This window comes from Carcharhinus amblyrhynchos, unplaced genomic scaffold (assembly GCF_965287045.1).
Source record: "Carcharhinus amblyrhynchos unplaced genomic scaffold, sCarAmb.v2.hapA scaffold_53, whole genome shotgun sequence".
NCBI lineage: Eukaryota > Metazoa > Chordata > Chondrichthyes > Carcharhiniformes > Carcharhinidae > Carcharhinus > Carcharhinus amblyrhynchos.
In genome coordinates, this window is record NW_027649794.1 from 337,066 (window position 1) to 400,155 (window position 63,090).

Below are 63,090 nucleotides of genomic sequence, written 5' to 3' on the forward strand. Positions count from 1 at the left end.
CAGTGCAGTTTTGCTGTGGGGGAACACCTCAAGAGTGTCAAGGGAGAGATATTGTAGACTGTCTGGTGGTGGGTGGAGGGATAATGTCTGCGGAGGGGAGGGGTAGTGTCTGTGGAGGGAGAAGAGTAGTGTCTGGGGGGGGGCGGGTAGTATATGGGGGAGGAGGAGGGTTCGTGTAGGGGGGGGATGGTGTCTCGGGGGAAGGGTAGTGTCTGGGAGTGGGGATAGTGTCCGCAGTGGGGCGGGGGAGGCAGAAGATAGTGTCTTGGATGGGGGATGGCTGGTGTCAGGGGCAGGGGCATCGGGGTGGTGTGTCTGGGAGGGGGATGAGGGGGTAGTGTAGGGGAGATGTCTTGGAGGGGGAGAATGTAGGGGTGGTGTGGGGATGGTGTCTGGGGGTGAGGGGGTGTGGTGGGGGATGGAGGGGTGGTGGGAGGGGAAATACATGGTGGGGGAGGGGTACTGACCGGGAAGGGGTGGAGATAATGTCTGGGGGCGGAATAGGATCGGGGGGGGGATGGCTAGTGTCCGCGGGGAGGGGTAGTGTCCGGAGGGAGGGTTAGTGGCGGAGGGGGAGAGGGAGAGGGAGAGGTAGGGGGTGGGGTGGGGTGGTGGGGCAGAGATAGTATCTGGGGGGGAGGGGTAGTACGGGGGGGTGGCAGTGGGGGGATGGATAGTCTCTGGTGGGAGGGATAGTGCCTTGGGTGAGGGGTAGTGCCTCGGGGGAGGTATAGTGTCTGGGGGGAGGGGTAGTGTCTGGGGGCAGGAAGGGAGAGGGAGGGGTGGTGTCGGGAAGGGGAGGGTTAGTATCTGGTGGGGTGGGGGGGGTGGGTTGGATAGTGTCCGGTGAGAGGGATAGGGTCCAGCGGGAATAGTGCAGTGTTGTTCTTAGAGAGAGGCAAGCTAAGAGGAAATCTGACTGATATATTCCAAGTCATGAGCAGCTGGTTAGCGTGGATAGGGAGGAACTGGTCCTACTTGTAAAAGCATCAGGAACGAGATGGCAAAAATTCAAAGAATTTGCAAAAGAAGCAATCTGAGAAATGAGAGATTACTTTTTCAGACAGTGAATGATTGGGATCTGGAAAGTTCTGCCTGGTAGTGTGGAGGAAGCTGGTTCAATCGAGTGGGCATTAGATTATTTGAATAAAGAAATGCACAGGGGTTACAGGGAAAAAGCAGGGGAATGACACTAAGTCCTTTGGAGAACCAGTGCACACAAGATGGACCTCATGGCCTCCTCCTGCACTGTAGTTAGTCTGTGATTTGGTGCCTGAGGGACACTTCTATTAACCTATTTCATCTATAACTGATTTCAGCATTTTCTATAACTCATTATGAAATATTTGGCGTGTGTTAAATGTCTTTAATCTTATTCATGGCATCATGGTTAATAAACAAGCTTGATTTAGTCTTGCGATCCACTGAGATGAAGGAGGGTCGCTCACGGGGCCCGCTCCCCAGCCCATCACTGCCCCGCAGCATTAGCTGGGGGTCCCTGATTTACAAATGCATTGATGGGACGACTCAGCCACAATCTTCCCCTAACCACCAGGTCACCTCCTTCATCCCTTCTCCGACTCCTGAGAGATGGCCACCAGGAATATTAAAAATCCATCCTTGGCCTCTGAAGAATTATGTCTTTCTCAATGCAAACCCCTCAATGCAAGCCTCTCTGGGCTGCTGAATGTTTGGTAAGTCACAACGCTGCGGGGAGTTTTGTAAACTTACCAAGTTATTGGGAGCTGTGACAGCCCCCCAGCTGGAGGAAGTTATGTAAATCGCAGCAGCATTTGCAACACACCTACACTTCCCAATAAATAAAACTGCAGCTTTGTGTTGGGACAGTGTTCGTCTGCTGAATTGTTAGTGAATGTAACACACCACAAGACAATGAGAGTATGTGTCTTCCTGTTGCTGCTCTTTGCTGGGGGCTCCTGGGGTGAGTTTGCCACTTTAAACACAGAGTTGTGTTTTTGTTGCAGGACTGCAATGTGGAATTATAAACTCAGTGCTTAGGGTGAGACCTCCCCTGGAACACCTGCTTATTTTTACTGTACCTGTTGGAATTAGTGTCTGCAAAGCTTTCATCACCAAGGTTCTTTATCACTCAGGATCATTCATTTAGTGCCTTTGGTTTGCTCTCTCTCTCTCTCATGCTGTCCCGTGAGTGGTTTCTCATTCTCTCTCAGTCCTTAATTCACTGTCACTCTCTCCTACTCACTCTGTGTATCACATTCACTCACTCTTATACTCTGTCCCCAAGTCACTCTATGTGTCTCATGTGCTCTCACTCACTTGCTTTCACTCTGTGTCACACACACTCACTCACTTAGTCTCTCTCACTCACTCAATTTTTCATTCCCTCTCTCATTCATTTTCTCACCCGCTGTCTCTCTCTCTCTCACACTCACACCCACTCTCACTCAATCTCTCTCAATTTCTCTCACTTTCTCTTTCTCTCTCTCTCTTTCACCCCTTTCTTTCCCACTCGTTCTGTCACTGATTCTCTTTCACACTCTCTCTACCTCTCACTCACTGTCTCATCTCCTCTCATTCACTCACTGTCTTGTACGCAAATTCTAACATCCCTCTCTCATAATTTCTCTCACTCTCACTTGTGCCGTCGTTTCTGTGTCTGTATCGGATTACACAGGGTATACAGCCTAGAAACAGGCCATTCGGCCCATCTGGTCCCTGCCGGTGCCTATGCTCCACTTGAGTCTCCTCCTATCACATCTGAGTCTATCCTGTAATTTGCTATTTCCATCTCCCTTGCCTGTAGGTCCATTTTCCCCAAAAGTACATCGCCTCTATTTACTTCCCAACGTCACCCCAGAAAACCCTGGCTCTAAATCTTCAAAAAGATCCCTTAAGAACATAAGAACATAAGAAATAGGAGCAGGAGTAGGCCATCTAGCCCTTCGAGCCTGCCCCGCCATTCAATAAGATCATGGCTGATCTGTCGTGGCTCAGTTCCACATTCCTGCCCTCTCCCCATAACCCTTAATCCCCTTTCTTATCAAAAACCCATCAACCCGCGTCTTAAAAATATTTAGCGAGGCAGCCTCCACCACTTCAACGGGCAGAGAATCCCTTGGACAATATTCGCCCCAATTGTCCCCATCAGTGCTTTATATCTGGAAACCTCGATCAATTCACAACTCCCTCCCAGCTCCCTATGCTCCTCACCCCAATATCCAGGCAATTGGAAGGAAATATTCCTGGGATGAGAGATTGATCTTATGAAGGAAGGTGGAGCAGGTTGGGCCGATACCCCATTGCAGTGTAGAAAAATGAGGGCCTCATCTTAATGGAACAGACAAGACCCTGGAGAGGCTTTGACAGGGTCGGCACCAGGATGATGACTCCACTAGTGGGATCGACGAAAACCAGGGGACACAGTTTCAGAATATGAGGCTACCATTTCAGCTGGGGATGCAGAGACATTCTTTTCCCTCAGAGGGTGAGCAGCCTGTGGAATTCCCTCCTCCGGATAGAGCCTGGAGGAGAGGAATTGGAATCATTGAATCTATCCAGGGCAGAGTTAGATGGATTTTTTATAGACAAGGGTTACGGGGTGGTGGGGGGAGGGGGTAATTGGCAAAGTTCAGTTGAAATCACAACCACATCAGCCATGATCTTATTGAATGACTGAACAGGCTCGACAAGCTGAATGGCCTACACTGGCCCATAAATTCTACAGAATACACTAATGTTTGAGTAATTCCCCCTCCACCCAAGATGATGTGACATCCATTATCCGTAAAACACCCTTCTGTATAGTGATGAAGGATGGGCTTTACCAGGTAACCTCTCTCTCTATCTTTCTCTCTCTCTCTCTCTCTCTGTCTCTGTCTCTGCCTCTCTCTCCTCAGCTCTCATCTGCAAGCAGGTCGTGGGGCGCATGAAGCAAATTGACGCCAGCAATGGTCAGGTGTTTGCGGTGGATTTCCAGGATAATGTGTTCATCAGGTTGAATGGACGTTGGACCAGAGTGTCGGGGAAACTCAGCCATGTCACCGTGGGTGCAGCTGGAATCTGGGGGGTCGGTAGGGACCAGAAGCTGTACAAAATGGTTGAAGGATCCTGGGCTATATTGGCAGGTAAGCTAATTCAACTCCTGTAAAACCACTGAGCTCGTTAATATTTGACTTTCATATCCCCTAGTCCCTCCACATTATCCTTGATTGCCATTCAAAAGATTGAGCTGCATTATTGAAAACCTGTTCAAATGTTCCCAATGCTTGTAGCTTCTCTTTGTCGGAGCTTGCTGTGCACAAATTGGGCGACTGCCTTTCCTACATTTCAATAATGGCTACACTTCAACAGCATTTAATTGACTGTATAATGTTTTGGGGTGTGTAAGGTGCTATGTTAATGTTCTTGTCTTCCTTCCTTAAACAATAGCACATCATGGCATCACAGGACTTTGCCAAGTGTAATCATTGTTATCTTCATAATAATGTGAGCTGCACACCAGGGCCAAAATTCACAACTATCCTCCATTCGCTGCTGGAGACATCACCCCAGCGCAATCAGGAAGCTGTAGTTTCAGCTCTATTTGCTGTAATTCAGATAATTTCTATTTAAATGGATCGTGCTGGCATTTTGCCACCTAATGTGCTGTTTAAATAGATTCTCAATTCTATTGGAATGTCTTTATTCGTTCATGGGAGTTGCTAGCTGGGCTAGCATTTATAGCCCATCCCTGAGGGCATTTGAGAGTCAACTACATTGCTGTGGCTCTGGAGTCACATATAGGTAAGGACGGCAGATTTCCTTCCCTAAAGGACATTAGTGAACCAGATGAGTTTTTTTTTACAAAAATTGACAATGGTTTCAGGGTCTTCATTAGATGTTTCCTTCTAGATTTTTATTGAATTCAAATTTCATTATCTGCTATGGTGGGATTTGAACCCTGCATCCCCAGAACATTACCCTGGGTTTCTGAATTACTAGTCCAGCGACAATATCACTACCTCCCCATGTTGTTATAATGCACTATTTAACTAGACTGCAGACTTTTTGTTGTCATGCACTGTTCAAATAGACAGGTTGCTGCAAACGCACTATTTAAGTAGACTTTGTGGTCTTGTTTGCTGCGGTGTGCTGTTTAAATAGATTCTGTAGACTGCCGTGCTCTGCTGTATAAATAGACTCTGTAGGCAGTTTGCTGTGCTCTGCTGTTTAAATAGACTCTAAACTGTTTACTGTACTCTGCTGTTTAAGTAGACTTTGTAGACTGTTTGCTGTGTCTGATGTTTAAATAGACTCTGTAGACTGTTTGCTGCACCCTGCTGTTTAAATAGATTCTATAGACATTTTCCTGAATTGCATTACTTAAATTGCCTCTTTAATCATCAAATAGATTCTGCTCTCTATAAAAATGGACTGTTTTCTGTGAATTTCACCCCCACTCTCAACTCACTGATGTGGCATTGCAATGTCAATAGAATATAATCTTCTTGTCCAAATGTTCCACCCCGCCGACAGGATTGCTGAAGCAGATTGATGCTGGCGGCGATCAGATTGTAGTCGGAGTTGACAGAGGCAACAATGTCTTTTGTTCTAACAAGCAAGCCGCAGTCACAGCAGCCAGCTATTTCACCCCAGCCTACAGCATAATTCCTGGCAAGATGAAGTACTACTCGTGTGGACCTCGAACTTGCTGGGGGGTCAATGCAGTGGGCAACATCTACTGTCGCTTGCATGTCTACCCAGTGCACTGCATTGGAACGCATTGGGTGAGGGTGCCTGGTCGATTCCAGATGGTGGAGGTTGGAACAGATGGGACTGTCTTTGCAATAGATCACATCGGGCAGGTCTTTCGCAGGTACGGCACTCGGATCACACTGATGCCAGTCACACCATTCCAAAATAAACATGTAAAAAGAACTTCATTCCCCAATTCATAGAATTATGGAAATGACAAAACTTTTGCAGGTTGGCTAAAGGCCACTCAGCCCATTGCATTGCCCCCTAGCTGCCCAAATGAAACCCACTTTCCAGCTTGGTTTGTACCCTTGTAGATTACAGCACTTCAAGTTCATTGCCAAGTGCTCCTTAAATGTGAGGAAAGTTTCTAGCTCCACCTGACCTTTCAAGGACTGAGGTCCAGATCCTCCCAGCATGCAGGTGAATCAGCAACTAACTCTGAGCTGAAATCTAAGTTGCTCTGGTCAGAGAGTCCTTAAACACAGGGAATAGGGCCTTCCATCCATTCTAACTGGAATTCTCGAAACTTAGACTCTTAATCAAATCTCCCCTCAGCCTAACCACTGAAGGAGCGCTGCACTGTCAGAGGGTCAGTACTGAGGGAGTGCCACGCAGACAGAGAGTCAATAGTAAGGGAGTGCCACACTATCAGAGGATCAGTACTGACGCAGTGCCGCACTGTCAGAGTGTGAGTATTGAGGCAGTCCTGCACTGTCAGAGAGTCAGTACTGAGGGACCTCTGCACTGTCACAGGGTCAGTTTTGAGGGATCTCTGCACTGTCAGGGGGTCAGTACTGAGGGACCTCTGCACTGTGAGAGGGTCAGTTTTGAGGGATCTCTGCACTGTCGGGGGTCAGTACTGAGGGACCTCTGCACTGTCAGAGGGTCAGTACCGAGGGAGTGCTGCACTGTAAGAGGGTCAGTACTGAGGGAGTGCTGCACTGTCAGAGGGTCAGTACTGAGGGAGTGCTGCACTGTCAGAGGATCAGGACTGATGGGGGTTGACTAAGAAACTAGTGGATTTTTTCTGTTTCTAAATGACTTGTGCTGTCTTTATTCTACAGAGTTGGGATCAGTCCTTGCAGACCCCAAGGGATAAAATGGGCTCGCATTCATTTTGTGGGTAGAAGGTTCCGGCACGTGACCTATGATCTGGGAATTCTGTGGCTGGTTGAGACCAACGGTAATCTGATTCGCTGTCACTAACTCGGTGAGAGAGGCAGCAACACGGAGGATCATACTCTGCAGAAAATTACAGCTTTGTAAAGAGAGTTCTCTCTGTCTGTAAATGCCTCTGTATCTGCTGGGTTTTGAATTAAAATTTCCTTCTGATACTATCCCACTGAGACTCATTGTAGCAATGGTCAAAATTATATGGGGACAGCGTAGAGGGAGCTTTACTCTGTATCTAACCCCATGCTGTCCCTGTCCTGGGAGTGTTTGATGGGGGACAGTGTAGAGGGAGCTTTACTCTGTATCTAACCCCATGCTGTACGTGTCCTGGGAGTGTTTGATGGGGACAGTGTAGAGGGAGCTTTACTCTATATCTAACCCCGTGCTGTACCTGTCCTGGGAGTGTTTGATGGGGGACAGTGTAGAGGGAGCTTTACTCTGTATCTAACCCCATGCTGTACGTGTCCTGGGAGTGTTTGATGGGGGACAGTGTAGAGGGAGCTTTACTCTGTATCTAACACTGTGCTGTACCTGTCCTGGGAGTGTTTGATGGGGACAGTGTAGAGGGAGCTTTACTCTGTATCTAACCCTGTGCTGCACCTGTCCTGGGAGTGTTTGATGGGGACAGTGTAGAGGGAGCTTTACTCTGTATCTAACCCTGTGCTGCACCTGTCCTGGGAGTGTTTGATGGGAGACAGTGTAGAGGGAGCTTTACTCTGTATCTAACCCCGTGTTGTACCTGTCCTGGGAGTGTTTGATGGGGGACAGTGTCGAGGGAGCTTTACTCTGTATCTAACCCCGTGCTGTACCTGTCCTGGGAGTGTTTGATGGGGCACAGTGTAGAGGGAGCTTTACTCTGTGTCTAATCCTGTGCTGCACCTGTCCTGCGTCAGATTTACCTTGATGCTGTGTCGGAGTTACATTGACGCTGGGCCCAATTTCACCAAAAATTCATACCCATTTTTGGGTGCGAAATCGTGGTAAATTCGGGTGTTGGGCTTTTAATGTGATCTACACCTGAATCTGAACAGATCACGGCTTTACTGACACCCGATTCGGGTGTGGATCCGGTCCATGCCTGAATCGGCAGCCCGACGATTTGAATGCGTTATCGTGCATTTAAATTGATTTAATGAACAGCACACCCAATTCTCTCACCAAATCCCACTTTCCTGTCTTCTGGTCCATTCCGGGTCCACGCTGTAAGCGACCTGCTAAATAAAAATCTGAAGCTGATTTTTACTTTGCAGGGGAACATCCGAAGCAGGCTCAGAGACTGTGATGGGTCTCTGACCCAGATCATCCCCTGGGGGGACTGGGGCGGTGTCCGGGGGGGTGGGGATGGTGGAGGGAGTGGGGGGGGGGGAGGGGGGGGGGATGGGAGGGGAGTGGGGGGGGAGTTGGGGAGGCTGGAGGGGAGTGGGGGGGTAGGGGGTGGGTGGCGGGCGGGTCAGATCATTCTCTGGATGGAGGGAGAAGAGGGGAATGAAGTCACATCGCTGTCTGGTGGTGGTGGTGGAGGGGGAGGCAGTGAGCACGATCGTTGTCTGGGGGGATGGGGAAAGGAGGCGGGTAAGATGTATTGTGGTGGGGGAATGATCGAAATCTGGTGGGGGGGGACAGATGGGTCTCTGGTGATGGGCGGGGGGGGGGGTCTGCTGCCACTCTGCGGGTGATCGGTGGCAGGGAGAGGGGGGCAGGGTTGGCGGTCGGTCTGGGTAGTGGGGGAAGTGGACTTTCCAGTGAGACAGAGCAACAGGGGACCAACCACAGAAGAGGAATATGTATGGGAGCTTGCACTTGGACTGAAAAGACCAAACAGTGCAGATTTGAAAAGCTGCTGGAAGATTCGCCAAGCTTGCACTTGGGGGCAGACCTCCAGAGAAAAGCCTCACCATGAAACACGGTTCTGGGCTAGAAAAGAAAAGAATGGAAGTAGATCCTTGAGTGCTAAAAATCAGCCGCCCCGCTACCCAGACCGATCGCCACCCCTGCCCCCCCCAACCGATCGCTCGCAGAGTAGCAGTGGACCCCCTTGCCCACCCCCCCACCAGAGATCCATCTGCTCCCCTCCAACAGAGATCCATCTGCTCCCCCCCAAAAAGAGATCCATCTGCTCCCCCCAACAGAGATCCATCTGCTCCCCCCAACAGAGATCCATCTGCTTCCTTCCAACAGAGATCCATCTGCTCCCCTCCAACAGAGATCCATCTGCTCCCCTCCAACAGAGATCCATCTGATCCCCCCCAAAAAGAGATCCACCTGATCCCCCCAACAGAGATCCATCTGCTCCCCCCCAACAGAGATCCATCTGCTCCCCCTCCACAGAGATCCATCTGACCCCCTCAACAGAGATCCATCTGCTCCCCCTCAACAGAGATCCATCTGCTCCCTCCAACAGAGATCCATCTGACCCCCCTCCAACAGAGATCCATCTGACCCCGCTCCAACAGAGATCCATCTGACCCCCCCAACAGAGATCCATCTGCTCCCCTCCAACAGAGATCCATCTGACCCCGCTCCAACAGAGATCCATCTGACCCCCCCAACAGAGATCCATCTGCTCCCCTCCAACAGAGATCCATCTGACCCCTCCAACAGAGATCCATCTGCCCCCCACCCCCTCCCCGAGATATACCCTTGCTCCTGCTTGTCGCTCTCGAGCCATTTTCTCCACTTTCTGTGGCTCAGGAGCAATCTGATATGGGTGCACTTTTCCCAATTCTTTTCTAACTACGCATGTGCAGTTCACAGCTCCGATCATTCCAGCCACACTGAGCCCCGCCCACAGCACGAATTGGACAGGAGCTGGCAAAAAGCATATGGGCGCGCTGCAAAGAGGATTCCAGACTTGGATCTGTATTACCCCGGATCCGGCCCTTAGACTCCAAATGGTAAAATCAGACCCACTGTGTCAGTGTTACTTTGACGCTGTGTCGATGTTACATTGACGCTGTGTCGGTGTTACAGTGACGCTGTGTCGATGTTACGTTACTGTGGTGCTATGCCTTCTTTAGATTGAGACGTACTGGAAAGAGTAAGTTTCTGTCTTACGTGTTGCTGTTGAGTGAGAACATCACCTCTCCTTCTCAGAACATTTCACTGTTTGCTTGTGATCTCCACGCATATTGTTTGATTTTGGTCCACATTCATAACACACCAGGTCGCCCTGTATTTTCTCTGATCAATTGGAAGAATGATGCATATCAATTTCTTCCCGCTGCTTCCAGCCCAATCACTGTAACTGTGCAGGGGATGAAGACCTGGCTTGACCTGTCATATCACATTAACTGTGCATCTTAGCAATCTCCACCCCTAAGTCCTTGAAATTCAGTTGAATGGACTGACTATAATGGACTCCTTGCCATGGTACCCGAGAAACCTATTCAGCTCAATTGGCTTGAGAGTTGATCCCTTTTGAAACCTAGCATAGTTTTGGTGGTGTGTACAGTTTATATATTCTGATATTCAAGAATGCAAGATCCTAAGAGCTTGCAGGAAACTTGGCCATTCAGTCCCTCGAGCTTCCCTGGCCATTTGATAAGTTGGTGGCTGGCATGACTTCAGCCTTAACTCCTGTATGTCCTCAAGAACACTTGACTCCCTTGTCAATGAAATATCTACGCAACCTAGCCTTGGGTACATTGAATATAATGACCCAGCCTCCTCCCAACTTTGGGAAAGAGCATTCCACAAACTAAAGACCCTTTCAGAAGAAAAAAATCCTGTTGTCTCAGTTTTGTACGGGACATTTTTAATCCTAATTTTTAATTGGGTTTACCGTCATAGTCCCTGGCAAATCCTATCAGTGATACTCATATCTATGACTCAGAGAGGACTGAGAAAGTCCTCTTGTGAAAGGATCACAGCTATGAAGTGTTACACATTTCATCCCGTTTCCTGAGAATTTGTTTTAGCTGTTTCACTTGTAGTTTTGCAAAGGGAGAAGAAACGGTCACTTTCCTTCACAGAATGTAGCCATATGTGGTTCTCTAAACTTAGAATTAAGTTCTGTAATTCGTCTTTGTAAGTGTATGGTTCTCCTGCCTTTTCTTATTTCAGTTTATGTATGAGTTAAATGTTATATTTTTAAGCTGCATCATAGAATCCCTTCAGTGCAGAAGGAGGCCATTCGACCCATCGAGTCTGCACTGACCACAGTCCCACCCAGGCTTTATCCCCGTAACCCCATGTACTTACCCTGCTAATCCTCCTGACACTAAGGGGCAATTTATCATGGCCAATCAACCTAACCCGCACATCTTGGGACTGTCAGAGGAAACTGGAGCATCTGGAGGAAACCCATGCAGACACGGGGAGACTGTGTAAACTCCACAAAGGCCAAAATTGAACCTGGGTCCCTGACAGCGGTGATAAACACTGTGCCACCGTGCCACCCATCTTGCTATCTCAACTTTTACACACCAATCAATAGAGTCATAGCCCTTACAGAACAGAAGGAGACTCTGTGGACCACTGTGTCTGCACTGGCCATCAAGCCCCTATCTATTCTAATCCCATTTTCTATGGACCATGGTTTTGTATTTTATGGTGTTTCAAGTGCCTGTCTAAATGCTTTTTCAATGTTATGCGTGTTCCTGCCTCTGTGACCCTTTCAGGCAGTGAATTCCCCACCTCCCTCTGGATGAGAAGGCTTTTCCTCTAAATCTACTTCTCCCGACCTTAACTCTTTGCCCCCTGGTTGCTGACACCTGGAGTACGGGGTAAAATCTCTCCCTATCTACTCTGTCTATGCCCCTCATAATTTTGTACCCCTCGATCAGGTCCCCCCCTTCTCTGCTCTGAGAAAAACAACCCCATCCTAACCAGCCTCTCTCTGTAGCTGAAAGGCTCCAGCCCAGATAGCATCCTGGTGAATCTAGATACCGCCAGACCTGCTGAGATTTTCCACCATTTTCTCTTTTGGTTTCAGATTCCAGCATCCGCAGTAATTTGCTTTACTCCTGGTGAATTTCCTCTGTGCCCTCTCTAGTTCAGTGTGAGCTAACACACTTAAATTCCTGACTAGAAGAAATTTTAAAAAAACTTCAGAGGCAGTGGTAATCAGAATTGTCATTTTAAAAAGTGACTTAAAAAAGTGGAGTCAGAAGTCAGATCAAAAAAGAACATTTAAATAAAACACCACTGATTTGACAAGTAAAAACCCAGCAACACCCTGGATTCAATAGTTCTGGATTCAATAATTCTGCAACACAAAAATATTTGGGCGGAGTGGCAAAGACCAGGTTGGTCCAGGGAGTTGCTGTTGATAATATTTTAAGCTCAGAGTTCATGAGCGCTATAGCTGAGGGAGCCCAACAAAACACTGAGCATGGGAGACTCCATTGCAAAGAAGCATATGACAACACCATCCTGCATTTGTAAACAGCCTTTAAAGCTATACCTACGGGATACAACAGGATATAGATTGGTTGGAGATTTGGGCGGAGAGACGGCAGCTGGAGTTTAATTTGGACAAATGTGAGGTATTACATTTTGGAAGGTCAAATACATATGAGAAATATACAGTAAAAGGCGGGACTCTTAAGAGTATTGATGGGTAGAGGGATCTGAGTGTACAGATATGCAGGTCACTGAAACTGACAACACAGTGAACATAAGAACTAGGAGCAGGAGTAACCACCGTGCCCCTCAAGCCTGCTCCGCCATTCAATAAGATCATAGCTGATCTTTTCATGGACTCAGCTCCACTTACACGCCTGCTCACCATAACCCTTAATTCCTCTGCTATTCAAAAATTTATCTATCCTTGCCTTAAAAACATTCAATGAAATAGCCTCAACTGCTTCACTGGACAGGGAATTCCACTGATTCACAACCCTTTGAGTAAATAAGTTCCTCCTCAACTCAGTCCTAAATCTGCTTCCCCTTATTTTGAGGCTATGCTCCCTAGTTCTAGTTTCACCTGCCAGTGGAAACAACTTCCCTGCTTCTATCTTATCTATTCCCTTCATAATCTTATATGTTTCTATAAGATCTCCCCTCATTCTTCTGAATTCCAATGAGTATAGCCCCAATCTACTCAGTCTCTCCTCATAAGCCAACCCTCTCAACTCCGGTATCAACCGAGTGAATCACCTCCAGTGCCAGAATATCCCTTCTCAAGTAAGGAGACCAAAACTGTACACGGTACTCCAGGTGCGGCCTTACCTTATACAGCTGCAACATAATCTTGCCGTTTTTAAACTCCATCTCTCTAGCAATAAAGGACAAAATTCCATTTGCCTTCTTAATTACCAACTCCTTGTGATTCTTGCACAAGGACACCCAGGTCCCTCTGCACAGCAGAATGCTGCAATTTTTTATCATTTAAATAATAGTCCATTTTTCTGTTATTCCTATCAAAATGGATGACCTCACATTTACCAAAATTGTACTCCATCTGCCAAACCCTCGCCCACTCACTTAGACTATCTATATCCCTTTGCAGACTTTCAGTATCCTCTGCACACTTTGCTCTGCCACTCATCTTAGTGTCATCTGTAAACTTTGACACACTACACTTCATCCCCAATTCCAAATCATCTATGTAAATCGTAAACAATTGCGGTTCCAACACTGATCCCTGAGGCACACCACTTGTCACTGATTGCCAAGCAGAAAAATACCCATTTACACCCACTCTTTGCTTTCTGTTAGGTAACCAATCCTCTATCCATGCTAAATACATTCCCCATAACACCATGCACTTTTATCTTATGTAGCAGTCTTTGAAGCGGTTCCTTGTCAAATGCCTTCTGGAAATTCAGATACACCGCATCCACAGGTTCCCCATTGTCCATTGCACACGTAATGATCTCAAAGAATTCCACCAAACTAGTTAAACATGACCTGCCCTTCATGAACCCATACTGCGTCTTACCAGTGGGACAATTTATATCCAGATGTCTCGTTTTCTTTTCCCTTGATGATAGATTCAAGCATTTTCCCTACTAGAGAAGTTAAGTTAATCAACCTATAGTTATTCGACTTTTGTCTAACTCCTTTTTAAACAGTGGGATCACATTTGCTGTTTTCCAGGAACCACCCCAGAGTCCAGCGAATTTGGGTAAATTACCACCAGTGCGTTTGCTATTACCTCCGCTATCTCTTTTAGTACGCTGGGATGCATTCCATCAGGGTAGTCATGAAGAAGGTAGTCAAGAAGGCATACAGCATGCTTACCTTCACTGGCCGGGGCATTGAGTTAAAAATTGGTAAGTCATGTTGCAGCTTTATAGGACCTTAGGCCACACTTGGAATATAGGCCGATATTTTACAACCTCACTCAGGCAAGGCTCGTAAACTCCCTCCCAAGGCTAACAGAGAATTCTATTCTGCAAGCCACATCCATCCTGATTCCGGGGTGGGCATGGTGGTAAAATTCCGTGTTCAGTTCTGGTCGCCACACTACCAGAAGGATGTGAAGGCTTTGGAGAGGGTACAGGATGTTGCCTGGTATGGAGGGCATTAGCTATGACAAGAGGTTGGAGAAACTTGGTTTGTTCTTATTGGAACGACGGAGGTTGAGGGGCGACCTGATAGAAGACTACAAGATTATGAGAGGCATGGATAGAGTGGATGGTCAGAAGCTTTTTCCAATGTTGGAAGAGTCAGTTACTAGGGGGCACAGGTTTAAGGTGCGAGGGGCAAGGTTTAATGGAAATGTACGAGGCAAATATTTTTAAACAGGGAGTGGTGGGTGCCTAGAACTTGCTGCCAGGGGATACGATAGTGGCTTTTAAGGAGTGTCTTGACAAATACATGAATAGGATGGGAATAGAGGGATCTGGTGCCCGGAAGAGGGTGCTGGGATGAGGAGGAATTTTTTTCAGCCGGGGGGCATGAAGCGATGGAACTCACTGCCACAGAAGGCTGTGGGGCCAAGTCATTGAGTGTATTTAAGACAGAGATAGATAGGTTTTTGATTGGTAAAGGGATGAAGGGTTCCAGGAACAGCCAGGAGAATGAGGTTGAGAAACTAATGAACCATGATTGAATGGTGGAGTGGACTCAGCAGACCAAATGGCCTAATTCTGCTCCTATATCTTATAGCCATATGGGCAAAGGCAGTCTTGGATGAGACAGTGAAGTGTGTAAAAGCAAGCATGGAGACAGCTTCTACCTCCTGCATACACATATATACCTAATTATCAGTAGATAGTAAACGATTACGGTTAAAACCCTGCATAACTTTGTCATACCTCCTGAACTACACACCATATCCACACACAGCTCCCTCACCCACACACACCCATTCACACATAACATCTTGTAACATACACCTCCTGTAAACTTGATGGATTGCACACTTAGTACAGAAGTCTGAGTGGTCGTTCTCTGGGTTGTAAATGACTGTGTGATAACATCTCCTTAACAAATCCACACTGACTGTCCATGAATAATCCGGGTCTTTCTAAATGATGACTTATGTTGTTTCAGTATTTGCTCAGTCTGTTCCTTCCTGCTGGATAAACACATGAGGGAGTAAGGAATAGAAGGGTACGGTGATGGTGTGCAGTGTGTGTGCAGAATAAACAATGGCATGGAGAGAAAAGGGGGTGTGGGAAGAGAAAGAATAAATAGTTAGAGAGCAGATGGACAGAAGTAGAAACAAAGGAAATAGAGAGAGACCAATAGGCCTTTGTTTCAAACTCAGTCTCAAAGCTGTTTAATATTTGTTTGGCAATGAGAGTGAATTTAAAATTACAATCTACACAGCAAGGCCCTTGGGAGAGTTGAACTCATAACTCCTAATTTATAAAGCCAATGCTTTAATTCCTGAGCTACAGCACCTTCAGATAAAGACTATCTTTAGTCAGTGCTATGTATTTGAAGACTGGAGTGAAGGTCTGTTAAACTTTCAGATTGTAACTGAATCTGCACAAACCTGCCTCTATTTTCAATATTGACTTGTCAATAAAGTCAATATAGTAATAGCGCCTTTCACATATTGAAACCTCCCAGGGTAACACACCTACTTATCTCTATCTCCATCAGTTTCTTCTTCTTTCTCTCTATTTCAGTTTTACTATTCCTCTGTGTGCCACTATCACTCCCTCGGACCCTCTGCCCCTCTTCTTCTCTCTGCCATTCATTTTCTCTCCCTCCTTCTCTCTTTAACTTTCCTTCCCTCTCTGTATCGCTGCCAAATCAGCTGTGATGAACTGAACACTATCTGGTAAGAACATAAGAACATAAGAAATAGGAGCAGGAGTAGGCCATCTAGCTCTTCAAGCCTGCCCCGCCATTCAATAAGATCATGACTGATCTGAAGTGGATCAGTTCCACTTTCCCGCTTTCTCCCCATAACCCTTAATTCCCCTGTCAATCAGAAACCTATCTACCCGTGACTTAAATATATTCAGCGAGGTAGCCTCCACCACTTCAACGGGCAGCGAATTCCAGAGATTCACCACCCTTTGAGTCAACTCTGATCTAAACTGCCCTCCCCCGGTGGTCAAAACTCTCTCACCATTGGACCATAGAATCATAGAATAGATTTATTGAATCCCTACAGTACAGAAGAGGGCCATTTAGCCCACTGAGTCTATACTGACAATAATCCCACCCAGGTCCTATCCCTGTAACCCCACATATTTACCCTGCGAGTCCCCCTGACAGTAAGGAGCAATTTTGACTGGCCAATCCATCTAACATGCACGTCTTTGGAGTGTGGGAGGAAACTGGAGCACCCGGAGGAAACCCACTCAGACTTTGATGTGATTTGATTTATTATTGTCACACGTATTGGGATACAATGAAAAGTATTATTTCTTGCACATTATACAGACAAAACATACCATTCATAGAGTACATAGCGGAGAAGGAAAGGAGAGGATGCAGAATATAGTTATGCCAAGGGTGTAGAGAAAGATCTATTAATATATGGTAAGTCCATTCAGAAGTCTGATGGCAACAGAGAAGAAGCAATTCTTGAGTCGGTTGGAATGTGATCTCAGACTTTTGTATCTTTTTCCCAATGGAAGAAGGTGGAAGGGAGAATGTCCGGGGTGTGTGGGGTCCTTGACTATGCTGGCTGCGTTTCTGAAGCAGTGGGAAATGTCAGTGAAGTCAATGGATGGGAGGCTGGTTTGTGTGGTGGACTGGGCTTCGTTCACAGCCCTTTGTAGTTCCTTGCGGTCTTGGGCAGAGCAGGAGCCCATACCAAGCTGCGATACATCCAGAAAGAATGCTTTCTATGGTGCATCTGTAAAAATCTCACGGGGAAAATGGAGGTCCCATTCTCCAAAGACACTCAGAATCTCTCATCTCAGAATCTCTCCTTCAAACTCGGCAGCATTGACTCTGATGATTGAGAGGAACTCCCAAACAATTGTTTGGAATGGCGACAACGTGTCCATTAAACTTCATCACGCTCCGAATTCCAGTGTCTTAACCATGCGGCAGACAGGTGGAAAGGAGCAAAGAAAAGAAAGCAAATCCTACACTCTGGATCCCATTACCTCCTGGGCCATCCTGTTCCCCTGTGTTTAAGGATCCAGGTTGGGAAGTGGCCTAATCCACCAGGTGAAGACCGCTGGCAGACACTGGTTTAGGAATGACTCTGTCTGATACTCAAATCAAAAGCAATCAGAAGAATAGAAAGTTCCTTTACCTTGTTTGGGTTAAACTAGCATGGCTCCTTTAGTGTGTGGTCATTTAATTAATTCACAGGGCATGGATGTCACTGGCAAGGCCGGCATTTACTGACAAGGAGAATGTTTTGGTGAGTCAACTGAGTGGTTAATTCAGCCATTTGAGAGGACCGTTCGTATTACTCACAACAAGTGGCTGCGATGGAAGATTCAATCCAGACTGGTCTTTATGCTTCAAGCCAGTTTATTGTGAGACTTTTCCTCAGTGCCTACAAGAAGCTCTTCCCCCCAAAGTGTTCCAACTCCCTCTATTTGCAGGACAATCAATGTCACATGTTTAACTAGCTGTTCCCTTCAAAGGTGTTTGCTTTACTCTACGATTAATAGTACATTGACTGCTCCAAATCCACCGCATAGCTGAAGGTTTGGAGTTACTTGTAGGCCAGACTGCCTAAAGATGGCCGACTTCCTGCCCTGAAGGACATGAGTGAAGTAGATGGATTTTAAACAACATTCCACTATTATTGGTTCACAACATTTTAATCCAGATTTAATATATTAAATTTGAATTCCCCAAGCAGCTTGTTAGGATTTGTATCCATGTTCCTGGACAATGAGTCCAAATCTCCAGAGGGTAAATTAGTAACATAACCACAGCGAGAGGGTTGTGTCCAATTTCTGTGTAATTCCTGTTGAATTTGCTTCCATCGTCAGAAAATTCTCCTCATCTCCTCTGTGTGGAGTTTGCACATTCTCCTGTGTCCTCCGGGTGCTTCAGTTTCCTCCCACCATCCAAAGGTGTGCGGGTTGGGTAGATTGGTCATGCTAAATTGCCCTTTAGTGTCAGGGGGACTAACTTGGGTAAATGCGTGGCATTATGGGGATAGGACCTGGCGGGATTGTGGTTGGTACAGACTCGATGGGACGAATGGCCTCCCTCTGCACTGTAGGATTCTATTCTATCTCTCACTCTGAACCCAGTTATTGCTAAGAGCAGGAAAGATGGGATCAGACCTTACTCACTTTCTGCTAGCCCAGCCACAAGGGGCTGAATGGCCTCCTGCTGCTTTGTAAATCGTTACACTCAACCTTTGCCCTCTTGTCACCATGGATGATGGTGGGCGGGAGGAGTGGAGGCAGAGGGAGAATGGCGAGAAAAGGGAGCAGCTGGATAGAAAGAGAGAATGGAGAGAGAGGAAGTGGCTATGTAAAAACAGCACGCTGCGAATGCTGGAATCTGAAACTAAAACGGAAAATGCTGGAGAAACCCAGCAGGTCTAATGGCATCCGTGGAGAGAGAATTGAGCCAACGTTTTGAGTCTGGATAACCCTGCAAACGGAGTTCTGTCGGAGAGCCCTGATTCGAAATATTGGCTCTATTCTCACCTCAGAGCTGTTCTCAGACCTGCTGAGTTTCTCCAGCAGTTGTGACAGAATCCGCCTATTGTTGATGGAAGTGTGCATGTTTGCGAATGGATGGCGAATTTAAAAAATAGTTTGCAAGGCCCCAGTGAGATTTGAACTCACGACCCCTGGTTTACAAGACCAGTGCTCTAACCCCTGAGCTATGGAGCCTCCTATGGTATATTTGTGGATACTCTCTAATTAGTGCTTTGTGTGTTTAAAGAATGGGGTGGAGACCAACTAAACAGATGTGACTCATTCTCTACAAACCTGCCTCTGTTTCTTCAACATTCACTCATGAATGACAACAATATTGAAATAGTGCCCGTCACATAATGAAACCTCCGAGGGTAACTCACTCATAGAATCCCTACAGTGCAGAAGGAGGCCATTCGGCCCACTGAGTCTGCAGCAGCCACAATTCCATCCAGGCCCATTTCCTGAAACCCCACATCTTTACTCTGCTAATCCCCCTGACACTAAGGGGCAATTTAGCATGGCCAATACGCTAGACCCACACGTCTTTGGAATGTGGGAGGAAACTGGAACACCTAGAGGAAAATCACACAGACTTGGGGAGAAGTCCACATGGACAATCCCCCCAGGCTGGAATTGAACCTGGGTCCCTGGCTCTGTGAGGCAGCAGCACCAACCACTGAGCCATATGCCACCATGTGCCCCCTCCCCATTAAAATAGGCAAGGTTTTATATTATTGTTGACAATTGTTCATCCTGCTATATTACTATGTGAATGACCTGTGTCAGCTGCTGGGTGGGTTGATTTATAAAAATATGCTAAGGTCCTACTGAGATTTGAACTCAGATTGCTGGATTCAAAGTCCAGAGTGCTAACCATTACACCATAGGACCATTGTTAACTTGCTTTGCTCTAACTCATCAGTCTCTCCTTCTTTCTCTCTGCTTCTCATTTGGTTACTGCCTTTATCTCTGTCACTTCTTGGATAACTCTTGTATTTTTGTGCAATGGTGTTGACCTCTTTCACTTTCATTCCTCTTTTCCCTCTTTCGCTTTCTCCCAGAATTTCTCTGTAGATTTCTGTCTCCGTCGTGTCTCTATGTGGTGTTCTTGTTTGCAGGTAAAACTCTTGAAAATGGATGGAACCGATGAAATCTGCCCTCCCACTCTTTTCTCAGCTGTCAGACAGCGAATGTTCCAGGGGAGCACAGAGAGAACACTTCAAAGACACTTTGAGATACTGCTTGAACCTCAAGAACATTGTTTTAAGGGCTGGGAGAAGCTTATATGATAGTTCAGGGGTTAGAGCACTGGCCCTGTACGTAAGGCCGTGTGAGTTCAAATCTCCCTGGGTCGTGGTAGCTTTTGACAGTGTGATGGCACAGTGGTTAGCACTGTTTCCTCACAGCACCCAGAAACCTGGGTTTAATTCCAGCCTCAGTTCAACGTCTGTGTGGAGTTTGCACGTTCTCCTTGTGTCTGGGTGGGTTTCCTCCCACAGTCCAAAGATGTGCGGGCTAGGTTGATTGACCATGCCAAATTGACACTAGTGTCAGCGGGATTAACAGGCTAAATGTGTGAGGTTGTGGGAATAGCGCCTGGTTGGGGCAGTAGTCGGTGCAGACTCGATGGGCTGAATGGCCTCCTTCTGCATTGTAGGAAATCTATGATCAAATAATGTAGTTGCCACACAGGGAGTGCAGCGTATGTTCATCAGACTGATTCCTGAGATGGCAGTAATGTTGTACGAGGAGAGATAGGGTTGACTGAGCCAGGAATTCAGAGTAATTGAGACATAAAATTCTGACAGGGCTGGACAAATTCGACCTGGGGATGTTGTTTCCTCTGGCTGATAGGGGCGTTTAGAACCAGTGGTCACAGTCTCAGGATACGGGGTCAAACATTTTGGACTGAGATCACTCAGCGGGTTGTGAACCCGTGGAACCTTCAGCCACAGAAAGCTGAATATACTTCAAAGGGAGTATTTTAATCTATTTATTTAGCCCAGTTTAAATTCCCTCAGTGCCTTGGTGGTATGTGAGGAAGAACCTTTCTTACACGGTGACTGGTAAAGATTTGGAACTCACTGCCCACGAGGGAGTTGGAAAACAGAAAGAATGAATTATTTCAAAGAGGAACTGGGAGAGAACTTGTGTAAAATAAACTCGCGGGGATATGGGAGGGCGGGATTTAGACTGACTGGATGGGCTAAATGGCCTCCTCCTGTGTCACAAATGATGGTATAACAACCTGCACTCCACAAATCCATGGCCATTTAGATGAACATTTGGAACACCAAAGCGTACAAGGCTAAGGACCAAGTTCTGGAAAATGGGATGGGAATAAATAGGTGTTTGATGGCCAGCACAAGCACATTACACTGAAGGGCCTCTTTCTGAGCAGTGAAACTTGCTGACTGCTCATGAGTAATCTATTTCTTTTGAAATGACACTGTTCCTATAAATACTCACTCTTGTTCCTGCCTCAACAACAATAGCAATCCTCGAGTCTCCCAGTACCATCCCTGCAGCCAGAGAGGATTGGAATGAGCCACAATCAATATAGAATATTGACGATTAGATCCAAAAGAGAATTCAGGAAAAGCTTCTTTACCCAGAGAGTGGGGAGAATGTGGGACTCTGTCCCTCAGGGAGTGGGGAAAAATGTGGGACTCAGTCTCACAGGAAATTGGGAGAATGTGGGGCTCATTCCCAAAGGGAGTGGGGAGAATATGGGACTCTCTCCCATGGGAAGTGGGAAGAATGTGGGGCTTGCTTCCACGGAGACTGGGGAAAATATGGGACTTGCTCCCATGGGGAGTGGGGAGAATGTGGGACTCGCTCCCACGGGGAGCGGGGAGAATGTGGGACTCGCTCCCACGGGGAGCGGGGAGAATGTGGGACTCGCTCCCACGGGGAGCGGGGAGAATGTGGGACTCGCTCCCACGGGGAGCGGGGAGAATGTGGGACTCGCTCCCACGGGGAGCGGGGAGAATGTGGGACTCGCTCCCACGGGGAGCGGGGAGAATGTGGGACTCGATCCCACGGGGAGTGGGGAGAATGTGGGACTTGCTCCCACGGGGAGTGGGGAGAATGTGGGACTTGCTCCCACAGGGAGTGGGGAGAATGTGGGACTCACTCCTGTGGGGAGTGGGGAGAATGTGGGACTCGCTCCCATGGGGAGTGGGGAGAATGTGGGACTCGCTCCCACGGGGAGTGGGGAGAATGTGGGACTCGCTCCCACGGGGAGTGGGGAGAATGTGGGACTCACTCCTGTGGGGAGTGGGGAGAATGTGGGACTCGCTCCCATGGGGAGTGGGGAGAATGTGGGACTCGCTCCCACGGGGAGTGGGGAGAATGTGGGACTCACTCCTGTGGGGAGTGGGGAGAATGTGGGACTCGCTCCCACGGGGAGCGGGGAGAATGTGGGACTCGCTCCCACGGGGAGTGGGGAGAATGTGGAACTCACCCCCACAGGGAGTGGGGAGAATGTGGGACTCACTCCTGTGGGGAGTGGGGAGAATGTGGGACTCGCTCCCACAGGGAGTGGGGAGAATGTGGAACTCACCCCCACAGGGAGTGGGGAGAATGTGGGACTCACTCCCACAGGGAGTGGGGAGAATGTGGGACTCACTCCTGTGGGGAGTGGGGAGAATGTGGGACTCGCTCCCACGGGGAGCGGGGAGAATGTGGGACTCACTCCTGTGGGGAGTGGTTGGAGTGAATAGATGTATTTAAGTGGGAAACTGGATAAGAAGGATATGGTGATTGGGATGAGATGAAGCAGGCGGTGGAAGGTGGCTCATGTGGAGCAGAAACACCAACATGGAGCAGAGAGGCCGAATAACCTCTTTCTGTGTAATCCTATTGGATTGAATTTCAACATTCTCCTCATCTCCCATTCCCCCTCTCTCCTCCAATTTTACCAAGAGCAGGAAGGGGGGATGAGACCAAGTAACTCATTTTCAACTGGCACAGTCACAAATGGCTGAATAACCTCTGCTATTCCATAAAGCTGCCCACATTTCTTCATTCCTCTTGTTACTGAGAGAGAGGAGGGGTGGAGAGAGAGAAGGAAGCAGGGAGAGAGAGAGGGAGTCAGCGAGAGAGAAGGAAGCAGAGAAAGAAGGGGCAGTGAGAGAAGTTAGAAGAGAGAGAGAATGTGGAGAGAAAACAGAAATGAGAAAGAGGGTTGTGGGAAGAGAGTGGATGAATGGGAAAGAAAGCAAGAGGAGAAATGTAAAATCTGTTTCATGATCAGTCTCAGCGCTGTTTCATATTTAAATGTTAACATCCACAAATTAACAGTGAATTTTAAAAACAGCACTAAATGCAAGAAGGCTCCAGTGAGATTTGAACTCACGACCCCTGGTTTACAAGACCAGTGCTCTAACCCCTGAGCTATGGAGCCTCACAATAACTCTCAAAATAGGTAGCTCTATGTGTTTGAGGAATTGGGTGGGGACTTACATTTTTAGATTGTGACTCATCCTGCACACATCTGTCTCTGTCTCTTCATTATTCACTAGCCAACATCAACAATATAGAAATAGCGCCCCTCTCAGAATGAAACTTCCCAGGGTAACACATCTACTCTGAATTTATTTCCATCAGTTTCTCCTTTTTCTCCATTACTGTTTTTCTATTCCTCTCTGTGTCACTGTTGCTCTCTCGGGCCCTTCCGCTCCTTTTGATTTGATTTGATGTGATTTGATTTATTATTGTCACATGTATTAGTATGCAGTGCAAATATTGTTTCTTGTGTGCCATAGAGACAAAGCAAATCGTTCATACAGAGGGAAAGGAGAGGGTGCAGAATATAGTGTTACAGTCATAGCTTGGGTGTAGAGAAAGATCAACTTAACGCAAGGTATGTCCATCCAAAAGTCTGATGGCAGCAGGGAAGAAGCTGTTCTTGAGTCGGTTGGTACGTGTCCTCTGATTTTTGTATCTTTTTCCCGATGGAAGAAGGAGAAAGAGAGAATGTCTGGAGTGTGTGAGTTCCTTGATTATGCTGGCTGCTTTTCCGAGACAGCGGGAAGTGTAGACGGAGTCAATGGATTCTCTTTCTTCACTCTGCCATTCACCTTTTCTCTTTCCTTCTCTCTTCAACTTTCCTTCCCTCTCTGCATCCCTGCCAGATGTGTGTTACTGAAGGCAAAACAGCTGCCAACTCAGCTGCAATGGACTGAACACTGTGGGGGCGATTCTTCCCAAAAAAAGTTCTAAGTGCTGAATTTGCAGAGAAATGGTGTAAATCATGATTATTTTTTCAGTGGGAGTTCAGACTCAAATCTCCCACACTCTGTGCAATGCAGAGGTCACAATCGTGAATATCATTAAAAGCTCGGGGGGGCTTTGGGGCATATTCATGCCAAAGTCTGACAGTTCCAGAACTCTGCACATGCGCAGAGGCCCCAAACTGTCAGCCTGATGTTTGCTGGCCAGCTTGATCCTCACCGTTCCAATTTATGGGGGGAGAGAAAAGAAAAACACCTACCCAGGCCTCCCTGTGACTTCTTCCGGTTTAAAATTAAAAAAAAACTAAAGAAGTTAGATAAAAAAAATGACTGTAGCTTACCCTCAAGCTCTCCTCTCACCAATCACTCCCTCTCTGCTGTGCTCCCAAGGAACAATGAGCAAGGAACAAGGAACCATATTGTGGGTGCAGCCTCAATGGGCCGAAGGGCCTTTTCTGAACTGTATGACTCTGTGACTAGGGGGACACCTGTTCTCAGAACGTTTGATTCAGAGGGAGCTTTACTCTGTATCTAACCCCGTGCTGTACCTGTCCTGGGAGTGTTTGCTGGGGACAGTGTAGAGGGAGCTTTACTCTGTATCTAACCCCGTGCTGTACCTGTCCTGGGAGTGTTTGCTGGGGACAGTGTAGAGGGAGCTTTACTCTGTATCTAACCCTGTGCTGTATCTGTCCTGGGAGTGTTTGATGGGGACAGTGTAGAGGGAGCTTTACTCTGTATCTAACCCTGTGCTGTACCTGTCCTGGGAGTGTTTGATGGGGACAGTGTAGAGGGAGCTTTACTCTGTATCTAACCCCGTGCTGTACCTGTCCTGGGAGTGTTTGATGGGGACAGTGTAGAGGGAGCTTTACTCTGTATCTAACCCCGTGCTGTACCTGTCCTGGGAGTGTTTGATGGGGACAGTGTAGAGGGTGCTTTACTCTGTACCTAACCCCGTGCTGTACCTGTCCTGGGAGTGTTTGATGGGGACAGTGTAGAGGGAGCTTTACTCTGTACCTAACCCCGTGCTGTACCTGTCCTGGGAGTGTTTGATGGGGACAGTGTAGAGGGAGCTTTACTCTGTACCTAACCCCGTGCTGTACCTGTCCTGGGAGTGTTTGATGGGGACAGTGTGGAGGGAGCTTTACTCTGTACCTAACCCCGTGCTGTACCTGTCCTGGGAGTGTTTGATGGGGACAGTGTCGAGGGAGCTTTACTCTGTATCTAACCCCGTGCTGTACCTGTCCTGGGAGTGTTTGATGGGGACAGTGTAGAGGGAGCTTTACTCTGTACCTAACCCCGTGCTGTACCTGTCCTGGGAGTGTTTGATGGGGACAGTGTGGAGGGAGCTTTACTCTGTACCTAACCCCGTGCTGTACCTGTCCTGGGAGTGTTTGATGGGGACAGTGTCGAGGGAGCTTTACTCTGTATCTAACCCCGTGCTGTACCTGTCCTGGGAGTGTTTGATGGGGACAGTGTAGAGGGAGCTTTACTCTGTATCTAATCCCGTGCTGTACCTGTCCTGGGAGTGTTTGATGGGCATGATGTGGGTATGCCGGCGTTGGACTGGTGTAAACACAATAAAAAGTCTGACAACACCAGGTTTTAGTCCAACCGATTTATTTGATAGTAGACTCGCAAGCTTTCGGGGTTAGCCCCTTCGTCAGGTGAATGGAACAGTGTGGAGGGAGCTTTACTCTGTATCTAACCCCGTGCTGTCCCTATCCTGGGAGTGTTTGATGGGGACAGTGTAGAGGGAGCTTTACTCTGTATCTAACCCCGTGCTGTACCTGTCCTGGGAGTGTTTGATGGGCACAGTGTAGAGGGAGCTTTACTCTGTATCTAACTCCATGCTGTACCTGTCCTGGGAGTGTTTGATGGGCACAGTGTAGAGGGAGCTTTACTCTGTATCTACCTAATGCTCCATCTTTGTTGCCTTGCTTCCATCATCCACCATACCTTCCCTTTATTGCTCCTTCACTCCTATCATCCCTCAATCATGATTCCTGTTCCCTCCTCCCCATGTCCTTCCCCCGTTACCCATCTCCTTCATTACCTCCCTCCCTCGATATCCAATATGAAAAAAAAACTTGATGTGAGCGAGAAACTGACGTACTGAAGCTCCTCAGCCAAATGGTTTTGGGGAAATTAATGGGATTGAATATGGATAAATCTCCAGGTCCTGGTAATCTTTATCCCAGAGTATTTAAGGAAGTGGTCCTGGAAATCATAGATCCATTGGTGATTATTTTCCAAAATTCTTTGGACTCTGGACTAGTTCTTAGCAATTGGCGGATAGCCAATGTAAGCCCGCTATTCAAAAACAGAGAGAAAACAGGGAAGTATAGACCAGTGAGCCTAATGTCGGTATTGGGAATTTGCTGGAGTTTTTTCTCAAGGATTTTATATCTCAGCATTTGGAAAGTAGTGGTATAATCAGACAAAGTCAGCATGGATTTGCCAAAGGGAAATCATGCTTGATGACTCTATTGGAATTTTTTAAGGATGTAACTAGTAGAGTTGACCGAGGAGAACCAGCGGATGTGGTTTATTTAGACTTTCAGAAGTCTTTCAACAAGGTCTTACACAGCAGGCTATTATGTAAAATAAAAGCACTTGGGGTTGAAAGCTGGTTAGCAGGGAGGAAGCAAAGAGTTGGCATAAATGGGTCTTTTTCAGATTGGCAGTCGGTGATCAGTGGGGTTCTGTGGGGTTCTGTGCAAGGATACATTATATATTAATGATTTGGAAGAGGGAACTGATTATATTATGTCCCAAGTTGCAGATGATACAAAGTTGGGGAGGAAGGGTGAGCTGTGAGGAGGATGCAGAGATGGTTCAATGTAATTTTAACAGGCTGAGTTAGTGGGCATATGTATGGCAGAAGCAGTATAATGTGGATAAATGTGAGGTTATTCCACTTTAGTAGTAATAATAGGAAGACGGATTATTACTTGAATGGGTATAAATTGAGAGAGGTGGGTTACTCAACTAGACCTTGGAGTCCTTGTGCATCAGTCACTGAAAGTTACCACACAAGTACAGTAGGTACCTATGAAGGTATGTTGGCCTTCATAGCGAGAGGATTTGAGTATAGGGATAAGGATATTTTACTGCAGTTGTATAGGGCATTTGGGAGGCCATACCTGCAATATTGTGTGCAGTTTTGGTCTCCTTGTCTGAGGAAGAATGTCCTTGTTATAGAAGGAGTGCAGCAAAGGGTTACCAGGCTGTTTCCTGGGATGGCAGGTCTGTCATAATGAGGAGAGATTAAGTCAGTTAGGATTATATTCACTGGAGTTTAGAAGAGTGAGAGGAGATCGCATAGAAACTTATCAAATTCTAATAGGGTTAGACAGGGTGGATTCAGAAAGAATGTTCCCCATGGTGGGGGAGTCCAGAACCAGGGGTTGTAGTTTAAGGATAAGGGGTAAATCTTTTAGAACTGAGCTGAGGAGCAACTTCTTCACCCAGAGGGTGGTGAATGTGTGGCATTCACTACCACAGAAAGTAGCTGAGGCTAAAACATTGTGTGATATCAAGAAGAAACTAGATATAGCTCTTGGGGCTAAAGAGATCAAGGGATATGGAGCAGAAGGGGGGAAATCAGGATATTGAATTTGATGAATGGTGGAGCAGGCTCGAAGGGCCGAATGGCCTCATCCTCTTCTAGTTTCCATGTTAAAGCAACCTCTGACTAATTGAACAATGAGTTTGAATGGGTATTTCAATGCGCTCTTCAGTTTCTCCCTGAATTTTGTCTGGGTCACCGCATAAATACACATGTTGGTGCAGCTACTGAGAACCTGAAGCGTTCTTGATGCATGATCTGTGATATAGCAAGGATCAGTGTATGAGTTATAAAACCGAATAGCTGCAACACGAGCATAGATATTATACATGACATACGTCACCCAGAGCAGTATAAAACTTCCAGAAATACTAAAGAGCAAAGTGATGGATTTCCTTCGGTTTGCCATCTCGGGATCTTTGTGATTCTCCCCGTTACTTTGGCCCCAGAGCCCTCTGCGGACTTGACTGGTCACTAAAATACGCTTGACTGCCAGGATGTTGAGCAGCAATATCAGACAGAACGGGACACAACATGCGGTGAAGGAAATCATAGGCTATCCATATGGGGGAGTTAAGGAAGCTTTGTTTAGCGCGGCAACCCCAGGAAACATCATCACTTATAATTAATGGTTCATGTAGAAAGTACCAGGGGATGGACTCCAAACAGCCCAGTCCACTCACCGTCACCAGAACCACCGTCGCTGTTTGCTGGGTGCAATACGTTGACTTCAGACTTTCGCAACAGATGGCCACATATCAGTCAAAGGTAAAAGCCATGGTTAATCAGACTGAAACGCTAGTGGTTGCGAAAAGGAGGAAGTCGCTGGGGCGGAAAACGGCGGTCAAGCTCAGGAATGCAAATCGGTCATAGAATGGAACGGTCCATCTCAAAATAGAATCTGTGATCGAGACCAGGAGATCAACGACTGCCATTCCAACCAGGTAGTGAGTGATACATTTGGAGAGGCCACACTTCCCCTGGGCTAGGATAACAATGGCCCCAAAATTAACTGGAAAAGAGAAAAATTACTGAATAAACTCAGAGCAAAGTCGTGGTTTTGAAGGATCTTGGAGTTAAATTTCTGTCTTTATTGCTGCATTGAATAGTGCAGCTGAGCCTGACAGTGCTTGGCAGTATCAGTGTTGTAAGGCACAGAAGGCAGCTAGTTTTTCCTGCTGTGTTCATGGCAGCTTTCTGCTAGAGTAACTAACCTGATTCCATTCCCCAAAATTTTCTCCATTGCCTTTCAGATTGTCTGTCTTAGAGTGCTTACCTCATTCTTTTTTTTTGAATGTGGGTGGCACGGTAACACAGCGGTTAGCATTGCTGCATCACGGCACCAGAGAACCGTGTTCAATTCCCGGCTTGGGTTACTAACTGTGTGGAGTTTGCACGTTCTCCCCGTGTCTGCGTGGGTTTCCTCCGGGTGCTCCAGTTTCCTCCCACAGTCCAAAGATGTGCAGTTCAGGTTGATTGACCATGCTAAATTGCCCCTTAGTGTCAGGGGGACTAGCTATGCATGGCAGAAGCAGTATAATGTGGATAAATGTGAGCTTATCCGCTTTGGTAGTAATAATAGGAAGATAGATTATTACTTGAATGGGTGTAAATTGAGAGAGATGGATTCTGAACTAGACCCTGGAGTCCTTGTGCATCAATCAATGCATGGGCTTATGGGGATTGGCCCTGGGTAGGGTTGTGGTTGGTGCAGCCAAGATGGGCCGAATGGCCTCCTTCTGCACTGTAGGATTCTATCACCCAAAGAGTGGTGAGCCTGTGGAATTCATTACCACAGGAAGTAGTTGATACCAAAACATTGAATGTATTCAAAAGGTGGCTGGATATAGCATTTGGGGCAAATGTGATCAAAGGTTATGGGGAGAAAGCAGGATTACGCTATTGAGTTGGATGGATCAGCCATGATCGTAATGAATGGCGGAGCAGGCTCGAAGGGCCAAATGGCCTCCCTGTCTTCAATGTATGTATGAACTGAATCTGCCTCCACTCTTACGCAGTGAATTCCAGATCCTAACCACTCTCTGTATGAAAATAGCTTTCCTCAAGATGCCATTCCTCATTTTGCCAATCGCCTTTAATCGGATATCTCTGGTTCCTGCACCATGTGCGGGTGAGATCAGTCACTGGTGCTACTCTCAGATTCAGTTTAAGGAATTAACGTCTCATTAGATCGCTGAAGTCTCCCACCGTCCTGTTATCTATAGCAAATGGGGTGGAAATTTCCCATCCCGCCTGGTGTGGGAATCATAATGGGTGGGACACGGACCATGCTAATCTTGGGTAGGATTTTCCGGCATTGGGGCAAGCGGGGCTGGAAAATCCCAGTGAAGTAAACAGAACTGGGTAAAGTGGGGAAAGGCTGAATATAGAATGAAAATGGTTCAATGGATTGAAGGACAACAAAGTGCTCTGTAACTATTTAAAGTTCAAATCAAAAGCCTCATGAAAGACCTCAGACTAATTGAACTTGACCTCCTGGAATTATAGAGGATTGGAGGGATTGTTTAATTAACACTAAATCAATCTAAGTCAGAATATGGGCCAAACACGGGCAATTGGGATAATTAGAGGTAAAAACTGGGCAGCATGGACAAGTTGGGCTGAAGGGCCTGTTTCCATGCTGTAAACTTCAATGACTATAATAGTCGAGATCATCAATTGAATAGGGAAGTGTAACCTGACACACTGTCAATACCCTTCATTTTACAATGTAGCCCAGTGATCGTGAATTCATTAAAACAGAAGGAAATATAGAAGAGGTAACAGTAAAGTTAGTTGAGTAGCCAGACCTGTGAAAGAGTATCGGACACGTAACGAGGTAACATTTCACATTGAAATCCCAGTGAAACTAAACTCTTATTGAGGACGAAGGATATTACATCTTCCCCTCGCGACTCTGAGAACTTGTTATCAATCGTTTAAAGTAAGATTTAAGTTTATTTATTAGTCATAAGTAGGCTTATGTTAACACCGCAATGAAGTTACTGTGAAAATCCCCCAGTTGCCACACTCCGGCACTTGTTCAGGTACACTGAGGGAGAATTTAGCGTGGCCAATGCACCTAATCAGCACGTCTTTCTGACTGTGGGAGGAAACTGGAGCACCCACACAGACACAGGGAGAACGTGCAAATCCACACAGTCAGTGTCCCCAGCCAGGAATCGAACCGGCTCTCTGGCGCTGTGAGGCAGCAATGCTAACCATTGTGCCAACATGCCACCCAGAGCTGATGAAAATTAAAGAGTCATTTAGACTCAAAACATTGGCACTAATCTCTCCCCACAGATGCTATCAGACCTGCTTAAATTATTTTACGGGTGACTCCAGAATTGCTTCATATCGGGGCGAGATAAGTGGAGGATTGACTTCAGGAAGCACTTCATCTCACAAAGGGCAGGGGAAGCCTGGAGTTTGCTGCATCGTGCCGCCCCATTGAAAACACAACCATAAAAATATTCCAGGACTTGTTTGCCCTACAACATGAAACTGTTCATCACTGTTGGAAACTCTCAGCAGATTGGACAGCATCCATGGAGAGGGAAACGGAGAATCACATCCTGACCTTGTCTCAGAACTCCTCCTGGCAATCTCACTTATTGTCTTAGCCCAGATTTCAATGGAACGCCAACGCATGCGGTGTGGAGAAGAATCCAGCAATGTTACCAGAGTTGGACAAGAAAAGATCATTTTGGATCTAATGAAGCTCCCGAGAGACAGAAAGTGATTCTGCTGTTGGACGTCTGGCACGGGACAGACAGCTGTGTAATCCGCAGAGTGAGTTATACTGCCGATTAAAGTAGCACAATTAACACCAACTGACCCCATTGGAGCTGAGATGGCAGCTTACCAGGAATTCCGATGGCTCCAAGGACAGGGTAGCAAATTCATTTGATCTGAAAGATGACTGGAGGTCCCATTTCTGTGTGAAGCTGTTGACAATGTTGGAGCAGCAACGGTGAACTGAACCACTTCAATAGCTCCTGATTTATACAGGGAGGCTGAGTCTCCACTGACACTGTTAAATCCCTGATCATTGCAATTAGTTACACAAGTTTAAACAAACACATTACATCAACAGACATCTTGACCCTGATGTAAATAACTTGAATGGTGTTTCATATCAGGAACAGACTTAAACAGACATTGACCTGCAATAAAACGGAAAGTTATATTCACACAGTACTGAACCAATAGATATTTTTAAAGTACATATTTGTTCAAGGGATGTGGGAGTCTCTGGAGAGGGCAGCATTTGTTGCCCATCCCTAAGTGCCCTTGGGAAGTACGGTTCAGCTGCTAACCTCAGCTGCTTCAGCCCATGTGGTGTAAGTAAAGCCTCAATGCTGTTAGGAAGGCAGGCTGATCTGATATCTGTCCTGGGAGTGTTTGAAGGGGACAGTGCAGAGGGAGCTTTACTCTGTATCTAACCCCGTGCTGTACCTGTCCTGGGAGTGTTTGATGGAGACAGTGCAGAGGGAGCTTTACTCTGTATCTAACCCCGTGCTGTACCTGTCCTGGGAGTGTTTGATGGGAACAGTGTAGAGGGAGCTTTACTCTGTATCTAACCCCGTGCTGTACCTGTCCTGGGAGTGTTTGGTGGGGGAGGTGTAGAGGGAGCTTTACTCTGTATCTAACCCCGTGCTGTACTTGTCCTGGGAGTGTTTGGTAGGGGCAGTGTAGAGGGGGCTTTACTCTGTACCTAACCCTGTGCTGTACCTGTCCTGGGAGTGTTTGGTAGGGGCAGTGTAGAGGGAGCTTTACTCTGTATCTAACCCTGTGCTGACCCTGTCCTGGGGGTGTTTGATGGGACAGTGTCGAGGGAGCTTTACTCTGTATCTAACCCCGTGCTGTACCTGTCCTGGGAGTGTTTGATGGGGACAGTGTCGAGGGAGCTTTACTCTGCATCTAACCCTGTGCTGACCCATGCACAGTAAAAAGTCTCAACACCAGGTTTAAGTCCAACCGATTTATTTGATAATACTCACAAGCTTTCGAGGGGACTGCCTCTTCGTCAGGTGAATGGAGAGTTCTGGCCTCAGACAGAGCATATAAAGCACAGACAGTTTAGAGATTACTGATTAAAATGCGAATCCTTACACCTAACCTGCTGTTCAAGACCTGAAGTGGCTGACAATGTGAGTGGAAGGAGCACTGATCACAGGTTACAGAGATGTGTATTGTCTCCAGACAGTACAGTAAGTGAGGTTTTGCAAACCCAGGCAAGTCACGGGGGTTACGGATAGTGCAACATGAACCCAAGATCCCTGTTGAGACCGTCCTCATGTGTGCGGAACTTGGCTATCAGTCTCTGTTCAGCGACTCTGCGCTGTCATGTGTCGTGAAGGCCGCCTTGGAGAATGCTTACCCGAAGGTCAGAGGTTGAATGCCCGTGACCACTGAAGTGTTCGCCAACAGGAAGGGAACAGTCTTGCCTGGTGATTGTCGAGCGATGTTCATTCATCCGTTGTCGTAGCGTCTGCATGGTCTCCCCAATGTACCATGCTTCGGGACATCCTTTCTTGCAATGTATCAGGTAGACAATGTTGGCCGAGTTGCAAGAGTATTTACCATGTACCTGGTGGATGGTATTCTCACGTGTGATGATGGTATCCATGTCGATGATCCGGCATGTCTTGCAACAGACCATTGTTCGCAGCAAACTACCCAGTCTTCAGGAGAACAGTGACCACAATTCCACACAACCCTGCCACAGCAACCTCTGCAAGACATGCCAGATCATCGACATGGATACCATCATCACACGTGAGAATACCATCCACCAGGTACATGGTAAATACTCTTGCAACTCGGCCAACATTGTCTACCTGATACGTTGCAAGAAAGGATGTCCCGAAGCATGGTACATTGGGGAGACCATGCAGACGCTACGACAACGGATGAATGAACATCGCTCGACAATCACCAGGCAAGACTGTTCCCTTCCTGTTGGCGAACACTTCAGTGGTCACGGGCATTCAACCTCTGACCTTCGGGTAAGCATTCTCCAAGGCAGCCTTCACGACACACGACAGCGCAGAGTCGCTGAACAGAGACTGATAGCCAAGTTCTGCACACATGAGGACGGTCTCAACAGGGATCTTGGGTTCATGTTGCACTATCTGTAACCCCTGTGACTTGCCTGGGTTTGCAAAACCTCACTTACTGTACTGTCTGGAGACAATACACATCTCTGTAACCTGTGATCAGTGCTCCTTCTACTCACATTGTCAGCCACTTCAGGTCTTGAACAGCAGGTTAGGTGTAAGGATTCGCATTTTAATCAGTAATCTCTAAACTGTCTGTGCTTTATATGCTCTGTCTGAGGCCAGAACTCTCCATTCACCTGACGAAGAGGCAGTCCCCTCGAAAGCTTGTATTATCAAATAAATCGGTTGGACTTAAACCTGGTGTTGTCAGACTTTTTACTGTGTTTACGCCAGTCCAACGCCGGCATTCCCACATCCTGACCCATGCACACATTGAACATTCATGCCACACAAGGAGCAGACAGTGACCATCTGTTGAATAGTCGAGCAAGTTTGAGCAGGGCATAGTAGTGGAATTGTGATGTGGAGATGCTGGCATTGGACTGGGATGGGCACAGTAAGAAGTCTCACAACAACAGCTTAAAGTCCAACAGATTTATCTGATATCATGAACTTTCAGAACACTGCTCCTTCGTCAGGTGAGTGGAAAGGTGGGTTCACAAGCATGGCATGTATATAGATGCAGACTCAATTGGAATATAATGGTTGGAATGTGAGTCTTTACAAATTATCAAGTCTCTACAGGTACGGATAATGCAAGTGGAGGAGGGGATGATCACAGGTTGAAGAGATGTGAACTGTCTCAAGCCAGGACAGTGAGTAGAATTTTACAAACCAAAGCCAAATGGTGGGGATTATTGTAGTGTGACGTGAACCCAAGATCCCCATTGAGGCCATCCTCATGCATGCAAAACTTGGCTATTTTGGTTCTGCAGGGTTCCCTGCAGAGTGAGCTGGGTGATTCCCTGGGGAGTGAGCTGGGGAAAGGGATACCCTGAGGAGAGGGCTGGGGGGATTTCCTGGGGAGTGGGCTGGAAAAGGGGATTCTCTGGGGAGTGGGCTGTGGGAGGGGATTCCCTGGGAACTGGGCTGGGGGAGGGGATTCCATTGGGTAGTGGGCTGGAGGATTCCCTGGCATGCGGGCTGAGGGATTCCTGGGGAGTGGGCTGGAGGGGGGTACTCTGGGGAGTGGGCTGGGGTAGGGGATTCCCTGGGAGTGAACTGGGGGTGGGGGATTCCCTGGGAAGTGGGTTGGGGGAATTCCCTGGATAGTGGACTGGGAGGATTCCCTGGTGAGTGGGCTGGGGGGGTTCCCTGAGGAGTGGGCTGGGGGGAGGTTCCCTTGGGAGTGGGCTGGGGGGGGTTCCCTGGAGAGTGAACTGGAGGAGGGGATTCCCTGGGGAGTGGGCTGGAGGATTCCCTGGCGTGCGGGCTGAGGGGTTCCTGGGGAGTGGGCTGGGGGAGGGGATTCCCTGGGGCGTGAGCTTGGGGGGATTCCCTGGGGAGTGGGCTTGGGGGGGATTCCCTGGGGAGTGGGATGAGGGGGATTCCCTGGGAGTGAGCTGGGGGTAGGGGATTCCCTGGGAAGTGGGTCGGGGGAATTCCCTGGATAGTGGGCTGGGAGGATTCCCTGGGGAGTGGGCTGGGGGGGTTCCCTGAGGAGTGGGCGGGGGGGGGTTCCCTTGAGAGTGGGCTGGGGGGGGTGTTCCCTGGGGAGTGAACTAGGGGAGGGGATTCCCTGGGGAGTGAACTAGGGGAGGGGATTCCCTGGGGAATGGGCTGGGGGAGGGGATTCCCTGGGGGGGGTGGGCTGGGGGAGGGGACTCCCTGGGGGGAGGTGAGGACCTCGTCACTGGACTACATCTTCCAGAGGGCAATGAGTTGGCCGGCTGGTTTGACGCCTGCGCAGATTGAGAGTTCAGCACGCGCTTCAGGGTGCCGGCCGCCGGCACGGAAAGAGGCGGGGCCTATTCTGGCGCAGGCGTGGTGGCCGTGGACGGTGCCAGGACTGGTGCAGTCCGCGGCTGCGCGGATGTAGTTCCAGCTCCTTCCGGGTGGTTGCGGCATGGCGGCGGTGTTGAGGCTGAAAGCAGGACTGAGCTGCGGGAGGCTCCTGATGACCGGCTGCAGAGCGTCCGGTACCGGGACCGGGGCAGCACAGCAGGATCCGGGGGTGCGGATTAACCTCCATAGCAACTGGGGGGTGGGGCGGGGGTTAATCTCCACAGTAACTTGGAGGTCAGGGGGGTTAAATCTCCATAGCAACTGGGGGGTGGGGGGGTTAAATCTCCATAGCAACTGGGGGGGGTGGGGGGGTTAAATCTCCATAGCAACTGGGGGGGTGGGGGGGGTTAAATCTCCATAGCAACTGGGGGGGTGGGGGGGGTTAAATCTCCATAGCAACTGGGAGGTTAGGGGTTGAGGGTCCCACCCTGGGGCAAGGCAGCTTGGGGTAGCTGTCAATTTGATTTACATAAGAACATAAGAAATAGGAGCAGGAGTAGGCCATCTAGCCCTTCGAGCCTGCCCCGCCATTCAATAAGATCATGGCTGATCTGTTGTGGCTCAGTTCCACTTTCCCGCTCTCTCCCCATAGCCCTTAATCTCCTTGCCTATCAAAAACCCATCAACCCGCGTCTTAAAAATATTTAGCGAGGCAGCCTCCACCACTTCAACGGGCAGAGAATTCCAGAGATTCACCACCCTTTGAGTGAAGAAGTTCCTCCTCAACTCCGTTCTAAACCGCCCCCCCTTTATCTTGAGGCTGTGCCCCCGGTCCTACTGTCCTTTCTGAGCGGGAAGAGTCTCCACCTCTATCCTATCCATCCCATTCATCATCTTATATGTCTCAATGAGATCTCCCCTCATTCTTCTAAACTGTAACGAGTGCAAGCCTAGTTTATTCAGCCTCTCCTCATGATTTATTATTTGCTACATGCATTGGTGTACAGTGAAAAGTACTGTTTCTGGCATGCTATATGGGCAAAGCATACCATTCATAGAGAAGGAAAGGAGAGAGTGCAGAATGTAGGTTATTTTTAATTCATTTACAGGATGTGGGTGTCGCTGGAAGGGCCAGTATTTATTACCTGTCCCTAACTGCTCTCCATTTCAGAGTCAACCACATTGCTGTGGCTCTGGAGTCACATGTAGGCCAGACCAGGTAAGGATGGCAGATTGTCTTCCCTAAAGGACATTAGTAACTCAGATGGGTTTTTATGACAATCAACAATGGTCTTACAGTATCCTTAGACTTTTAATTCCAGATTTTTATTAAATTCAAATTTCACCGTCTGCCGTGGATTTGAACGCGAGTCCCCAAAGTATTATCATGAGTCTCTGGATTACTCGTCTGGTGATAATACCATTATGTCAGTGCCTTTCCTCAATCGTACAGTCATAAAGTTTTAGAAGCATAGAATGAGAGTAAAAGATAGAATTGGAAGGTATGCTGGGCACAGCTTGAAAGAAGTTCTGGTGCCATCTTCAGCAATAATCTGTCTGATATTGGTCGGTCTGATTTTAGTGGGATGCCATTTTCTAACTTGGACCTATCTCTCTCTTTATCCCTAGGACTCCCTGGCCAGACCTCCTGCTCGGAGCCGGAAATACCAGCCCCCTATTCAGCTGGAAGAGAGGGTTCGGGCAGCACTGGAACGGGTGACAGGTTCACCTGCTGCCCCAGGCTGGCAGGAGACCCAGCTGGGCGAGGGTGAGAGGTTTCGCCTCCTCTGTGAGCTGGCCCATGAGCTCAGCCACCCGGTGCCCAACTCCCGGCTCCACCAGATGAGGAGACCGGCTGATCTCCTGAACTTTTACCAGCAGCCGGCCAACTCAGAATCCTTCGCCTTCCAGGAGCTGGCACACTCAGAGCTGCCCCAGAATCTCCGGATCAACTGGGCGTACAAGGAGAGTGGAGGCGGTGACGGAATGTATCCGGGCTGAACAGTGAATGAGGAGCCTATATGGTCTCAGTGGAGGGCAGTCGATGTCCTTACTTCACAGATCAGGAAATGACATCCCTTGGTTTCTGTCACTTTGGGATGATGGACAGTTTTTCCCCAGAGGAGCTTGCAGGGAATTCTATTTGCTGAACTTAAAAGAGGTGAATAAATCTCATGTTGAAGGCGTCAAAGTATTAAGTTTATTTATTGCAGGTCTGGCAGCATCTGTAAGGAGAGAAAAGAGAATTTTGAGTCCAGGTGACCCTTTGAGTGTGTGTGAATGCACATTTACAAAGCTTCGCTCGCTAACTTGTCGGGTTGTTTGTAAAATATCTTCCATTCTCTTGTGGATGTTGCTGGAAAAGTCAGCATTGGTTGTTCAACCCTAACTGCCCTTGAACTAAGTGGCAGATAAAGCCATGTGGATCTGAAGTCACATGTAGGCCAGACTAAGTAAGGATGGCAGATTTCCTCCCCAGGTGGGTTTTTACAACAACAGACAATAGTTTTATAGTCTGTCTACTGTTAATTCCAATTTTTTAATTAGATTCTTCTTTCACTATCTGCCTGGGTGGGATTCAAACCCAGGCTTTCTGAAGCATTGTGAGTCCAGTGACAATACTGCCTCTCCTGTGTCAATATTTCTAACTGTCTCTGGTAATTGACCCCTCTGCCTGGGGCCAGTGGACATTCTTGGCTGTCTAGGTCCCTCGTAATTTTGGACACCTCTGTTAGGTCACCCCTTAGCCTCCAAGGAAAACAACATGCCTATTTAATCTCTCCTGAATTTTCAAGCCATGGCAACATTCTTGTAAATCCCTGCGCTCCAGAGCAATCCTGTCTTTCCTGTAATGTGACAAACATTTAAATAATAGTGATTAAAGTGAAAGACTATTCTCGAGCTGTTAAAATGACAATTTGATTTGTTATTGTTACAATTATTAGCATGATGAGTCAGCTGATATTGATTTGACGTGTTCCTTGTGCCATCCTGTTTGTTCTGAGAGTTTGATTGTTTCCCTGACGTGATGCCCAGGAAGTGAGAGCGCAATTGCTACAGCAAGAGATTAAACGCAACCCAAACATAAATAAAATTAGAAAAAATATTCCGCAATTCAGACAGCATCTGTGGAGAGAGAAGAACAAGAGTTAATGTTTCCGGTTGGGACAATCTCTTAGCAAAAGGCTGTCTCAACTCGAAACGTTAACTCTGGTTCTCTCTCCACAGATACCAACAGACCTGCTGAATATTTCGAACAATTTTCTGTTTTTATTTTGGATCTCTAACACTGGCTGCGTTTTGCTTCTGCGCAAATCTAATTATTAATTCATTTAATTCTTTCATGATTCTCTGATCCACTCTCGTGAGACAAAAATTGTGTGTGTGTGTGTGTGGTTGTGTCACCGTTTGTATGTGTGTACCCTCAGGCTGGGATTTTCCGATCTTGTGTGCTCTGATTTGGTTTATTGTTGTCATGTATTAGTGTACAGCAAAAAGTATTGTTTCTTCACACTATACAGACAAAATGTACCGTACATAGGGAAGGAAAGGAGGGGGTGCAGAATGTAGTGTTGCAGTTGTAGCTAGGGTGTGGGGAAAGATAACTTAATGTGAGGTAGGCCCGTTCAAAAGTCTGAGAGTAGCAGGGAAAAAGCTGTTCTTGAGTTGGTTGGTATGCGTCCTCAGCCTTTTGTACTATTTTCCTGGTGGAAGGGAGTATGTCTGGGGTGCATGGGGTCCTTGATTATGCTGGCTGCTTTTCTGAGGCAGCAGGAAGTGTAGTAGACAGTGTCAGTGGGTGGGAGGCTGGTTTGAATGATGGACTGGGCTTCGTTCATGGTCCTTTGTAGTTCCTTGTGGTCTTGGGCAGGGCAGAGCAGGAGCCAGACCAAGCTGTGATATATCCAGAAAGAATGCTTTCCATGGTACATCTGAAGAAGTTGGTGAGAGTTATACCAGACATGCCAAATTTCCTTAGCCTCTTGAGAAAGAGGCTTTGAGGGTTTTCTTAACTATAGCATCTGCATGAAGAGACCAGGACAGGTTGTTCGTTTTCTAGACACCTAAAAACTTGAAGCTCTCAACCATTTCTACTTCGTCCACGTTGTTGTAGACAGGGGCATGCACTCCATTATTCTTCCTGAAGTCGATGACCATCTCCTTCGCTTCATTCACAGCAGCCGTACCGGAGAATCCCAGCCACAGACGAGATCTGAGAATTCTGGGATGGCAAGGCGGTTAGCACTGTTACATCACAGCGCCAGGGACATGAGTTTAATTCCAGTCTTGGGTGACATTATGAAGTTTGCACATTTTCCCCATGTCTATGCGGGTTTCCTCGGGGTGCTCTGGTTTCCTCCCATGCTCTCAGGATATACAGGTTAAGTGGATTGGCCTTGCTAAATTTGCCCCTTAGTGTGCGGGGGATTAGTATGGTAAATACATGGGGTTATGAGGATAGGGCTTGGTGGGATTTTTGTTGGTGCAGGCACAAAGGGCCAGATAACCTCCTGTAGGGTTTCTATGATTCTAATTGCAGCCTCCAAGTCTGTGACTGTGTGGTGTGGATGTGACTGCATGTGTTAATGTGGGTATGCATGTTTGTGTGTGTATGTGTGAAACTGTATTTGTGACCACATGTATCTTTATGTTTGTGTTTGCATGTCCAGTTATTGGTTTATAAGGTGTACATCTGATTACGTTTATGTTCATTTCATCGGATTTGTGGTACGTTTCTAAACTGCTGAATATTTGTCTGAAATCACAAAGAGGATAATTATAATGTAAATCTGGTTGTGAAAGGGGCATGTTGGGGTCAGTAATCCATTTATGCCCAAGGGAGGGGGGACCAGGGACTGAGGAAGTTTATTTATTATTGTCATGTATATTATCTCAGTGAAGAGTATTGTTTCTTGTGCATTATACAGACAAACCATACTGTACATAGAGAAGTTGAATCCATGACCTCCTTTCCCGGAGTTATGTCTTCAACCCACAGATACAAGCCTCATAATCCAGGTCAACACTCTGCTTGGTACTGAGGAAGTGCCGCACTGTCAGAGGGTCGGTGCTGAGGGAGAGTCAGCCCTGATAAACTTCTGCACTGACTTTCACGATGAGATAATTAATTAGTCTGTTTCTGCTAATGGTTATGAAATATCTTGTGACACCTCTTCAGTGAAGAACAGGTGGGAGACTTCCTATGGCCTACGCCTAAGTTTATCTCTCAATCAACATCACCAGCAATCAAAGATCAATCCACTATCAAAGTTTGGGAGAGTGAAAGGTGCTGACAGTTCTGATGCAACTTCACACACAATAACCTATTGATGTCAATCTTTGTCTACAGTTGCCAGAGATAAACAGCAGGAACCTCAGCTAATTATTCTTTAAAATGTTTGTCCTCACTTTTTTTCTCAATTTGCTGACTAAACCTTGCCAAACTTCTGGACAGGATGATTTTGTTTGTGCTTTGAGAAATCCACAGTATCAGTTCTTTCCACTCATTACTGCAATGTTTATTTGCTCAGTGCTACATCTAGTGTCTGGCTTGTGAAGGTGAAACCTGCTCGTTTCAATCGGGTGAATGCCAACTGCCTTGGTATCCATTGGGAATCTCAGTTTGTCATTTACTCTGTAGCGTGGTGTATTTAACCACTGGTTTGTCTATTAATTCATGTATATCTCATACTTACCTAATACTCCAACATTCTAGGTAGGTATTGTAAATTGTTTTCTCTTTGTAAATTTGTAAAATAATTTTTAATCAAAACTCATGAAATCTTGTGCCTTTATTTGAGGTAGGTGTAATGCATCTCAACCTTCACATTGAACATGATTGGCACAGTGCGTAGCACTGCTGCCTCACAGTGCCAGGGACCTGAGTTCGATTCCAGATTTGGGTCATTGTCTGTGTAGAATCCGCATGTTCTCCACGTGTCTGCATAGGTTTCCTCCGGATGCTGTGCTTTCCTCTCACAGTCCAAAGATGTGCAGGTTAGGTGGATTTGCCATGCTAAGTTGCCTCTTCGTGTCAGGGATCTAGCTAGGGTAAATGCACAGGGTTACGGGGATAGGGCTTGGGTGGGATTATGGTCTGTACAGATTTGATGGGCCAAATGGCCTCCTTCTGAATTGTAGGATTCTATAAGTATTGGTCCCTAACTGGACCTCCCACTACATCACTATGTCTGGCCAAGGTTCATCGCCACACAGACAACTCAGAGCTATGATGTTTAAAAGAACATAAGAACTAGGAACAGGAGTGGGCCACCTGGCCCCTTGAGCCTGCTCTGTCATTCAATAAGATCATGGCTGATCTTTTTGTGGACTCAGCTCCACTTACTTGCCTGTTCACCATAGCCTTTAATTCCTTTACTGTTCAAAAATTTATTCTTCCCTTAAAAACATTCACTGAGGTAGCCTCAACTGCTTCACTGGGCAGGGAATTCCACAGATTCACAGCCCTTTGTGTGAAGAAATTCCTCCTCAACTTGGTCCTAAATCTGCTTCCCCTTATTTTGAGGCCATGCCCCCTAGTTCTAGTTTCACCTGCCAGTGGAGACAACTTCCCTGCTTCTAATCTATTCCCTTCATAATCTTATATATTTCCATAAGATTTCCCCTCATTCTTCTGAATTCCAATGAGTATAGCCCCAGCCTACTCAGTCTCTCCTCATAAGCCAAACCTCCGGAATCAACTGAGTGAATCTCCTCTGCACCCCCTCCAGTGCCAGTACATCCTTTCTCAAGTAAGGAGACCAAAACTGTACACACTACTCCAGGTGTGGCCTCACCAGCACCTCATACAGCTGCAACATAATCTTGCTGTTTTTAAACTCCATCTCTCTAGCAATGAAGGACAAAATTCCATGTGCTGCCTTAATTACCTCTGCACCTGCAAACCAACTCCTTGAGATTCCTGCACAAGGACACTCAGGTACCTCTGCACAGCAGCATGCTGTAATTTTTTTTACTATTTAAATAATAGTCCATTTTGCTGTTATTCCTATCAAAATGGATGATCTCACATTTCCCAACATTGCCCTCCATCTGCCAGACGCTCATCCACTCACTTCCCTTTGCAGACTTTCAGCATTTTCTGCATACTTTGCTCTTCCACCCATCTCAATGTCATCTGTGAATTTTGACACACTACACTTGGTCCCCAACTCCAAATCATCTATGTAAATTGTAAACAACTGTGGTCCCAACATTGATCCCTGAGTCACACCACTAGTCACTGATCGCCAACCAGAAAAACATCCATTTACCCCAACTTTTTGCTTTCTGCTAGTTAACCAATCCTCTATTCATGCTAACACATTACCCGTAACACCGTGCACCTTTATTTAAAGTAGCAGTCTTTCATGCAGCTCCTTGTCAACTGCCTTCTGGAAATCCAGGTACATAGAACATAGAACATTACAGCGCAGAACAGGCCCTTCGGCCCACGATGTTGCGCCAACCAGTTAAAAAGCAATGACCCACTAATCTAAACCAATCCCTTTTCGTCCATAAACCTATCCACGGATCTCTTAAACGCCCCCAAACTAGGCGCATTTACAACTGCAGCAGGCAGGGCATTCCAATCCCTCACCACCCTCTGGGTAAAGAACCTTCCCCTGACATCCGTCCTATAACTACCCCCCCTTAATTTAAAGCCATGCCCCCTTGTGCTAGCTTTCTCATCCACAGATTCCCCATTGTCTGCTGCATGTGTAATGTTCTCAAAGAATTCCACCAAATTAGTCAAAACGTGATCTGCTCTTCGTGAACCCATGCTGCGTCTTATCAATGGGACAATTTATGTCAAGATGTCTCGCTATTTCTTCCTTGATGATAGATTCAAGCATTTTCCCTACTACAGAAGTTAAGCTAACCGGGCTATAGTTACCTGCCTTTCGCCTATCTCCTTTTTTAAACAGTGGTGTCACATTTGCTGTTTTCCAATCTGGGAACTGCCCCAGAGTCCAGCGAACTGAGGTTAACATTTCTAATATTTTCATAGTAAATGTTACTCTGCTGATTGAAAAGCAGAATAGCTTTGTCAACTGCGAGGACTTTTCTGGAGAAAGAAGATATATCTCTGAGTGCTGCCAGACCTGCTGAGTTTTTCCAGCAATTTCTGTATTCATTTCTGATTTTCAGCCTGCAGTATTTTGCTTTTACCATACTGGAAGCTTAGAATTTTTTATCTTGAAGGGAGAAAGGTTTCCTTACTCCTCCTCAATGAAATAAGTAAGTCAGTTAATATTTTGAGAGGCACTAGGGTAGGTCAGTCATGGGTGGTGGCTGATAATACAGTTGTGTTCCAGATAGTTTGATAAAAGGAGAAGTATCAAGAGGAGATATTCATGGAACATGTCCTCTTGTGTGAAGTTAATTTATGAAGGGACTTAGTAAATGGACTTGTTACAGTGAGAATTGTTCCTGGATGATCTGTGGAAGGAGTGGATATTTTACTGGGTAATGATTTGGTTAATAGAGACAGTAACACAGCGATGACTGCACTGCAACATGCTGAACTCACCAAGTTTCCAAAAAATTACTATGGTCAGTCAGGAGAAGCTTAGAATCCCCACAGTGCAGAAGGAGGCCATTTGGCCCATCGAGTCTGCACCAACTACAATCCCACCCAGGCCCAATTCCCGTAAACCCGTATATTTAGCCTGCTAATCCCCTGACAGTAAGGTCAATTTAGCATAGCCAATCAACCTAACCTGTACATCTTTGGACTGGGAGGAAACCAGAGCACCCGCAGGAAAGCCTCGCAGACGGGGAGAATGTGCAAACTCCACACAGACAGTGACCCGGGGTCAGAATTGAACCCGGGTCCCTGGTGCTGTGAGGCAGCAGTGCTAACCACTGTGTCACCATGCTGCCGAAGCTTGGTGCTGATAACAAGCAACTGATGGAGAGGCAGATCAGTGTAGAGAACCAACTGTCCCACGCAAAAGTTGAGTTTGCAAATGAAAAGCAAGCACTGGTGAGAACATGTGAGTGCCAGTTACAGGAAGAAAGAATTGCTGATGAATCGGAACAGTTGATTGAATGTAGAATTATAAAGCAGTTAAAACTTCATCATGAAAAGAGCAATGTGTTTGGAAGTGGAATCTTCCCCACAGCTAACAGAAAGGCAGGCTGTGAAATTAAGCTTAACTTTTTTTTTGCTGAATTAAAGTCTGAGAATAAGAGGGAGAAGATACACAAGTATCTGTTCATCAAGGAGAGGGGCCATGTTTTTGAGGATGAGAGGGTGATACAGGCTGATAGGATGGAGGAGGTAGATGTTCTGAGGCAAGATGTATTAACAATTTTGAAAAACCTGAGGGTTGATAAGTCCCCTGGGCCTGATGGGATGCATCCTAGGATACTTTGGGAGGCAAGGGATGAGATTATGGAGCCTTTAACTTTGATCTTTGGTCCTCACTGTCCATGGGGATTGTGCCAGAGGACTGGAGAGTGGCAAATGTGATCAGAACTCTCCACTCACTGACGAAGGAACAGCGTTCCAAAAGCTAGAGATGTTTACTACCAAATAAACCTGTTGGACTTTAACCTGCTGTTGTGAGACTTCTTACTGTGTTTATCCCAGTCCAATGCTGGCATATCCACATTATGACTTCAATGAGACAGCCAGTTACTTATCCAATTGGCCAAATTCCCTTCTATCCCACACCTCCTTACTTTCTTCATGAGACTATCATGGGGAGCCTTATCAAACACCTTACTAAAATCCATGTATATGACATCAACTGCCCTACTTCATCTACACACTTAGTTACCTCCTCAAAGAATTCAATCAAATTTGTGAGGCAGGAATTACCCCTCACAAAACTGCTGACTATCCCAGATTAAACTGTATCTTTCCAAATGGTCATAAATCCTATCTCTCAGGACCCTTTCCATTAACTTACCAACCACCAAAGTAAGACTAACTGGCCTATACTTACCAGGGTTATTCCTATTTCCTTTCTTGAACAGAGGAACAACATTCGCCACTCTCCAGTTCTCTGGCACTATCCCTGCGGACAGTGAGGACCAAAGATCAAAGCTAAAGACTCAGCAATCTCATCCCTTGCCTCCCAAAGTATCCTAGGATGTATTCTATCTGGCCCAGGAAACTTATTGACCCTCAGGTTTTTCAAAATTGCTAATACATCTTCCCTCAGAACATCTACCTCCTCCATCCTATCAGCCTGTATCACACACTCATCCTCAAAAACATGGCCCCCCTCCTTAGTGAACACTGAAGAAAAGAGAAGCAGGAAGTGTGAGAGACAGAGGGAGTGTGAGAGCAAGAGGGAATATGTGAGGGAAGGAGTGTATGAGAGTGAAAGAGGGAGGGTGAGCGAGAGAGGGAGTGTGAGACAGTGTGTGTGAGAGAGAGCACGTGTGTTTGTGTGTGTGTGTGAGAGAGAGAGTATGAGAGACAGTGTGTGAGAGAGAGAGAGACAGATATGTGAGACAATAAGTGTGACGTGTGATAGCTAACTGTTATCCAGAGTTGTTCTCAGATTTGCTGGAAGTTAGCAGCACGTTCACCAGCTCCACTGCCTCCTGGAGTCGGACACTTTAGGAACTTTCAAGTGGTTGAAAGTTGGATAGGCACATGGAGCACACCAGAATGATAGGAAGTGGGATAGCTTGATCTTGGGTTCAGACATAGCTCGGCACAACAAGGAGGGCTGAAAGGCCTGTACTGTACTGTGCTGTACTGTTCTATGTTTCTAGTTAGTTCCCTCACACTCACTGGGCCAGCCTGCCCAAAACTGACACTGCTGTCTGAGGTTCAGTTCCCACTTCCTGTTTTCCCTTTCCTGTGCAGGATCTGTTAAAGTGTTACAGTGTGAACAGGGCTGGGTGAGGGGCAAGCTCTTCAAATCCAGTGCCTCTTTCTGTCTCTCTCTCTCTGCCTCTCTCTCTCTCTCTCTGCCTCTGTCTTCATCTCTCTCCCTCTCCCTCTCTGTCTCTATCTCTTTCTCTCTTTCTCTGCCCCTCTCTCTCTTTGTATGCCTCTCTGTCTCTCTCTCTGTCTCTTTCACTCTCTCTCTCTCTCTATCTCTCTGCTCTCTGTCTCTCTTCATCTCTCCTCCCTCTCTCTCTCTGTCTCTATCTCTCTCCCTCTCTCTCTCTGTTTCTCTTTGTCTGTCTAATATTTCTCTCTGAGAAATGTTAAAGAGCTCAAGTTTTTAGGTGTTCAGATCACCAACAACCAGTTCTGGTCCCCCCATGCTGACACTATAGTTAAGGAAGCCCTCCATTGGGCTCTACTTTCTCAGAAGACTAAGGAAATTTGGCATATCAGGTGCCAACCTTTACAGATGCACCATAGAAAGCATTTTTTCTGGCTGTATGAGATGACTGACCAACAACCTTCTTCCTATGTACCAGGTATGACTCCAACCAGCAGAGAGTTTGCCCCCTGATACCATTGATTCCAATTTTGCTAGGGCTCCTTGATGCCACTCTTGGTCAAATGCAGACTTGATGTCAAGAACTGTCACTTTCACCTCACCTCTAGAATTCAGCTCTTTAGTTCATGTTTGAACTAAGGCTGTAATGAAGTCAGGAGCTGAGTGAAACCCAAACTGGGCATCACTGAGCAGGTTATTGCTGAGTAGGTGCTGTTTGATAGCACTGTCGATGACCCCTTCCATCAGTTTACTGATGATTGAGAGTAGGCTGATTGGGCAGTAATTGGCCGGGTTGGATTTGTCCTGCTTTTTGTGTACAGGACATACCTGGGCCATTTTCCACATTGTTGGGTAGTTGCCAGTGTTGTAATTGAACTGGAAGAGCTTGGCTGGGAGTGACAAGTTCTGGAGCACAAATCTTCAGTACTATTGCTGGAATGTTATCAGGACCCATTGCCTTTGCAGCATCCAGTGCCTCCAACTTTGCTTGATATCACGTGGAGTGAATCGAATTGGCTGGAGACTGGTAACTGAGATGTTGGGGAACCAGTGGAGGAGGCTGAGATGGATTGCCCACCTGGCACTTCTGGCTGAAGATTGCTGTGGATACTTCAGCCTTATCCTTTCCGCTGATGTGCTGGACTCCTTCATCATTGAGGATGGGGAGCCTCCTCCTCCAGTGAGTTGTTTAATTGTCCACCACCATTCTCAACTAGTTGTGGAAGGACTGCAGAGCTTAGATCTGATCTGTTGGTTGTGGGATCACTTAACTCTGTCTATCACTTGCTGTTTATGCTGTTTGACATGGAAGTATCCTGTTCAGTAGCTTCTCAAGGTTGACACTTAATTGTTAGGTATGCCTGGTGCTGCTCCTGGCATACCCTCCTGCAGTCTCCATTGAACCAGGGTTGATCCCCTGGCCTGATGGTAAAGGTTGAGTGGGGGATATGTCGGGCCATGAGGTTACAGATTGTGCCGGAGTTTAGTTCCGCTGCTGGTGAAGGCCCACAGCACTCAGTCTTGAGTTGCTGGAGAGGTTCACAGTCTGTCCTATTTAGCACAGTGATAGTGCCACACAGCGCAATGGAGGTTATTCTCATTGTGAAGGTGGAACTTTATCTCCACAAGCGCTGTGCATTGATTACTCCTACTGATACTGTCGTGGGCAGACACATCTGCAGCTGGCAAATTGGTAAGGATGTGGTCAAGTATGTTATTTCCTCTCTTTGGTTCTTTTGCCACCTGCTACAGACCCAGTCTAGCAGTTATGTCTTTTAGGAGCCAATCAGCTCGATCAGTAGTGCTGCTGCTGAGCCACTCTTGGTGGACATTGAAATCCCCCCATCCAGAGCACGTTTTGCACCCTTGCCACGCTCAATGCTTCCTCCAAGTGTTGTTCAACATGGAGAAGTACTGATTCATCAGTCAAAGGAGAATGATATGTGGTAACCAGGAAGGGGTTTCCTTTCCATGTTTAACCTGAAGCCTTGAGACTTCATGGAATCCGGAGTCAGTGCAACTCCTTCCTGACGATACCTCTGTTCCGCCACCTCTGCTGGGTCTGTCTTGCCGGTGGGACAGTTGTGGTGTCTAGGATGTTATCTGTAAGGTATGATTCTGTCAGAATGACTATAACAGGCTTGACTAGCCTGCGAGCCAGCTGTCCTAGTTTTGGCATTAGCCTCCAGATGTTAGTAAGGAGGACTTTGCAGGGTCGACAGAGCTGGGTTGGTCGTTGTCTTTTCTGGTGCCCAGGTCGATGCCAGGAGGTCCGTCCTGTTTCATTTCTTTGTTGAGACCTTGTAGCAGTTGTTACAACTGAGTGGCTTGCTAACCATTTCAGAGGACAGTTAAGAGTCAACCACATTACTGTGGCTCACATGAAGGCCAGACCAGGTAAGGACAGCAGATTTCCTTCTATAAAGGATATTAGTGAACCAGATGGGTTTTTCCGACAATGGTTTCATAGTCATCGGTAGACTCTTAGTTTCAGATTTTTTTTATTGAATTCAAATTCCACCATCTGTCATGACGGGATTCGAACCTGGGTCGCCAAAACCTGGATTTCTGAATTAATAGTCAAGTGATAAGACCACTAGGCTATCGATTCCCCAACCTCTACAGATGCACCATAGAAAGCATCTTTTCTGGTTGTATCACAGCTTAGTATGGCTCCTGCTCTGCCCAAAACCACAAGAAACTAAAAAGGTTTGTGAATGTAGTCCAGTCCATCACACAGACCAGCCTCCTGCCCATTGATTCTGTCTACACTTCCCACTGCCTTGGGAAAGCAGCCAGCATAATTAAGGACCCCAGGCACCCTGGACATATTCCCTTCCACCTTCTTCCGTTGGAAAAAGGATACAAAAGTCCGAGGTCACATACCAACCGACTCAAGCATACTTCTTCCCTGCAGTTGTCAGACTTTTGAATGGACCTACCTCGCACTAAGTTGATCTTTCTCTATACCCCAGCTATGACTGGAACACTGAATTCTGCACCCTCCCCTTCTCTATGAATGGTATACTTTGTCGCGCAAGAAACAATACTTTTCAGTGTACGTTAATATACGTGACAATAATAAATCAAACCAAACCAAAATCTATCTCCCTGCCTCCCTCTCTTTCTCTCTCTCTCCTCATGGTGGGTGCGATGTCCCAGACATGGTCCCATCCCAGTCACAATCTGGGGGAGATTTTATGTGCCATTTTGCAATGTGTATCTCGGGAGCTGGTTGTATCTTGTGGTCCTGTTGCTGCCAATGGGATTTCCCATTCACCGGAAAAGCAGAGACAAGGTGTCTCCTTCGGTAGAAAATCCCACCGCTGTGAAGAGCCAGGAATCACCCTCGTACGTGAGCTTATGGCCCACGGTTTCTGTCGGTTAAAGCGATTTTTGGCTGGAGGCCAGCGAGCTCTCTAAAGGGACAGCCAGTCGATGACATGACTCATCAATGAGACATTAAACTGAAGCCCCTTTCTGTCCTGTCAAGTCACTATTTGGAAAGAGCAGTGGGGGAGAAGGTGTGGGGGGAGCGGAGGGAGTTCTCCCCAGTGTCCTTGGGCAAATATACTGGAATAAAAAACTGAACGTCGGGTTCAGTGAGAGGTTATATAGAACAGCTTGTGGCTGTTTTCTGTAGAAAAGCGAAGACTGAAGAGTGGTACGTTAAAATCGTGAAAGAACGAGTTAAAAGAGAGAAGATGATTCCACTTATGATTGGGGGAAAGTCTAGAACTAGGGACCATCAAGACATCATTAATAAATCCAATGCGAAATTCAGGAGGAACTTCTTTACCAAGAATCATAGAATCATAGAAACCCTACAGTGCAGAAAGAGGCCATTTGACCCGTCAATTCTGCACTGACCACAATCCCACCCAGACCCTACGCCACTATCTACCCTCTAATCCCTCTAACCTACGCACCTCAGGACACTAAGGGGCAATTTTAGCACGGCCAATCAATCTAACCTGCACATCTTTGGACTGTGGGAGGAAACCAGAGCATCTGGAGGAAACCCACGCAGACATGAGGAGAATGTGCAAACTCCACACAGACAGTGACCCGAGCCGAGAATCGAACCCAGGTCCTTGGAGTGCAAACCACTGCTACTGTGCTGCCCTGAGACTGGGGAGAATGTGGGACTCGCTCCCACACGGACTGGGGAGAATGTGGGACTCGCACCCATGGGGAGTGGGGGGAATGTGGGACTCGCACCCATGGGGAGTGGGGGGAATGTGGGACTCACTCCCACGGGGAGTGAGGGGAATGTGGGACTCGCTCCCACAGGGAGTGGGGAGAATGTGGGACTCGCTCCCACGGGGAGTGGGGAGAATGTGGGACTCGCTCCCACAGGGAGTGGGGAGAATGTGGGACTCGCTCCCACAGGGAGTGGGGAGAATGTGGGACTCACTCCCACAGGGAGTGGGGAGAATGTGGGACTCGCTCCCACAGGGAGTGGGGAGAATGTGGGACTCGCTCCCACAGGGAGTGGGGAGAATGTGGGACTCACTCCCACAGGGAGTGGGGAGAATGTGGGACTCGCACCCACGGGGAGTGGGGAGAATGTGGGACTCGCACCCACGGGGAGTGGGGAGAATGTGGGACTCGCTCCCACGGGGAGTGGGGAGAATTTGGGACTGGATCCCATGGGGAGTGGGGAGAATGTGGGACTCGCTCTCACGGGGAGTGGGGAGAATGTGGGACTCGCTCCCACGGGGAGTGGGGAGAATGTGGGACTCGCTCCCACGGGGAGCGGGGAGAATGTGGGACTCGCTCCCACGGGGAGCGGGGAGAATGTGGGACTCGCTCCCACGGGGAGCGGGGAGAATGTGGGACTCGCTCCCACGGGGAGCGGGGAGAATGTGGGACTCGCTCCCACGGGGAGCGGGGAGAATGTGGGACTCGCTCCCACGGGGAGTGGGGAGAATGTGGGACTCGCTCCCACGGGGAGCGGGGAGAATGTGGGACTCGCTCCCACGGGGAGCGGGGAGAATGTGGGACTCGCTCCCACGGGGAGTGGGGGAGAATGTGGGACTCGCTCCCACGGGGAGTGGGGAGAATGTGGGACTGGCTCCCACAGGGAGTGGGGAGAATTTGGGACTGGATCCCATGGGGAGTGGGGAGAATGTGGGACTGGATCCCACAGGGAGTGGTTGAGATGAATCACATCGATGTATTTAAGGGGGAAGGGAATGGAATAAGGTAGAGGACTGTTTCTGTGCTGTATGTTCGATGTAGAATGATTCATAGTGTTGCATAAATAAGCGCACAAAAGGCGAAAAATGATGAGCCAGACAGTGCAGATGGTGTTGACTGACTTGGGAAACTATGTTAAGAAACAGATAAGAAGCAAAGATGATGGTGTGAGTCAGGAGTTAAATTTTGATGTGGACCAGTAAAAACATCTGATTCTGATCCGAAAAGCACCGGAATGTAACTGGATGGATATTTAGGACTTTCTGATTTCATTATTTTTACTAAGGAAGAATTTTTATTTACACATTTTTCAAATTAAGGGACACAAATTTCAGGTTTTTGGGCCACAAATAGAAGGGACATCCGAGGATGAACTGTTTTACCCAGTGGGAGGTTGTGACCCTGGTTGTGACCTCCCACTGGACCTCAGGACTAGGGGGCACAGCCTCAAGATAAAGGGGGGGCGGTTTAGAACAGAGTTGAGGAGGAACTTCTTCACTCAAAGGGTGGTGAATCTCTGGAATTCTTTGCCCGTTGAAGTGGTGGAGGCTACTTCGCTAAATATATTTAAGTCACGGGTAGATAGGTTTCTGATAGACAAGGGAATTAAGGGTTATGGGGAGAAAGCGGGAAAGTGGAACTGAGCCACTTCAGATCAGCCATGATCTTATTGAATGGCGGGGCAGGCTCGAAGGGCTAGATGGCCTACTCCTGCTCCTATTTCTTATCTTCTTATGTTCTTATGACCTGGAACTTGCTGCACTGTCAGAGGGTCAGTACTGAGGGAGTGCTGCAGTGTCAGAGGGTCAGTGCTGAGGGAGTGCTGCACTGTCAGAGGGTCAGTACTGAGGGAGTGTCGCACTGTCAGAGGGTCAGTACTGAATGGTATTGGGTTTGCCCTGGTTAATGGATATCTGGTGATGGATGTTATTGGTATTTTTAAGGAGTTACTGGTTATGTATGGGGAGCTGCTGGAATGATAGTTGTTGAAGTGAGTCTATTATGTGGGAGGAATACTGCGCAGAGACAGATTCAGGGACAGGGATAGAGGCAGCATTGAGAGTGACAGCAGTGACCCTGTCACAGCCCAGAGTGGGATATAATCTCACAGCCTGATTGAAGAAAAATCTGGAAATTCTCCAGCTGCCTTTCAAAGTCCCTGCCCTCCCACTGTGATTCACAGCACTTAATGTCTTTTCTTTTTAATGTGTTCACTGTCGTAATTTTGGAAATGCAGCAACTAATTTGTGCACAGCAAGATCCCAGAAATGTGATTTCTTTAAAAATCATTTATACTTTGTCACAGGCTGGGCCCAGGATTTATTGCCCAGCACTAATTGCCCTTTGAGAAGGTGGTGGTGAACTGTGTTATGAACCTGCTCGGTTCCCTGAAGTATAGGGTATGTCCACCGTGCTGTTAGGGAGGGAGTTTGAGGATTTTGACGCAGCGACAGTGAAGGAGCGACCGATGTATTTCCAAATTGGGATGGTGAGTGACTCGGAGGGGAACCTCCAGGTGGGGGTGTTCCCAGGTATCTGCTGCCCTTGTCCTTCTAGATGGTAGAGGTGGTGGGTTTGGAAGGTGCTGCCTAAGGAGCCTTGGTGAGATGCTGCAGTGCATCTTGTAGATGGTACACACGGCCGTCACTGTGCGTCGGGGGGTGGCGGGAGTGAATGTTTGGGGTTAGTGTGTCGATCGAGCGGGGCTGCTTTGTCCTGGATAGTGTCAAGCTTCTCGAGTGTTATTGGAGCCGCACCCATCCAGGCAAGTGGGGAGTATTCCATCACACTCCTGACTTGTGTCCTTGTAGATGATGGACAGGCTTTGGGGATCAGGAGGTGAATTACATGCCACAAGATTCTCAATCTCTGACCTGCTCTGGTAGCCTCTGTGTTTATATGGCTGGTTCCAGTTCAGTTTCTGGTCCATGGTAACCCCCATGGTGTCGATCAGTGAAGAATTCAGCAATGACAGTGCCAAGGGGCGATGGTTAGATTCTTGCTTGTTGGAGATGGTCATTGCCTGGCACTTGTGTAGCGTGAATGTTACTTGCCATTTGTGAGGATTCATGTGGTTTAATATGATTAATGTGTTTCACAGAGTGAGTTATATTCATCAAACCTGTTCCTTTCGTTATATGTTTCCACCAGAACCACTGGCTTCCAAATCTGCTATTGTTTATCTGTTGGACGCAGAGATGAAGTTACTATAGCTGATAAGCTCAAGCTGTTTTCTGTTTTTCCGGCCTGTTTATCAGTGAGGAAATGAAAATGCATGTCTAACAGGTCATGTGTAGAGAAAACACACTCTGATATCTGATTAGCTGAACCTGTGAACATATACAAACAAATGATTTAAGATCAGGAGTTAGCCATTTTGTCCCTCAAGCCTACTCCGCTATTCAATAAGATCATGGCTGATCAGATTGTCTTTTACCCCCTCGTTAATCACAAATCTGTTAGTTGTGCCTTAAAAATATTCCGTCACTCTGCTTCCACTGCCTTCTGAGGAAGAGAGTTCCTCAAACTCACCCCCTCCTCTGAGAGAAAACATTTCTCCTCATCTCCGTCCAAACAGTGACCCCTGTTTGAGATTCTCCCACAAGAGGAAGCATCCTGTCCATCGCCCTGTCATTACCTTAAAGGTTTCGATCAAGTCGCCTCTTATTCTTCTAAACTCCAGTGGATACTAATCTAACCTCTCCAATCTTTTCTTGTAAGACAACTAGCCCATTCCTGGTAGTAGTCTGGGAAACCTTCTCTGAACTGCTTCTAACACATTTATACCTTTCCTTAAATAAGGAGATCAACACTGTTCACAATACTCCAGATGTGGTCTTACTAAAGCCCTGTACAACTGAATCATAACCTCCCTACTCTTGTAATCAATTCCCCTCACAATGAATGATAACATTCAATTAGCTTTCCGAATTACTTGCTGTATCTGTATACCAGTCTTTTGTGATTCATTCACTAGGACATCCAGATCCCTCTGCGCCTCAAATGTCTGCAATTTCTCACCATTTAAATAATAAACTTCTTTTGTATTCTTCCTGCCAAAATGGACAATTTTATATTGCTCACATTATTCTCCATTTTCCAGATCTTCGTCCACTCACTTAACCTATCTATGTCACTTTACAGCCTCCTTAAGTCCTCTTCACAATTTACTTTCTTGCCTATCTTTGTGTCATCAGCAAATGTTGCAACCATACTTTGAGTCCCTTCTTCTGAGTCATTTATATAAATTGTAAAAAGTTGAGGCCCCTGGCACACCACTTATCACATAAAAACATAAGAACTAGGAACAGGGGTAGGCCATCTGGCTCCTCGAACCTGCTCCGCCATTCAATAAGATCATGACTGATCTTTCCATGGACTCAGCTCCATTTGCCGCCCACTCACCATAACCCTTAATTCCTTTACTGTTCAAAAAATTATCTATCCTTGCCTTAAAAACATTCAATGAGGTTACCTCAGTTGCTTCACAGGGCAGGGATTTCCACAGATTCACAGCCATTTGTGTGAAGAAGTTCTTCCTCAACTAAATCTGCTTCCCTTATTTTGAGGCTATACTTCCTACTTCTAGTTTCACCTGCCAGTGGAAACAACTTCCCTGCTATTGTAACTATTCCCTTCATAATCTTATATGTTTCCATAAGATCTCCCCTCATTCTTCTGAATTCAATGAATGTAGCCCCAGTCTACTCAGTCTTTTCTCATAAGCCAACCCTCTCAACGCTGGCATAGAACATAGAACACTACAGCACAAACAGGCCCTTCGGCCCACAAGTTGCGCCGATCATTTCCATACCTACCAGGCCATAGAACTATCTGTAACTCCCAATCCCATTAAATCCCATATACTCATCCAGAAGTCTTTTAAAAGACCCCAGCGAGTTCGCCTCTACCACCACCGATGGCAGCCGATTCCACTCACTCACCACCCTCTGAGTGAAAAACTTACCCCTAACATCTCCTCTGTACCTGCTCCCCAGCACCTTAAACCTGTGTTGTCTCGTAGCGACCATTTCAGCCCTGGGAAATAGCCTCCGAGAATCCACCCTATCTATTCCTTTCAACATTTTATAAACCTCTATCAGGTCACCTCTCAACCTTCGTCTCTCCAGGGAGAAGAGACCGAGCTCCCTCAACCAATCTTCATAAGACATGCCTCCCAATCCAGGCAACATCTCCTTTGCACCCTCTCAATAGCTTCCTCATCCCTCCTGTATTGAGGCAACCAGAACTGCGCACAGTAATCCAAGTGGGGCACAATACTCCAAGTGGGGCACAATACTCCAAGTGGTATCTCCACATTCAAGAAGTATGGCAGCATTCCAATTTGAACTTTAAAAAAAAATTTAGATTAAAAATTAACAGCTAAATATTCAAATTAACACCAACCATTTCTTTCAAATTTGGTTCAGTAGTGAATATCGAAAATCGTTTTATGGAAAGTCAAGAATAAACTCAAGACATACTGGGTGAGGAACATCTTATCGCACGCTGACAGATTCTGAGATAATGGAATTTAAACTAAAACGTCAGAAAACCTGGAGAAAATAATTTACAAAGCAAGACCAGAATGAAACAAAAACAGAAAATGCTGGGAAAACTCAGCAGGTCTGGCAGCACCTGTGGAGAAATGAAACAGAGTAAAGGTGTTGATTCCATGTGACTCTTCCAGAACTGAAAAGAGGGAGAAAAATGATGGATGGAAGAGATGAAACAAAAGAGAAGGTCAGAGATAGATGGGAACTAAAGTAAAGTTTGACCAAAATGTCATGGAGACAAAGGGAATGTTAATGGTAGCGTTAAAGACTAAAGAAGGTGCTAATAGCGGCATCTTTTGTTAAGACAGTAGAACGTGTTTGTAGGAGAATGGGAGAAGATGTTTGCCAGAATTTTACCGTCCTGCCCACCACAGGAATCGTAGTGGGCGAGGAGTGGACCATGTCTGCCCCTCGCCTGCTACGATTCCTGTGGAGGACGGAGTGGGAAAATTTACCCCCTTATCTTTGGAATCAATCTAGAGAATCTCTTCTGCACCATCTCCAATGCAACTACATCCCTCCTCAAGTAAAGGGACCAAAACTGTGCACAATACTCCAATTGCAGTCTCACCAATGCCTTGTACAGTTGTAGCAACACTCCCCTACTTTTATACTCCATTCCTATAGTAATAAATGCCAAAATTCTATTTTCCTTCCTTATTACCTGCTATACCTGCAGACTAGTTTTCTACAATTCATGCACAAGAACACCCAGATCCCTCTACACCAAAGTACTCTGAAGTTTCTGCAATTTAGATAATAAGTTGCCTTTCAGAGATTCCTGGTCAGCCACACTTGACGTGAAGTGTCATCCATCAAGTTACAAGCCCCTGGCAACAGACAGACCTTTTCTGGAAATTACTAGCTATGGAAACAGACAAAAGTCTATCTTAGTGTGCCATTTTTGCGGGAAGAGAGTAGAAGTTAAAATCTTGACATGTAGAGACAGAGCAATACATGTTATTGTTCCTGTTTGTTATCTTTCGAGACAAAGTATTTGAGAAGAGGAGATTGGATGTGAACACAGTGACCAATGTGTGTCAGACTTTTCAAAACCCAGAATAGTTGTTTCTGAAATTAGAATTGATTAAAAAATAAAGTTAAGCATTCGAAGGGACATTTAGTTAAAGTTTAAGGAGATGACCACAATTCTAATCTTCCAAAACAAGAGGCTAATGGAAAAACACTCATAGAAGCATAGAATCTAGAAGCATTCGGCCCTTTGAATCTGCTCTGCCATTCATTATGATCATGGCTGATCGTCAAGTTCAATATCTTGATCCCCCTCATCTCCCGTATCCGTTGATCCTTTTAGCTCCAAGAGCTATATCTAATTTCTTCTTGACATCACACATTTTCGCCTCAACTACTTTCTGTGGCAGTGAATGCCACACATTCACCACGCTCTGGGTGAAGAAACTTTCTCCTCACCTCAGTCCTAAAAGGTTTACCCCTTATCCTCAAACTGTGACTCCCCCACCATCGGGAACATTCTTTCCGAATCCACTCTGTCTAACCCCGTTAGAATTTTATAAGTTTCTATGAGATCCCCTCTCACTCTTTTAAACTCCAGTGAATATAATCCTAACTGATTTAGTCTCTCCTAATATGACAGACCTGCCAACCCAGGAATCAGCCTGGTAAACTTTCGCTGTGCTCCCTCTATAGCAAAGACATCCTTCCTCAGATAAGGAGACCAAAACTGCACACAATACTCCAGCTGTGGCCTCACCAACACTCTGTACAATTGTAGCAAAACATCCCTATCCCTACACTCAAATTCCCTCGCTATGAAGCCCAACATATCATTTGCCTTCTCTACTACCTGCTCTACCAGCGCACCTACTTCCAACGATTAATTCATGAGGATTCCAAGGTCTCGCTGAGTATCCACCTCTCTCAATTTACACCCATTCAATAATAATTTGTCTTCCTGTTATTGCTACTAAAGTGGATAAGCTCACATTATACTGTATCTGCTATGCATATGCCACAGACTCAGCCTGTCCATATCACAGTGAAGCACCTCCGCATCCTCCTCACAGCTCACTTCCTCCCCAACTTTGTATCATCTGCAAATTTGGAGATAATACATGTAGTTCCCTCTTCCAAATCATTAATGTACAATATGAACAGTTGGGGTCCTAGCACAGGTCCCATTAGTCACTGACTGCCAATCAGAAGAAGACCCATTAATGCCAACTCTTTGCTTCCTATCTGCTAACCAGCTTTGTATCCATGTCAAGACATTACCTGCAATCCCATGTGCTTTTATTTTACATTATAGTCTGCTATGTGAGACCTTGTCGAAAGCCTTCTGAAAGTCTAAATAAGCCACATCCACTGGTTCTCCTCAGTCAACTTTACTAGTTATATCCTTAAAAAATTCCAATACATTTGTCAAGCATGATTTCACTTTTGTAAATCCATGCTGACTTATTTGTTTGTACGACTGCCTTCCAAATGCTGTGTTATCAAATCCTTGATAAAAGATATGAGCAACTTCCCCAGTACTGACGTTAGTCTCGCTGGTTTGTAGTTCCCCGTTTTCTCTCTACTTCCCATTATGAATAGCGGGCTTTCATTAGCTACCCTCCAACCTGTAGGAACTATTCCAGAGTCCAAAGAATTTTGGAAAGTACCTACCTATGGATCTGCTATTTCTAGGGCCACTTCATAGAATCAAAGAACCCTGCAGTGCTGAAGGAGGCCATTCAGCCCATCGAGTCTGTACTGACCACAATCCCACCCAGGCCCTATCCCCATAACTCCATGCATTTACCTGAGCTAGTCCCCCTGAAACTTAGGTTGATTAGCAAGACCAATCTACCTAACCTGCGCATCTTTGAACTGCGGGATGAAACCGGAGCACCCAGAGGAAACCCACGCAGACATGGGGAGAATGTGTAGACTCTGCACAGACAGTGACCCAAACCGACAATTGAACCTGAGTCCCTGGCGCTGTGTGTCTGCAGTGCTGACCACTGTGCCAATCAAATTTCCTTAAGGTATTTTGGGATGATGATTATCGAGACCTGGAGATTTGTCAATCCCATCAATCCCTACCAGTCCGGGTAGTTTTCTCGGTATTAAAAATAAGGTTTATTTTGGGAAGAAATAACTTGGAAAGCTGACAAAGCCACCAACACTCTGGTTATAGGAATTTGGGATAATTTTAAAATCAGAAAGGTCAGGCACCATCTAGTGGGCTATTCTGAGAAAATAACATTGTTGATGGGAAAGAACAAACAAGTGAAACGGGCCTGAAGTCAAACGGATACTTCTGATTTCTCTTTCCAAACATATCATGGAACATGTACAATTGGATTCTAACGTCCCTCCAGGGCCAATGAATGAAATAAGCTGGTCGCTATAGCAGGGGTAAAATGGCAACAGGAAATGATTACAGTTAGGAGGTACAGGAAGGCAGGATACAACATCAGATGGAAATTGGAATAGCTCACCTTGGGTAGAGTCTAATGGAAATGTCTATCTGACACCGAGATAAATCCCAGTGAGAAAGGAGGGGGTGGCAGGGACAAATAAGGTGACAACTTTCTCTGAGAGAACATTTTAAAGAGAACTGAGTTTGATAAGCTGGTCCCCACCTGAGAATCAGGGCAGTATGCGGAGGAGATACAATTGAGACAGAAATACCCCTTTGAACTTTTGCGCAAATTACCTGAAAGTCAGGAAGAATCGTTGAGTGGCGCATCCCTTTTAAAGCAATGGAATCCTGGATAATGAACTCATAGAATCCCTACAATGTGGAAGGAGGCCATTCAACCCATCGAACCTACACCAACAACAATCCCACCCAGGCCCTATCCCTTAAATCCCACCTACTTGCTCCCTAATCACCTTGAAACAATTTAGCACGGCCAATCAATCTAGCCTCTCATCTTTGGACTGTTGGGGGGAAACCAGATCACCTGGAGGAAACCCACGCAGATACGGGGAGAACGTGCAAACCCACACAGACAGTCACCCAAGGTTGGAATTGAAACCAGGTCCCTGGTGCTGCGAGGCAGCAGTGCTAACCCTGTACCACTTGTCCCTCTACCCTGTCCTGTCCCGTAACCCCACCTACTTACCCCACTAATCACCCAAATCTACAAATCTTTGGACACTAAGGGGCAATTTAACATGGCCAATTCACCTAGCCTGCACATCTTTGGACGCTGAGGGGCAATTTAGCATAGTCAATCCACCCAATCTACACGTCTTTGGATACTAAGGGGCAATTTAGCATGGCCAATCCATCTCTGGACTGTGGGAGGAATGATGTGGGTATGCCGGCGTTGGACTGGCGTAAACACAGTAAAAAGTCTGACAACACCAGGTTTTAGTCCAACCTATTTATTTGATAATATACTCACAAGCTTTCGAGGGGACTGCCTCTTCGTCAGGTGAATGGAGAGTTCTGGCCTCAGACAGAACATATAAAGCACAGACAGTTTAGAGATTACTGATTAAAATGCGAATCCTTACACCTAACCTGCTGTTCAAGACCTGAAGTGGTTGACAATGTGAGTGGAAGGAGCACTGATCACAGTTTAAAGAGATGTGTATTGTCTCCAGACAGTACAGTAAGTGAGGTTTTGCAAACCCAGGCAAGTCACGGGGGTTACAGGTAGTGCGACATGAACCCAAGATCCCTGTTGAGACCGTCCTCATGTGTGCGGAACTTGGCTATCAGTCTCTGTTCAGCGACTCTGCGCTGTCGTGTGTCGTGAAGGCTGCCTTGGAGAATGCTTACCCGAAGGTCAGAGGCTGAATGCCCGTGACCACTGAAGTGTTCGCCAACAGGAAGGGAACAGTCTTGCCTGGTGACTGTCGAGCGATGTTCATTCATCCGTTGTCATAGCATCTGCATGGTCTCCCCAATGTACCATGCTTCGGGACATCCTTTCTTGCAACGTATCAGGTAGACAATGTTGGCCGAGTTGCAAGAGTATTTACCATGTACCTGACAAAGAGGCAGTCCCCTCGAAAGCTTGTGAGTATATTATCAAATAAATAGGTTGGACTAAAACCTGGTGTTGTCAGACTTTTTACTGTGGGAGGAAACCAGAGTACCTGAGGAAACCCACACATAATCTTGGAGTAAGGAGGTTACACATTGAAGATAGAGATGAGATGGAATTTCTTCTCTCAGAGGATCTGTGGAATTCTTTACTGCAGAAGGCTAGAGAGACTGGGTCTTTATTGTTGAAGGCTGAGATAGACTTTTAATCAGTAAAGGAATTAAGGGGTTTTAGGGATAAGGCAGGAAAGTGGAACCAAGAATTATCACATCAGATAAGTCATGATCTTGTTGAATGGTAGAGCAGACTCGATGAGCTGAATGGCCTACCTCTACTCTCATGCATTGTGGGTGTTGCTGGCTGGGCCCAGTATTTATTGCCCATCCCTAGCTGCTCCTTGAACCTCTGCCTCCTGTGTGATGTAGGTACACCCACAGTGCTGTTAGGGAGGGAGCTCCAGTGCGAGATGAAATGATTGATGTAACCTGAGGAATGAGAAAACATCCTTAAATGATGGAGGCACTGACACATGGAAAAAGAATGACTTGAAGTGAAACCTACGATTGCAAAATTTGGAGGAGTAATGTTCAGTTAAAAGGAGGAAATATAATTCTAAATAAGAATTATTGGCACAGGAGAGTTGGAGAAGATCTTAAATTCTTGCATGGTCTTTTGCTTTAAACACTCGCATTTTAAAATAGCCCAGAAATTGCCAACAAGGCAGAGAGAGATTGATGTCTACAGGTGGGGAGTTCCCCTGTGAGTGGATTGTAACCATTTCACAGGCAGCTCCCAGCAACAACAGCAGAAGTGAAACAGGAGCTCAAATCTGCTGACAGATGGAAAGACGGGCTTAGGTTAAACTTTAGGGCCAGAGTTTTCCTGTTCTCCTGTGGTGGGATTTGCCTGTGGGGAGATGCTGTGGACCAGCCACTGATGTCCGACAGGACTCGATGAGCTCCAGCATGGCAGAGGAGCGGAAGTTGGGGGGGGAGCCAATGTAGATTGGAAAACCTCACATCCTGGGGTTGATGCTCCAAAAAGTGTCAAATTGGTGGGAAAACTGTTCTAGATCGCGACTGTTTTCTCAGTGCAACTTCAGATCTGAATCTCTGCACTCTGTGCATTGCAGAGGTCACAATGGTGAATCTCATTAAAAACCCGAGGATGGGGCCTATACGCGCTGTGTTCAGGAATGCTGTGTGTGCGCAGTGGCCCCGATCCGTCAGACTCCCCGTTTGCTGGCCAGCTCGATCACTAGCCAGCCCGAGACCCCTGCAATGTTGCCCGTCCAGCCTCCCCATGGCCCTCACAACAATTCCCAGGCCAGCCTTGGGCCTCCCTGCTGGAGCGCCCCAAGTCCAGCCCGCCCCATTCCCTCCAGCAGTTCCACCCTCCTCACCCTGGCAGACTCCTCCGCCCCCCCCCGACAGACCACCTCCCCCTAGGTGCCACTGTGCTGTCCCTCTCCCCTGCCCTGTCCCACTCCTGGTGGGGGTGGGAGATGCGATTGGGCCTGGTAAGTTCCGTGCCAGGCCTGATAATCGCTTTTAAAATACGTGTAAAATATACGTTAAACATATTCGAAGGACTTACCTCACTGCCCGCCAGACTTTTGCGCATTCCCGATGGTGACATTTTCTTCTGGTTGGGGGATGTGTAAAAGTTCAAGGGGAACCGGCGAAATGGCCGACACG

General features: G+C 46.9%; 2 protein-coding genes, 3 non-coding genes and 1 pseudogene across 5 annotated transcripts; 2 read left to right on the plus strand and 4 right to left on the minus strand.

The window, feature by feature from the left end:
- The first annotated feature begins 1,865 nt into the window (after positions 1–1,865).
- Positions 1,866–7,016, plus strand: LOC145337605 (fish-egg lectin-like). Its single transcript, XM_080182399.1, has 4 exons — positions 1,866–1,942; positions 3,879–4,106; positions 5,497–5,836; positions 6,783–7,016. Exons 1-4 carry the CDS (start codon positions 1,894–1,896, stop codon positions 6,922–6,924), a joined length of 759 nt encoding a protein of 252 aa, XP_080038525.1. The 5' UTR covers positions 1,866–1,893; the 3' UTR covers positions 6,925–7,016.
- An 11,975-nt stretch (positions 7,017–18,991) lies between these two features.
- On the minus strand, positions 18,992–19,064 carry trnat-ugu (transfer RNA threonine (anticodon UGU)). The gene has a single exon. It is a non-coding gene; the product is annotated as a tRNA-Thr (tRNA).
- A 627-nt stretch (positions 19,065–19,691) lies between these two features.
- On the minus strand, positions 19,692–19,763 carry trnaq-uug (transfer RNA glutamine (anticodon UUG)). Its single transcript has one exon. It is a non-coding gene; the product is annotated as a tRNA-Gln (tRNA).
- A 3,444-nt stretch (positions 19,764–23,207) lies between these two features.
- On the minus strand, positions 23,208–23,280 carry trnat-ugu (transfer RNA threonine (anticodon UGU)). The gene has a single exon. It is a non-coding gene; the product is annotated as a tRNA-Thr (tRNA).
- A 4,485-nt stretch (positions 23,281–27,765) lies between these two features.
- Positions 27,766–31,615, minus strand: LOC145337586 (putative G-protein coupled receptor 139; annotated as a pseudogene).
- Positions 31,616–35,771: 4,156 nt separating this feature from the next.
- LOC145337607 (large ribosomal subunit protein mL50-like) lies at positions 35,772–38,590 on the plus strand. The gene is made up of 2 exons (XM_080182403.1): positions 35,772–35,918; positions 37,319–38,590. Exons 1-2 carry the CDS (start codon positions 35,811–35,813, stop codon positions 37,688–37,690), a joined length of 480 nt encoding a protein of 159 aa, XP_080038529.1. The 5' UTR covers positions 35,772–35,810; the 3' UTR covers positions 37,691–38,590.
- Positions 38,591–63,090: the final 24,500 nt, after the last annotated feature.

Bases quoted from the DNA above. Each gene is read 5' to 3' on its own strand.
- LOC145337607 (XM_080182403.1), top strand. From the start codon at position 35,811: ATGGCGGCGGTGTTGAGGCTGAAAGCAGGACTGAGCTGCGGGAGGCTC. The intron at 35,919-37,318 runs GTGCGGATTAAC...CTTTATCCCTAG, and splicing joins CAGCACAGCAGGATCCGGGG to GACTCCCTGGCCAGACCTCC.
- LOC145337605 (XM_080182399.1), top strand. From the start codon at position 1,894: ATGAGAGTATGTGTCTTCCTGTTGCTGCTCTTTGCTGGGGGCTCCTGG. The intron at 1,943-3,878 runs GTGAGTTTGCCA...CTCTCTCCTCAG, and splicing joins CTTTGCTGGGGGCTCCTGGG to CTCTCATCTGCAAGCAGGTC. The intron at 5,837-6,782 runs GTACGGCACTCG...TTTATTCTACAG, and splicing joins ATCGGGCAGGTCTTTCGCAG to AGTTGGGATCAGTCCTTGCA.